The 64,607-nt window shown below is 68.7% G+C and overlaps 7 protein-coding genes across 7 annotated transcripts; 4 read left to right on the top strand and 3 right to left on the bottom strand.

Annotated features, from left to right (window-relative positions):
• Positions 1-1,832: 1,832 nt before the first annotated feature.
• On the top strand, positions 1,833-2,927 carry SP6 (Sp6 transcription factor). The gene has a single exon (XM_075171899.1). It carries the CDS (start codon positions 1,833-1,835, stop codon positions 2,925-2,927), a length of 1,095 nt encoding a protein of 364 aa, XP_075028000.1.
• A 4,018-nt stretch (positions 2,928-6,945) lies between these two features.
• Positions 6,946-9,640, top strand: SCRN2 (secernin 2). The gene is made up of 8 exons (XM_075171509.1): positions 6,946-6,992; positions 7,333-7,504; positions 7,596-7,777; positions 7,865-8,064; positions 8,150-8,365; positions 8,477-8,642; positions 8,784-8,961; positions 9,088-9,640. The coding sequence occupies exons 2-8, from the start codon at positions 7,334-7,336 to the stop codon at positions 9,244-9,246; spliced, it is 1,272 nt and encodes a 423-aa protein (XP_075027610.1). The 5' UTR covers positions 6,946-6,992; position 7,333; the 3' UTR covers positions 9,247-9,640.
• Positions 9,631-13,015, bottom strand: LRRC46 (leucine rich repeat containing 46). The gene is made up of 8 exons (XM_075171510.1): positions 12,567-13,015; positions 12,370-12,466; positions 12,169-12,277; positions 11,705-11,751; positions 11,408-11,517; positions 10,619-10,688; positions 10,177-10,337; positions 9,631-10,039 (listed from the first exon to the last, which is right to left on the bottom strand). The coding sequence occupies exons 1-8, from the start codon at positions 12,823-12,825 to the stop codon at positions 9,633-9,635; spliced, it is 1,260 nt and encodes a 419-aa protein (XP_075027611.1). The 5' UTR covers positions 12,826-13,015; the 3' UTR covers positions 9,631-9,632.
• Positions 13,016-13,103: 88 nt separating this feature from the next.
• MRPL10 (mitochondrial ribosomal protein L10) lies at positions 13,104-15,322 on the top strand. Its single transcript, XM_075171511.1, has 5 exons — positions 13,104-13,168; positions 13,371-13,540; positions 13,938-14,102; positions 14,227-14,371; positions 14,641-15,322. Exons 1-5 carry the CDS (start codon positions 13,129-13,131, stop codon positions 14,889-14,891), a joined length of 771 nt encoding a protein of 256 aa, XP_075027612.1. The 5' UTR covers positions 13,104-13,128; the 3' UTR covers positions 14,892-15,322.
• Positions 15,323-15,888: 566 nt separating this feature from the next.
• OSBPL7 (oxysterol binding protein like 7) lies at positions 15,889-24,141 on the top strand. Its single transcript, XM_075171505.1, has 23 exons — positions 15,889-15,938; positions 17,050-17,251; positions 17,471-17,593; positions 17,751-17,804; positions 17,925-18,038; positions 18,126-18,245; positions 18,339-18,459; positions 18,547-18,650; positions 18,751-18,843; positions 18,949-19,078; positions 19,187-19,311; positions 19,541-19,621; positions 19,702-19,833; positions 20,389-20,479; positions 20,546-20,823; positions 21,394-21,531; positions 21,609-21,672; positions 21,752-21,830; positions 21,916-22,060; positions 22,684-22,825; positions 22,909-23,035; positions 23,118-23,240; positions 23,400-24,141. Exons 2-23 carry the CDS (start codon positions 17,108-17,110, stop codon positions 23,506-23,508), a joined length of 2,637 nt encoding a protein of 878 aa, XP_075027606.1. The 5' UTR covers positions 15,889-15,938; positions 17,050-17,107; the 3' UTR covers positions 23,509-24,141.
• A 119-nt stretch (positions 24,142-24,260) lies between these two features.
• Positions 24,261-33,805, bottom strand: TBX21 (T-box transcription factor 21). Its single transcript, XM_075171507.1, has 6 exons — positions 32,863-33,805; positions 26,293-26,447; positions 26,080-26,201; positions 25,847-26,005; positions 25,149-25,210; positions 24,261-25,059 (listed from the first exon to the last, which is right to left on the bottom strand). Exons 1-6 carry the CDS (start codon positions 33,327-33,329, stop codon positions 24,411-24,413), a joined length of 1,614 nt encoding a protein of 537 aa, XP_075027608.1. The 5' UTR covers positions 33,330-33,805; the 3' UTR covers positions 24,261-24,410.
• Positions 33,806-48,858: 15,053 nt separating this feature from the next.
• Positions 48,859-56,442, bottom strand: TBKBP1 (TBK1 binding protein 1). Its single transcript, XM_075171506.1, has 9 exons — positions 56,221-56,442; positions 56,019-56,141; positions 55,837-55,941; positions 55,142-55,295; positions 54,868-55,046; positions 54,730-54,779; positions 50,232-50,350; positions 49,234-49,973; positions 48,859-48,987 (listed from the first exon to the last, which is right to left on the bottom strand). The coding sequence occupies exons 1-9, from the start codon at positions 56,440-56,442 to the stop codon at positions 48,859-48,861; spliced, it is 1,821 nt and encodes a 606-aa protein (XP_075027607.1).
• Positions 56,443-64,607: the final 8,165 nt, after the last annotated feature.

Here is a 64,607-nt window from a genome sequence, read left to right on the forward strand (position 1 = left end):
GTGGAGGGTCCCTTCTCCTCCCGTCGGGGTTGGGGGTCTGGGGCACATCCCTGCCAGGTCCCCTCCGACTCCAGATCCAGGGGGGCCCTGTGCAGTGCAGGCTGCCACCCTGTAGCCTCACAGAGGGCCATCACCGTGGGATTTCGTGGTTTTGACCCCAATCTGGCACCCATGGGGGTGAGGGAGGCTCAGGACCCCACTTGGCTGGGGAGGCTCAGGACCCCACTGGGGACCAGTGCTGGGTTGGGAACCATGACCCCCCCTCAGTGCCAGCCGTCACCTACCCCACTGGTATCCCCAGGAGGCAGGGACGGTCCCCAGGAGCTGGCCCCGAAATTGGTGCCAACCCCCCGCCGGGATTGGGGTGGGCAGAGCTGAGCCCCCCCTGAGGAGCAGCACCCCGAAACCTGCTCAGGCTGCCAGTCCCGGGGGGCTCGTCCCACCCGCAACCGCTCCAGTACTGGCTCAAGGCCGAGCTCCTGCAGGCATTTGGGTGTCACAGGTCAGATGGGTCCCGTCGGGGGGATTTTGGCACCCCCCAGCTCCTACCCCTGTTGTTGGGGTCCCCCTGCCCTCCTTGGTGCCACCTGGCAGGGGAAAACAATGTCCCCATGCAGCTGGGGGATCTTCAGCATTGGGGACCCCCTCCCTGCCCCAGGCTCATAATGCTGGGAATCGGGGGGCTCTGGTGGTCAGCCCCTTTACGGAGGGGATCCCCCATCCCAAAAGCTTCAGCACCCCCTGGGTGTCTCCCTGGGGGTCTGTCCCTGTCCCACTCAGGCTGGGGGTGGCAGGGAGCTGGGGGGGACGGCGTGGGGGTGGCTGGGAGGGGACGGTGGGGGTTTGCGGGGAGGGGGGTCTCAGCCGCCCCCCGCCGCGGCGCCGGTGGGAAGTTGGGGGGCGGGAGCCAGTGGCGGCAGGTGGATTTCGACACCGGGGTGGGGCCCGTCCCCAGTGGGGTTTGCACAGCTCCCGGTGAGTCACGGCTGCCAGGCCGGGGAGGCAGCGGGTGCCTGGGGGTCCGGGGGTGCAGCAGGTGCCCCGGGGGTCTGGGGCTGCAGGCAAAGGCAGCCTAAAGCCCGGGCTTCAAAGGGCTGCCGGCAGCTCGGCCCCCGGGCTCCGCTGCCTCCCCGCAGCCGGCTCCGCTCCCCCATCCTGCTGCCAACCAGCCCAGGGTGCAGCCCCCCCCGGCTGCGTTTTGCCCCCCCCGGCAGCCGGGGAGCTCCCAGCCGGGCCAGGGGCTTGGGGCAGGTGCAGAGCTGGGGGCGATGGTTTCCCAGCCCGGCCGGGGTGCAGGAGAACCAGGGTGGCCTCGTGGGTGCCGTGTCCCCCCATGGTTGGGGCTTGGGGACACCACTCACGTCCCTTTGGGGACCCTGGCTGCATTGGAGGGACATGGTCAGGGAGGTGATGAGGCAGATGCTGGTGGCTTCCTTAGGTTTCGGAATTAGGCACCGACCCCTTTGGGGCTGGCACAGGATCCACAGGGGCACGGTGACGGGTGCTAAAGGGTGACCCCCTGCCTCGTGCCACCGTCCTGGTGTCACACCAGGTTATGGAGCAGAGAAACCCCCTTGGCGGGGCAAATTGTGGGTGATGGGTGCTGGGGACGCTGTCACCCATGGCGTGGTGGGACCATGCCGGTGCGGGACGGGAATTGGTGCCGGGGCTATCGCCAGTGCCAAACCCCACCCTGTGCCGGCGTGCACAGGGGCAGGGGGGTTAGGAGGTGTGCCCCCCCCTCTTCTCACAGCTCTTCTCTCCCCCCCTCCCCGCCCGTCCCTCCTTGGCCCTGCAGGTCTGTCTGCGCCACCGCCCCGCGCCGCTCGGCAATGCTCACAGCGGTCTGCGGCTCCCTGGGGACCCAGCCCTCCGACGCGCCCCGCGCCTCCCCGAGCCACCTGGACCTGCAACCGCTGCAGCCCTTCCAGCCCCACGGCAGCGCCGCGGCGGGCGCCGCCGACTTCGCCTCCCCGCTGCCCCCCCCGGAGCTGCCGCTGGCGGGTCCCGACGCCGCCTTCGCCACTCCCGGCACCTACGAGCCCCATGGCCCCCCGCGGTTAGAGCTGCCTGCCGACGGCCCCGCCGCCCCCGGCGCCTACACCAAGCTGCTGCCGGCCGCCCCGGACATGGCGCATCCCTACGAGCCCTGGTTTCGGCCCCCCCATCCCGGCCCCCCCAGCGAGGAGGGAGTCAACTGGTGGGACCTCCATGCCGGAGCCAGCTGGATGGAGCTGCCCCCCGGGCAGGGCGGGGGGCTGCAGGTGCCTGGGCACCCCGGGCTGCCGCCGGCCCTGGGGGGGTACGGCGGGGGGGAGCACCAGCTCTGCGCCCCCCCTGCCCACCTGCTGCCCCCCCCTGCCCAGCACCTCCTGGGACCGGAGGGGGCGAAGGCGCTGGAGGGACCCCCCGAGCCCCGGGGGCCGGAGGCGGAGGGCGGCGGGCGGCCAAAAGGTGCCCGTCGTGCCGTGCCGCGGGGCGGGGGGCAGGCGGCGTGCCGCTGCCCCAACTGCCAGGAGGCAGAAAGGGGGGGTCCCTGCCCCGAGGGGGTGAAACGCAAGCACCTACACAACTGCCACATCCCCGGCTGCGGGAAGGCGTACGCCAAGACCTCCCACCTGAAAGCCCACCTGCGTTGGCACAGCGGCGACCGACCCTTCGTCTGCAACTGGCTCTTCTGCGGCAAACGCTTCACCCGCTCCGACGAGCTGCAGCGGCACCTCCAGACCCACACCGGCGCCAAGAAATTCGCCTGCCCCGTCTGCGGCCGCGTCTTCATGCGCAGCGACCATCTGGGCAAGCACATGAAGACGCACGATGGGGGCAAGGACGGGGGCGAACCCGAGGTCAAGGGCGCCGGGGACCCGTCGGCTGGCAAGGGAGGCAAGAGGGAGTCCGAGGGGGGTAACGCCGCCCCCACAAACTGAGCCGCTGAGCCCCGGGGGGGACACGGATGGAGGTGGGGAGGACCCCGGGCGGGGGCCAGGGGGACCCTTCGGGGCCGGTCTCCGAAGGGTGTTGGGGTGGGGGGGGCGCAGGGCTGGCACCTTGTGCTCAACGCGGTGGCGAGGCGGGGGGACACGCCGGTGGCACAGCTCCCGGTTGGGGAGCGCCGGAGCTGCGGCTGCCCTGCGGCAGTTTCACTTGTCCCGCTCCCGCTCTCCCGCCCCGGTTCCCCCCCGTCCTCCCCCGGCTTCCCAAATCTTTCTTTCGGGAGGCTGCTGGCAGGCGGCGGGGCTGTTTGGGAGGAACATCAATGGGAGCCGAAGGAGCAGGCGCTGCCCGGGCACGTCCGGCCCCAAAGGGGAGGAAGGAGAAGGAGAAAGGGAGAGAGGAGAAACCCGGGAGCCTTCGCTCGGGGAGGGCAGCCGCAGCCCCCCAGCTGCCTCCCCGAGGTCCCCCCCAAACCCTTGGTGTCCCGGGCTCAGCCCCCCCATGCCAGCCTTGCTTTTTTGCCACCCATGAGGTTTTGGCACCCCCAGGGGTGCACACAGGGGCTCGGGGGGTGCCCACAGCCCCCTGTCCCGGCTGGGGATGCTGGGCTGGAGGGGGTCTCACATCCCCTGGAGCCCTGCTTTGTTTGGGGGCTTGGGGGTGCGAACGTCTTTTTTGGCCCAAATCGAGGCTAAAATGGGAAAAAAGAAATCCTGCTTGAATGTGAGCCGTGGCGGGGCCGTGGGGGGCCGCGGCAGGCGCGTGGCGCGGCGGCGGGCGGTTGCCCAAGCGCACACCTGCAGTTTTCCCACACCCACCACCGCCGCCGCGGCCCCGGGCGGGAAGCACACGGGGCGGCCGCGGCCCCGGGAGAGCCGGGGCGGCCACATTCCTCCGGCCTGGCACAGCCGCGCTGCCCGCCGCCCCACGACCCCCGCCTCCCCCCCCGGCGCCCCGTGGCCGTCCCTCCCCAGGGACCCTGTGACTGCGGGGGATCCCCCCCGGGCATGCTGCCTGTTTCCCGGGGACCCCATTGCCGTCCCTCCCCGGAGATCCCATTGGGGACAGCAGCCAACCCCCTGTGTGTGCTGCAGGTCCCTCGGGGACCCCATATCTCCAGGGGACCCCGGCTGTCCCCCCCCCGTGCATGCTGCCTGTTCCCCGGGAGCCCCAGAGCCGTCCCTCCCCGGGATCCCGTATCTCCAGGGGACCTCTGCCTGTCCCCCCACCCCGTGCATGCTGCCTGTCCCCCCGGGGACCCCCATAACTGTCCCTTCCCAGGTCCCTGTATCTCTTGGGGACATCCTGGGGCATCCCCCACCAGGGACCCCATATCTTTCCTCCCCTGGGGCCATCCCCCTTCCCCCAGGGGACCCTGTATCTGTCCTTCACCCCCTGGTTGACGGCCCACAAAACTCTTGGTTTTTGGTCCTTTTGGGTCTTATCCCCCCGATTTTGGCAGAACCCCTTGGACACAGAAGGAGACGCTGAACCTGGGACCGGGGGGGGGGGTATTGGGGGGCAGTGTTGGGGGCCGGGTGGGATGGGGCTCGCAGGCTGCTCAGGGCACCCGGGACTCCCCCCGGCTCTGTCCCCCAGCCAGCACCAGTTCACACCAGTTGGGAATCTGGGGAGGGAGGAGATTTGGGGGGGGCAATCTCCCGGCATGGCCCCATCCTGGGGGCTCTGGGGAGGCCGTGTCTGGGGCTGCGGGGGCTCCCCAGGCTCGGAGCACCCTGGGGTCTGGGTGGGAAGGGGTGAAGTTGAGTGGGGTCCGTGCCCAGAGGGCGCCCCGAGGCCTTCGGTTTCAATTGTTTTATTATTATTATTATTAATTATTAATTATTATTATTATTAATTATTATTATTTTATTAAGGTGAAGCCAGGCTTTGCCACTCGGGCAGAGTGGACGTCTCAGGCTGAAGCTGTGGCTGTGGGCCTTATGGATGGGGAGGGGGGGTAGGACCCCTCAAAGGGTCCCATCCCTGTCCCCGTCCCTGTCCCTGTCGGTGTGCGAGGGGCCGATGGCAGCCCCGCTGCGCCATGGGGTCGGGGACGAGCCGTGGGGCTGGAGAAACCCAGCACGAGGTGAAGTCTCGCTGGGGGGGGTCCGCAGGGACACGTCCCCAGCCCCGGCACGGCCACCACCACCCCTCCGCAGGACTCGGGTGACCTGGGCTGCCCGCAGCTCTCAAAGGACGTCCCCGACTCCCGGCATTTGCCTTTTCCAGCACAAAATTCCCCCTCGGTGCCCGCAGATGGGATTTTACCTCTCGCGGGGACCCCGGGGGGGCTCAGGACCCTCCCCAGGGTGTCGCGGCATCACACTGGGGGCTCATCAGATTTTGGTAGCTGAGCCCGGCTCTGGCAGCGGCTGGGGGCTCCGGCGTGTTGGGGTCCCCCGTGCTGCAGCTGCCAGGGCAGGTTTAGGGGGGCTGCGCTGGGGGCACCCCAAGGGTGGGCTGGGGAGGGAACCGCCGAGAGCAGGGGGTCCCGTGGTGATGCCGGGGCTCAGCCTCGCCTCGCTGCCCCCCCCGGGGCTGGGACCCCCGCCCAGCTCAGAGCCGGGGGGCTGCAAGGAGGGGCCCCAGGTGTGCTCTGCCCCCGCACCCCCCCGGGGCCCTGCCTGCCGCGATGGGGCAATGAAGGCTGTAAAACCGGGTGGGGAAGGACGGAGGCCGGCTCCCACCCGCCGAAACCAGTCCAGCCTGCTGTGGCGTGGGGATCCCGGCCCCGCGCCCCGAACCGCCGCGTCTCCCACCCCCGAGCCACCTCCCCGGGGCAGGGAGGAACCGGCCCAGCCGGGGGCCCCGGGCGTCCCGCACCGAGCCCCAGCCCGGGGCGGGGGGCGGCTGGCCGCTGCGGGGGGTGAAGGGGAGCGGGGGACCCCGGGTGCGGGGTGGCCCGAGGGGTGCTGCGGCCAGGGGCGAGGGGTGCCTCCCGCCCAGCGAGGGGAGCGTTTGTGCTGTGAAGAGGCGGCGGGGCTGTGGGTTTGGGTTTTGTACTGGAATAAACGCCGCGTGTTTTCCACGCCCCGGCTCTCCGGCTCCATCTCTGCCAAGGGACCCAGGCATCCGGCACCCCGACCCCCACCCATCTCTGCCAAGGGACCCAGGCATCCGGCACCCCGACCCCCACCCATCTCTGCCAAGGGACCCAGGCATCCGGCACCCCGATCCCCACCCATCTCTGCCAAGGGACCCAGGCGTCCGGCACCCCGACCCCCACCCATCTCTGCCAAGGGACCCAGGCGTCCGGCACCCCGACCCCCACCCATCTCTGCCAAGGGACCCAGGCGTCCGGCACCCCGACCCCCACCCATCTCTGCCAAGGGACCCAGGCATCCGGCACCCCGACCCCCACCCTGGCCTTGGGCCTCCAGGGCTGCTCGGTATGGGGATGCAGGAGGGTGCTGGCTGGGTGGGGGGTGACCCGTCTGAGGACCAGCTGAGCCCCCCAGGAGGGCCGCATCCTCCACCCCTCTGGCTCGGCCTCGCAGGCCGGGACGCGCCGGGCGGGCGCCCAGGGTCCCCCCCGCGGGCAGGGTGCTGCCCAGCAGGTCTGCCTGCATACCGCGGGGCGGGCGTGCCACGCGGGCCGCTGCCCACGCGGGGTGCTGCCCACGGGGGGTACTACCCACGCGGGATGCTGCCCACGGCGGGGTGCTACCCACGCAGGGTGCTGCCCATGGGGGTTGCTGCCCACGGGGGGTGCTGCCCACGTGGAGTACTGCCCACGGGGGGTGCTGCCCACGTGGAGTACTACCCACAGGGGGTGCTGCCCACGCGGGGTGCTGCCCACGGGGGGCTCTTCCCCATGGGACTCCCCCAACTCATACCCGGGTCCCCCGTCCCTGCCCCACGGGGGACGACCTGGTACCCCCGTCCCCGGGCTCCTTTGGGGTCTGGTTCCCCTCACGCCCCACGCGGGTGCCGGTGCCGGTCCCCTCCCGCTGCCGCCGTGCGGCCTCCGGCCACGGGGCGCCGCCGTCGCCCGGACGTGGCGGGACGAGGGGGGGCGGGACCGGGCAGCGGCGGCGGCGCGGGAGCAGCGGCAGGTCCGTGGGGCCGGGGTGTCCCGGGAACCGGGGCTGTGCGGGCGGGGGTCCCGTCCACGGTCGGTGCAGGGGGTCTCGGTTACCAGGGCCGTCGGGGGGGCGTCCCCGGTCGGTGAAGAGCTGCGGGGTCCCGGGGCAGGAGGTGCCCACCAGGTCACCCCGGGATGGGGTTCCCGATGTCCCCCCAGATCCGGGGACCATGTCATCCCCCAGCCCCTCCCAACCCCCCCGTCTCCCCACATCCGCCAGCCCCAAAGGGACCCTGGGGAGACATCCAGGACAGGGACAAGTGGGTGACGTCCCCCTCGGTGCCCCCCCCCGTCCCCTCCACCCGGTTTAGGATGGCAGAGTGGGATCCTGCACCCTCGTCCTGCGACTGCTTCGTGGCGCTGCCACCGCACACCGCGGCGCCCGCTGTCATCTTCGGCAAGAACGCCGACCGGCCGCGCCATGAGGTCCAGGAGGTTGTCTACGTCCCCGCCGCCATCCACCGCCCTGGGGACAAAGTCCAGGTGAGAGTGTGCTGGGACCAGGGCGGCTGCAAGGGACGGTGCAGCGAGTGCGCCAGGTCTCAGCCCCGCTCCGTATCCCCCCCCACCGCAGTGCACCTACCTGGAGATCGAGCAGGCGGAGAGGACCCACGCGGTGGTGCTGAGCCGTCCCGCCTGGCTGTGGGGTGCCGAGATGGGTGCCAACGAGCACGGCGTCTGCGTGGGCAACGAGGGTGTCTGGACCCGCGAGCCCGTGGGGGAGGACGAGGCGTTGCTGGGGATGGACCTGGTGAGGTGAGGACGGTGTTGTGTCCCCCACCCTGCTCCGGCCACACCATGCCGTCCCCCACCACCGGCAACGGGGTGCTGCCGGCACGGCAGGCTGGGTTTGGAGCGGGGCAGCTCTGCCCGGGAGGCCCTGGAGGTGATCGCGGCGTTGCTGGAGCGCTACGGCCAGGGCGGGAGCTGCAAGGAGGAGCCGGTGCCCTTCGTCTACCACAACACCTTCCTGCTGGCTGACCGCACCGAGGCCTGGGTGCTGGAGACGGCTGGCCGGTACTGGGCAGCCCAGCGGATCCGAGGTGAGTGGGCACTGGTTGTACTGGGAGGTCGGGGAGCCCTGTCCCCCCTTTCCCCCAGCCTGACCCCCCACCCCGGCCTTCGCAGAGGGGAGCCGCAACATCTCCAACCAGCTCAGCATCGGGAGGGAGATCACGGCCGAGCATGCGGGGCTGCGGCAGCGAGCCCGCAGCCAGGGCTGGTGGAGCGGGGATGGCGAGTTCAGCTTTGCCGAGGTCTTCTCCCTGACGCACCAGCCCGCCCGCATGGAGGCTGCCAAGGCCCGCTACTGCGCCGGCAAGGAGCTGCTGCGGCAGCACGCAGGTGGGGACGGGATTGGGGGACAGGGACGGCCGCCCACAGCTCGCCCTGGCATCTCCACGCTCCCCATGGCCGCAGCAGCTGGTGGTGACGTGGCTCTGCCTCGCCTGCTAGGTCACATCACGGCGGAGACGTTCATGGCCATCCTGCGGGACAAGGCCAGCGGGATCTGCGTGGACTCGGAGGGCTTCCGCACGGCGGGCAGCATGGTGTCCGTGCTGCCCCGGGACCCTGCCTTGCCCTGCATCCACTTCTTCACGGCCACCCCTGACCCCTCCAGGTGAGGACGCCGGTGGGGGACAGCCCCGCTCCAGGGGTGACGGGGACAAGGCAGAGCCGTGCCGCGGGCTGAGTGTCCCCAGGGAGCAGCATCCGTCCTTGCGCTGGCCGGTCCCGGGGCCCCAATGCTCCTCTCCGGCAGGTCCGTCTTCAAGCCCTTCGTCTTTGCGGCCGGCCTCAAGCCCGTGCCGCAGGTGAGATCTCCCACCTTCCGCGACGACCCCGCCAAGAAGATCCCGCGGTTCCAGAGCACGGTCGATCGGCGGCACGAACTCTACCGCCGGCATCAGGCGGCGCTGGAGCTGATGGAGAGGGACCAGGTACCGCAGACCCTTCCCCAGCCGCCGCTGCCCCGGGACCCTGGCGCTGCCCCCGGTGATGTGGGAGGCAGTTGAATTCCCTGAGGGCGCCCGGTCTCAGCTCTCCCCCCTCCCCGACCCCACCAGGAGCGGGGCCAGAAGCTCCTGCAGACGCTGCGGGACCTGGAGAAGCAGGGCCTGGAGGGGATGAAGGCGCTGCTGGGGGGGACGGTGGCCCCCCGCCCAGAGGAGCTGGCTGACCTCTTCTTTGACTGCGTGGAGGCAGAGATGAAGTTTTACACATAAACCCCACACAGGTGGGTGGGCTCGCCCCCCCCGCGGCATTGCTCCTGGATAGGGGATGAGAAAACCTTCCCGGTGCCCGGCCCTGGCTCCCTGCGTCCTCCCGCCGCGGCTCTGCCGCTGACGGCGCGGTGGGGAACGGCTCAACCAGCGTCTCCAGCCCTGCCTGGGGGTGCGGAGCTCCAGCCCCCTAACTTGCCCCGGAGGAATCGCGATTTTTGAGAGGTGGTCATGGCCTGAAACGCGGGTGCGGAGGGAAGGAGAGGGACGTGGAGCGGGATTTGGAGCCACCGTCAGGCAGAGCTGCCTGTGCCCGGCCCCTCTGGGGCTGGCTGCGGGGCTGGGGGCTCCCTGGCAGACAGGCGGATTGCTGTGGGAATAAAGAGGCTTTAATCCCAACTGCGCGGTGCCGTGCTGGTGCGGGGTATTTGGGGTAACTGCCTATTTCTTGCTCCTTTGGCGCCAGTCTCCTCCTCCAGAGCCTTGGTCCGGGGCTGGCTCCTGCCGGGAGCTCGCTGGGGCTGAGGGCAGGCGTGCTGCCCGCCAGGTCCCAGCAGGGGTGGCAGCTGCGTCCCCGGCTTCGCTTGGGGACGGGGCTGAGATCGCCTCGGGCCTGGGGCCGTGATGTAGGCTGCTCCCTCCCTGCCTGGGCTCAGCGGTGCGGGAGGCAGCAGCAGACCCCGACACTCCCGCAGCTCCTCCAGCTCTTCCAGACGGGTCCGGTGTTCCTCCAGGGCCTCCCTCTGCCTCCGTTGCGAGTGCCCGGCCAGCTCCCGGTGCAGATCCGCAAAGAAATCTGCCAAGGACGGAGGGAGGGAGAAGAATTACAGGAGACCTTGCACGGCCACCCGAGCTCCCTGTCACCCTTGGGGACAGAGGGACCGGCCTGCTTAGCCTCCAAGCGTGCAACGTGTCCTGCTTCAGTCTGGGCACCTTTGCCTGCAGTGAAAGGGCCGCTTGGCTCTGAGAGCAACCCGCCGTCTTCATCCTCACTGCTGGAAGAGCCTCCTTCCTCCTCTTCCTCACCCACGCCACCTTGGACGGGCTGGGCGTCCAGCTGCAGGAGGTGGGGCAGGGCTCCCACCACCAGCTCTCTGCAAGCACCGAAGGAAGAGCAGACATTCCCCCGCCACACGGCATCGCCTCGGGGCTGGGAACGCGGTGGGGTGGCACTCAACGCCCTGGCACGAACCCCCCCGGCACCGCTCTGCACAGCCCACCCCACAGCCCGACCTGGGCAGGGGGCAGAGATTCAGATTTCTGGGATTTGGGTAGGGGGCTGTATTTGATATTTGGGGCCCCCGCTAAGGGGCTCACATGGTTTGGGGGACTTGACCTTCTACCCCGCTCTTCCCCGCAGGCTCCCCTGACCCACCTGTATCCGTGCTGGTGGGTGCATTCGTTTCCCGTTAAGTCGAGGAGACGGAGGCTGCGGGGCAGCTCGTCTGCAGAGATCAAAGGGAAGGCGGAAAGGTGATGAGATGGGACCTGAGCTCCCCCCGCCGCCAAACCCCCACGCCCCCCCATCTCCCGCAGCTCTTCACCCACCCCCAAGGTGACAGCCCCGCCGTGGGAAGCAGTCTCTCACTTCACAGCTGGGGAAACTGAGGCAGGAAGGGCGGGAATATGTATTGCACACACTCCCATGTGAGAATTGAGGGTTTTTCCCTTCACAGGATCTCACTGTTCCCTTTCTCACCCCTGTCCGCAAGCAGAGGGCCTGGTGCCACAATAGCAACGCTACAGAGGAAGGGAGGGAGATATTATCCCTCTGTCCCTCCCTCTTCTACCAAAAATCCCCCACGGGAGGAGCCGGCTGAAGGATGGACGAAGGGTTGTCAGAGCTGGAGCAGCTTTGCCATGAGGTTGAAATCCCCAAGTCTGATCTGAGCCGCTGACATGTTCTGCTGAAGCAGGACACAAGGTGGAAGCAGACACCTGGAGTCCAGCAGAAGGGACGGCTCAAACCTGGCCACAGGGCTCCTCTGGTGTCACACTGGAGCGCGCAGGCCAGCCCCAGGGTGGCTCTGCTGGGGCTCTGGCCGGGACCTGAGGCCAGAGGCCCTGGCAGAGCCTGGACCAAGGGTCCGCCGGCATTTCCCCGGTAGCTGAGGCACCTCTCGAGCAGACCCAGGCCACGTCCGGACCCGTTCCTGCCTCCCACCTGGGTCCAGCGTCTGTATCTGGTTGTGGGACAAGTCCAGGACGCGCAGGTGTCGCAGGGGCTGCAGGTTCTCCACTCTGCGGATGCGGTTTCCAGCCAGGGAGAGGAACCTGCAGAGCACAGGGAGGGCATGGTGTGAGGCTGGGGGGATGCCACGGCCCCCAGGGTCAGAGCCAGCGGCACCAGGCTGTCAGGGGCTGCAACTCGAATCCCCGCGGTTCTGCCACGGGAAGGAGGGATCCCTGCTCTCCTCTGACCATGGAAAGCAATCTCCCTGGGGGCAGGAGCTGCCCGTACCGCAGGTTGGGAAAGCAGCCCAGATTCTCAATCTTCTCAATTTGGTTCTGGGAAAAAAAAAAAAAAAAAAAGGAACATGTTTTTCTACTGCATGAAAAATCAGACTTCAGGAGGCACCCTGGCATCACTCCAACCTCACACAGGCAACACGATGTCCCACCACTGCCACGGGAGCTTTATGGAGAGGGTATGGGGCTGCGACAGCACGGGGAGCTCAGCAGGGTTCAGGAGGACCCTAAGGCTCCTGATGTGGCTTTGAAAAACACCAAATGGCTGACGCCAGACCTCGCTCAAATTCCATCAGTGGCACTGTCATCGGAGGGGAGCGCTGCCAGCCCCTCTGGCCATGAGGGGAGGCAAAACTCTGGAGCAGAACTGGGGGTGTTTGTGGTCCCCCCGAGGAGGCCTTTACCCGCGGGACCAGGGCTGATCTCTGCTGTCCCACGCCTGCCATAGTGCCTTACCTGCTGCAGGTAGAGGCTGTGAATCTCCCGCAGGCTCTGGAGCCTCCCGATAGCACAGATGTTCTCCCGGTCCAAGCGGATGGTCGAGGGGGACGCCAGCTCCATGGATCTAGAGGAAGGGGGGTGCTCAGGGTATCTTTTGTGCCCAGCCACCCTCCTGTCAGCCTGGGCGGTGAAGGTGGGCTCTGTGCGGATCCTCACCCGCTCTCTGGGCGTGGGGGCTCCACCAGCCGAGGCAGGTTCCTCGTGGCGATGAGGCTGTCGGTGAGGGTCACCCCCCGGGGCATCTGCTCACAGCCTGTGGGAAACCCAGAGTGAGGGGGCCCAGGCCAGCAGGGTCCAGCCCCCCCAAGCTCCCCAGGCTGACCCATGAGCAGGACCCACAATGGCTCACTCACCCCCAAGCAGGGTCTCCCGCTGCCCAGCCATGATGGGAGCGTGGCCTGGATCCTTGTCCCTTCCTTGTGCCCTTGGGTGGGTGTGTTGGGGGGGCTGGGCTGGCCCCACTGCTCTCTGCAAGGGGAAGGGTGGTGAGGCAATGGGGGGCAGAAAGCTGCGGGCTGGGGGGGTCGGTGGAGACAGGACTGCCGGGCTAGGGGGGATCAGTGCTGGGACCCCCAGGTGGGGCAGAGAAACCCCAGGGCCTGGGGGGACCATGGGGCTGGGATCCCTGGGGTAGGGGGCATAGAGACCCCCGGGCTAGGGCCGGGGGGGGGTCACGGGGACCAGGCCGGGGCACAGAGACCCTCGGGCTGGGGCAGGGCCGAGGCCGGGCTCGGGGGGGACGCGGGGGCCGGCGGGGGCGCAGGCCGCAGCGTGCCCGTTGCTAGGAGACGGGCGGCCCCGGAAGGGGCGGGGCGGAGGGAGCGCGCCCCCCCCTCCGGCACCGTGCGCCCTCTCCGCGCATGCGCGCCGCGGGTCCTCCGCCTCCCCACAAGCCTTTGCGCTCCCGCGAGCAAGATGGCGGCGCTGAGCGGCGGAGGAGCGCCATGGCGGCGGGGTGAGGGGCTCCTCGCCGGGGCTGGGCGCCTCCACGGGGCTCGGGCAGGGGCGAGCGGCGATGCCGGGCGCAGGCCTGGCGGGGGAGGGCGTGCATGCGACCTGACCTGTTCTTACATGGTCCCGGCTCTTCTCCCGCTCCCCCCGGGACCCGGGGCCCTGGCGCCGGCCCTGAGCGCTGCCCGTGTGCCCCCTCTCCGCAGGCTGGCTGCCCGCCCTGCAGCTCGTCCGCTGCGGCTCCAAGGCGGTCACCCGGCACTGGAAGGCCATGCACTTCCAGCGTCAGAAGCTGATGGCCGTGACCGAGTACCTGGCCCCGCGGCCGGCCGTCCCGCCGCGCTGCCTGGCCCCCAGGAAGGAAACGCTCGAGGAGGTAATTTTCTGGCGTGTGGCCGTTGTGGGTGTGCGGCTGTGGGGCCTCGGTGTCCGAGGAGACCGAGTGGCTTTGGACACCCCGTGTGTGTGCTTTGCTGCGGGGACTTGACACGGGGTCTGCAGCCCCCACCGGCTGCGGTACAGAGCTCCGGGACAGCCCTGCCTGTACTGAACACCTCTACGAGAGCTTTCCGGGGTGTTTACTGCCCCTTTTCATCACGTTGTGGGTGTCTGGGAGATGCCCCAGCTGGTAATCAAGTGCTGGAAACCAGGTGAGTCCCGATCCGTGGCAGCATCGTGCAGCAGTTGGTCCGTTCGCAGGGTCGGAGCGGGGGGAGGCGGCAGCCTTTGCCCCTTCCCTGCCCCTGTTGCCCATCGCTGCTCGTTCCCTTCAGGACAATGGTTACGTCCGGCTGTTACGGCGGCAGGTGGAGGAGGTGTTCCGGGACAATCGGATGATTGCTGTCTGTCAGTACAACTCCATGCCCGGCGAGGACGTGGTGCTGATGAGGCATTACCTCCGAAAGCACAACATTGAGGTCAAGTTCGTCCTGAACGAGGTAGGGGCAGAGCTGCCGGGGCAGATCCCGGTGTGGTTGCGGGAGGGAAGGCAGATGGGAGCTGGGACGACCGTGTGGTGCCTGCCGGGGTGAAAAGCTGCATTTTGAGAGCTGTCTCCCCCAGATTGTCAGACCTGTGCTGTCGCAGTCCAAGTACAAGAATCTCCTCCCTCTCTTCGTGGCTCGCAATATCCTGCTGGTGAGCCGGGAAGCGAAGGCGAAGGAGATGCTGCGGGTGCTGAAGGGAGTGCCACAGATCAACCTTCTGGGTGAGAGCCTTCCCTGCGTCCCCATCTGCTGGCGCCGGGCTCGGGGCTCTCATCCGGCGCTGCGGAGAGGTGCTGCCTCCGGCAGGGTCCACGCTAAGGGAGCTGCGTCTGCGGGGTCGCTGTCGTGCTCATTAAAATGAGGGGATGGATGGCGAGGGGTGGGAATCCTGCCTGCAGGACCAAGCCTTTCCTTGTGTGCCTGTGGAAGACGAAAGGGCTCTGGCTCTGGCACCCCATCTCCCGTCCTCAGCTCTGCTCCTCTCTTCCAGGCGCCTGCATCGACGACACCATCCTGAGCAGGCAGGGAGTGGAGAACTTTGCCAAGCTGCCCTTGCTGGAGGCCGCCCAGGGGCAGACGGTGGGTGCCCTGGCCCTCCTGCCCTCCCAGACCTCCTCCCTGCTCCAGCGCGGCTCCGCGCACCTCACGGCTCTCCTGGATCAGCACATCCACCGGCTGCAGGCTGGGGAGACGGGGAGCCCAGCCGAGCCCGCCCCTGCCCAGAGCTCGGGGGCTCACTGACGCTGGCCCCCAGCCGGGCCCCGTGTGTTGGCTGGGAGTCGGCTCCTTCACCGGCTGTGGCCGAGGGGAGTCAGGGATGAAGATTTGGCGCCGGGTGGGCGGCCGGCGGTGGGACTGAGGGCAGCGGGGCCCTGCGGCACCACCGGCCCGTGCGGGGAGCCCTGGCCCTTCCCTTTGCTCCCCGCTCCGATGGCGCCTGGGAACGACCCGGCTGCGTTTTGGGTGCTGTGGGGCTGCGGTTGGAGGGTCGCTGGGATCGGCTGGAGGAGGCGGAGCGCGGCGTGGGGACCAGTGGCCATGCTGGCGGGGAGGACGTCCAGCGTGCCCAGCCCCTGCGCCCTCCGGAACGGGGGGCACCAAGGGGGAGCCCGGCAGCGCTGGCTGAGTCTGTGGGATGGTTGTTTTGTCCATTAAAGCGTGGTGGCGGAGATGCTGGAGGCCTCATCTTGGATTTGGGGGGCGGGTGGGGGGTTCCTGCCCCTCCATGCTGCGGGGAGAGGCCGGGCGCTGCTCCGCGGCTCACCTGGAGCAGAGGGCAGAGCGGCGCTGGGAGGTGGGCGAGGGAAATCCAGGGTGGGGGCTAAAGCACAGCTCAGGGGTGTGGGCTCCGGGACCCCCGTGGGGTGGTGCCTCTCCCGGGGGTACCCCCGCCCCGCATGGGCAGAGCTCGTGGGTTGGCCCTTCTCCGGTGGGCTGGGGCTGGCCTGGGTGGGGAGCAGGCGCAGCCTGGGCGAGACCCCCTCCCCATGCGGGAGAGGAGCCGTCCTGCTGCCGCGGAGCTGTCCGCGGCCTCGGGTGGGGGGTCCGGGTCTGGCCGTGCCCGGGACGCGGGTGGGTCCAGCTCTGTGCGGGCAGCCGGGGAGGGGGGGCGGTCCCGGTGCCCCGGCGGGCCCCCGGCGCTGCCGGCTCCGGTCCTCCACGGTGCAGGGGGCAGAGCCGAGCGGCTCCGGCCCGGCGCCTCCGCCTCCTTCCGTGTTCCGGTTCCTGCAGCCGCCGGGCAGGATGCGACCGGCCCCGGCCCCGGCTGCCCGCCCGCCGCCCGCAGAGGTGAGCACCGGGGACCCGGCCCGGAGCGGAGGGGGGGCTCCAGCCCCGCGCCCCCTGCCAGGGCCCCACCGCCCCCGGCACCCGGATCCGACCCCCGCTGCTCCGGGGGGTTGACATCCGCGTGGGGCAGGCGGGGGGACACGGGGATGGGCTTTGCCCCAGGCGGGGCGGGGGGGACGCCGGGCAGGGGGTTGCCCCGCGCTGCCGGGGGTCGTGCCCGCGGCCGTACCCTGCCCGGAGCAGGCGGGGGCTTTGCGTCCCGCCTCGGTGGGGGCTGCAGGCGGAGGAGGCGGCTGGAGACCCCCGGGGGTACCGGCCCAGCCCCGCTCCCGTGCGGGGGGGTCCCGCTCCCCTGCCCTCCGGCAGCACCCAGGGGGGCTTTCCGCTCGCTGCCAAGCTGGGCAGGGCAGGGGGGGTCCGGGCTGCGGTGGGAGCCCCCCGTCCTCCTCCCCTCAGAGTGGGGGTGCACAGTGCCGCAGTTATCGGTGCTGCAGTTATCGGTGCCGCGATTATCGGTGCCGGGCCTTGGCCGCCGTCCCAGGGTTATCCCGGGACTCGGCGCTACCACAGCAGCCAGGACGCCTGCGTACCCTGACAGGGGCAAGGCTGGAGGGGGAAGCTTCCCCGTGCCTCAGTTTCCCCCTCTTGTACTTGAGAAGGGCAACGGGAACACCCTGCCGGGAGGCAGCATAGCTAGATCGGAGATTTTGGGGGGTATGTCCTGGTTTGGGGGTGCCGGGACGGACCGGGGCTGATCCCACTCTCTGTTCCCCGGGCTGCCCTCCCAGCTGTGCCCGCCGCGGAGCTGCCATATGGCACCGAGTCTACGGGGTGATGGGAGCAGGGTGGCAGGGACGGACTCTGGACCCACCAGGCAGGGGGTAGAGGCGAGATAAGGCTGGGTGGGTTGAAAGCTCCATCTTGTGCAGAAGCTTCTGGGTCCCAGCTGCAGTCACGTGCAAGGCTCCCCGCTCCCAGGGGGCAGGAGGATCCCCCCCTGTCCTTGTCCCTGCGAGGGAAGGGATGACGGTGTCTGGCAGGGCACAAAAACTGCTGGCAGGGTGGGAGATGCCCTCCCTGGGCTCCCTGACGTGGCGTCCCCTCCTCACAGTGGCTCCCACCGCCTGGGCTGTGACGGCCAAGCTCGGACCACCGACCTCGCAGTGCGGATGGGAGGGGGGGCTTGGCCTGGTCCCCCCATCCTCCTCCGCTCGCCGGCCATGGGCAGCCACGAGAAGGACCTGTCCTCTCCGAAAAGGGCCCTGTCGCGCTCCAACAGCACCGTGTCTTCCAAGCACAGCAGCGTTCAGCAGGTTGGGCTGGGGGGGCTCAGCAGGATCCCAATGGTGTACCCCGGCTGGACTGGGGGTACCATGGGCCCTCGGGGGGCTTCACCCCACTTTAAGAAGGGGAATACAGAGATGCTCTGTCCCCTGGGGAGTACCAAGTGTCCCTGCCTGGGGACAAGGTGGGGAGCACCCCGGCTGCCCCTGGTGCCAAGGGACCCCCATGCTGACCCCCATCGCCGGCAGGGCTCGGAGAGCTGGGAGGTGGTGGAGGAGCCGCGTGCGCGGGGCAGCCCGGGCCAGGAGCCGCAGCGGCACGAAGGGTACCTGCTCAAGAAGAGGAAATGGCCCCTGAAGGGCTGGCACAAGGTAACGGGGCAGAGCTGGCACCGGGAGCCGTCCCCTGGTCCCCCGGCGGGTCCTGGATGCCGTCTCCATCCCTGGGGCAATTTGGGCCCCTGGTTGTGGGGCTGCAGGGATCAGTCTCTATCTGCTCCCCCCAATAATCATCCCTCTCTGTCCCCAGAGGTACTTTGTGCTGGAAAACGGCATCCTGAAATATGCCACCACACGCCAAGACGTGAGTGTGGGGCTGGGCTGCGTCCCTGCAGCCTCCCCGAGGGCTTGGGGCAGGGGAGACCCCATGGTCCCCATGAGGAAGGGGGGCTTCCCCCTGACAGGCGTCCCTGGGCTCCCCCAGGTCCTCAAGGGCAAACTGCACGGAGCCATCGACGTCCGTCAGTCCGTCATGTCCATCAACAAGAAGGCGCAGCGGGTCGACCTGGACACGGAGGAGAATATCTACCACCTCAAGGTGCTGGTGGGGGCTGGAACTGGGGCTGGGGGCGTTAGGTAACCCCCACCCAGGTCCCCCCCACCCCAACTTGCCCCTGTCCCACAGATCAAGTCCCCGGAGCTCTTTGCCAGTTGGGTGAGCAGCCTCTGCTCCCATCACCAGGGCGAGAGGCCCGAGCCCTGCCCCAGGGGGGGTCCCGCAGGGAGGACCCCCACCAACGCGCAGGTGGGTGGCACCTTGGGATGGTGATATGAGGCAGTGTCTGGGCGTGGGGCTCCCGACAGCAGCCCCGGCGGTGCCCCTTCTCCCCTGCTGCAGGGCCCGTGGACGCGGATCCTGCCCTCGGGCAGTGCCCCTGCCCTCTCCACCCTCGCCAGCTCCCGGGACAAGGTGAACGCCTGGCTGAAGGACAGCGAGGGGCTGGAGCGCTGCTCGGCTGGTGAGCGGGGCGGGAGGGGATGCACGGGGTGGCGGGGGGATGCCCTGTCCCCCGTCCCTGACTGGGCTCGCTCTGTGCCCATCGCAGAGCTGTCGGAGTGCCAGGTGAAGCTGCAGGAGCTGACCGGCATGCTGCAGAGCCTGGAGGCCCTGCACCGCATCCCCTCGGCCCCCCTCATCTCTGGCAGCCAGGTGAGCGGGGCAGCGGCGGGCACAGGGCTGATCATCGCCCAGTGTGGCAGCCCCCCTTCCCAGGGAGGGTCCGGCTCCAGCCCCCTCCTCTCGCTCACAGCCCTCAGCCGCCACGGAGAGGCCCAAGAAGGGCAGGAGGACCACCAAGATCTGGTGCACCCAGAGCTTTGCCAAGGACGACACCATCGGCAGGGTGAGGGGAAGCGGGCGTCCCACCGAGCTCTGCCTGCTGCCGGCTGAGCTGCTGCCCGGGGACAGAGCCCCCCAGGGCCCTGCTGACCCCCATGTATCCCCCCAGGTGGGCCGCCTGCACGGCTCCGTCCCCAACCTCTCGCGCTACCTGGAGCCGTCCCAGAGCCAGCTGCCCTTCAGCCTCCCCCCCGAGTACAGCCAGCTGCAGAGGAGCTTCTGGGTCCTGGCCCAGAAAGGTGGGATGGGGCAGGGGGTGCTGAGCCCCGCCGGGGGTCCCGGTGGTGGCAGGGCGGGTGCCGAGGTGCCATGCCGCAGCTCGACCGCCTGCCTGTGTCTCCCGGCAGTGCACGGCTCGCTCAGCAGCGTGGTGGCTGCGCTGATGGCCGAGAAGGCCCGTCTGGAGGAGATGCGGCAGGCGCTGGACCGGCGGCGCTCAGCCCCGCGCCCGGGCGGTGCCGGCAACGCCGGGGTGAGGGACTGCAGGGGGCTGGACAGGGCTGCCCCTGGCTTTGGGTCTTGCTGGGGCCCGGGGGTTGTTGCTATTGGGGTGCCGGTGGGTGCAGTGAGTTGGCAGGGTCTCAGCCTGGTGCTGGGTGCCTGGGCAGCAGCGGGGCGATCCCCCCCTCCCCATCAGCCCCATGCTGGCTGGAGGGGACAGGCTGAGGGGGGCTTGTCTCAGCCTCCCCCTGCCTCCGCAGGCCACCCTGCGCCGCTTCCACTCCCTCTCCGTCTCCTCCGACACCACCCTGGACTCCTTTGCCTCGCTGCACCCCGACGAGGTCAGGGGGAGCCGGGATGGGGCGGGGGGTCCGGGTGGACGCCCTGGGGCGGGGGGCTGAGGCGGTGGCTGTCCCCACAGCCGGACGTGCTGCCGGCCAAGGGCCGGGAGCAGCAGCTCTCCAACCGCAGCATCGTCTCGCTGGCCGACTCGCACACCGAGTTCTTCGACGCCTGCGAGGTCTTCCTCTCCGCCAGCTCCTCCGAGAACGAGGTGGGGCGGGGCTTCGGCCGGGGGCGGGGCCAGGGGCGGGGCCATGACCAGGAGGCGGGGCTCTGCTGGTGGGGGTCTCTGCAGACCCCCCTGTCGTCCCGCTGTTGCTGTGGGTTCATCTCTCCCTTCTCTCTCGCCCGTCCCCCCGCTCCGTTAGCCGGCCCGGGAGCTGCCCCCCCTGCTCCCCATGTCCCCCCCAGCCCCTGTATCCCCCCCGGTCCCTACATCCCCCCCAGCCCCCCTGCCCCCTGCAGCCCCCTGCAGCCCCCTGCCTCTGGGCACTCGGGGTCTCCGCAGTCTCTGAGCCTGGTGACGGGGGCCTGGTGCTGCCGGTGGCCCCCCTCGCCCCTGCTCCCCCCTCCTGCGGTACCCACCACCCCCTCCCCGTCCTGGCCCGCCCCCAGCCCATCCCAGGTACCCGGGTCTCGTCCCATCCTGCCGGAGGGGACCCTGCCCAGTACAGCCCCTCCTGCCCCCCCCCCGGTGGGGTAACCCCCAGAGCACCCCCCTCCTCGGGACCCCCGAAGCCGCCGACGGTCCCCTGCGCCTCCCCAGCCCTCGGACGACGAGTCGTGCATCAGCGAGGCCACCACCAGCGCCTGCGAAGACGCGGCCGAGCCGGGGGGGCCGGGCCGCCCCCCGACAGGTACGGAATGGGGGGGACCGGGGGGAGCGGCGCCGCCCCACAGCCCCACCGCCCGGTGCCCGGCAGGAGCGGAGGGGCCGGGGATGCCCGTGGAACCGCCGCCGCTGGAGCTACCGGGGCCGGACCCGCGGCGGCGGAGCTGCCTGCCCGCCCCCCCCGCGCCGTCGGGGGACGTAAGCCTGTGGGGGCTGTTGCGGAGCAGCGTGGGGAAGGACCTGTCACGCGTGGCGCTGCCCGTGCAGCTGAACGAGCCGCTCAACACGCTGCAGCGGCTCTGCGAGGAGCTCGAGTACAGCGCGCTGCTGGACCGCGCCAGCCGCGCCCGCGACCCCCGCCAGCGCCTGGTGAGACGGGGGGCCCGGGGGACACGGGGGACTTCGGGGGCAAGGGGGGGCACGGGGAGATTGAGGGCACGGGGGACTTGGGGAGACACGGAGGGCTCGGGAAGGTCGGGGGTTTGGGGGGCACGGAGGGAGTTCGGGGGGACTGGGGGAGTTTGAGGATTGGGGGGGCTCGGGGGACACGGGGAAACTCGAGGGACACAGGGGTAGGGGTAGCTCGGGGGACACGGGGGGCTCAGGGGACACGGGGGAGCTCGAGGACACGGGGGTACTTGGGGAGTTTGAGGATTTAGGGGGCTCGGGGGACACGTGGGGCTCCTGGAACATGTGGGAGCAGGGGGGCACGGGGGACTCGGGGGGCTCCGGGGACTCGGGGGGCTCGGCCGCGCCCCCCAGCAGCACGGGGCGTGGGCACGGGGATGCACGACCGCGGAGAGGCCACGCCCATTATGGGCGTGATCGGGAAAACCACACCCACCGGGGCGGGATCAACGTAAACCACGCCCTCGATGGGCGGAGCGCGGCGTGCCCCGCCCCGGCGCGGTGGCAGCGGTGCGGTGGCTGCGGTGGCAGGTCTACGTGGCCGCCTTCGCCGTGTCCGCCTACGCCTCCACCTACTACCGGGCGGGCAGCAAGCCCTTCAACCCGGTGCTGGGCGAGACCTACGAGTGCGTGCGGCCCGACCGCGGCTTCCGCTTCATCAGCGAGCAGGTGGGGACGGGGACGGGGACGGGGAGGGGGGGACGGAGCCGGACGGGGCGGTGGCGTGTCCCTTTTCCTCCCTCCAGGTTTGCCACCACCCCCCCATCTCCGCCTGCCACGCCGAGTCCGACAACTTCATCTTCTGGCAAGGTGGGTGCTGAGGAGGGTGTTGGGGACCCGCGAGGGGGCGGGGGGTGGGGGTGTCTCACCTCCTCCCACCCCCCCGCAGACATGAGGTGGAAGAACAAATTCTGGGGCAAGTCCCTGGAGATCGTCCCCATGGGCACCGTCAACGTCCAGCTGCCCAGGTGAGACCCCGGCCCCGGCAGGTGGCCCCACCCCGGTGCCACGCTGCCCTCCCTCCCCCGGCCGACGGTGCGGCGGTGCCCGCAGGACCGGGGACCACTTTGAGTGGAACAAGGTGACGACGTGCATCCACAACGTCCTCAGCGGCCCCCGCTGGATCGAGCACTACGGGGAGGTGCTGATCCGCAACACCCGCGACGCCTCCTACCACTGCAAGATCACCTTCTGCAAGGTGCGCCTGCCCCGCCCTGCCCCGCCCCGCCCTGCCCCGCCCTGGCTCCACCTCTCGCAGCCTACTCCCTGACCCCGGCCCCTCCCTGGCCCCGCCCTTTAGTCCCACCTCATAGCTCCACCCTTCCATGTGCTCCTGACTCCGCCCTTTTTGACATCACCATTGCCTGGCCCCACCTCTGCAGATGTGGCCCCGCCCCCTTCACCCACATGCTTATCTAAACACTGTGTTGTTGCCCCGCCCCTTGCCTGGCCCCACCCTTTTCCAATGGCCCCACCCCTCACTCATGGCCCTGCCCTTTCTGAATAGCCCCACCCTTTCCCAATGACTCCGCTCCATCACTCATGGCCCCACCCTTTCCCAACGGCCCCACCCTTTCCCAATGACTCCGCCCCATCACTCATGGCCCCACCCTTTCCCAGTGCCCCCAACCCTCACTCAGGGCCCCACCCTTTCCCAATGGCCCCATCCTTTCCCAGTGCCCCCAACCCTCACTCAGGGCCCCACCCTTTCCCAATGGCCCCATCCTTTCCCGATGGCCCCGCCCTTCACTCAGGGCCCCACCTTTTCCCAACGGCCCCGCCCCAGCCCCGCCCACCCCACCCAGCCCCCTGTGGCCGCAGGCGCGGTACTGGGGCGCGGGGGCCAACGAGGTGCAGGGGGCCGTGCTGAGCCGCAGCGGGACGGTGGTGGAGCGCCTGGCTGGCAAGTGGCACGAGGGGCTGCACCGCGGGCCTGCCCCGGGGCAGTGCGTCTGGAGAGCCAGTAAGGACCGGGGGGGGGCTGCACTGGGGGGGGGACACCCTGCCCTGGGGGTCTCAGCACTGTGCCCCCCCCCCCCCCCGCAGACCCCATGCCCCGCGACCACGAGAGGAACTACGGCTTCACCCAGTTTGCCCTGGAGCTGAACGAGCTCACGCCTGAGCTGCGGCGGGTCCTGCCTTCCACCGACACCCGCCTGCGCCCCGACCAGCGGTGAGCAGCACCCCAGCACCTGGGGGGGCGTGGGGGTGCTGAGGCTGCCCAGCTCGTTGCAGCGATGTCCGCCCCCTCCCAGGTACCTGGAGGAAGGCAACGTGCCGGCGGCCGAGACGCAGAAGCGCCAGATCGAGCAGCTGCAGCGGGACCGGCGCCGGGTCATGGAGGAGAACAACATCGTGCACCAGGCTCGCTTCTTCAGGTCCGGCACCGGGGGGGCTCCCAGGGCTGGCGTATGGGGTGATACATGGGGCAGGGGGGTACCCCATGGCTTAGGGGGGATGGGGGCACTCAGGGAACAGGGTAGACCCCCCGGGGGGGGTATTGACGGCACCCCGGACGTGACTCCCCCCATCCCCAGGCGGCTGACGGACGCCAACGGCAAGGAGTCGTGGGTCACCAACAACACCTACTGGAAGCTGCGCCTGGACCCCGGCTTCGCCCACCTGGACAGCGCGGTGCTCTGGTAGCGACCCCCCCCGCGGGGCGCTGAGCCCCCCCCAGCTCATCACAGCAGTGGTGCCCAGCAGCGGGGCTGGTCCCCTCAGCACTGGGGGTGCAGTGCCCCCCCCGCCCCCAGCCATTTTGCTAGTATTTAAGAAAAACTGTGATACAAAAAAGAGGGGGGGGCACAGGCGGTGCCTCTCCCCGACCCGGGGCAGAGCCTCGGGGCTGGCTGGGGCACTTGGGGGTAGGGGCTGGCGGTGCCCCCCTGCCCTGGGGGCACAGGACATCTGGGTCCCTGGTTCAAATGGGGGGGTTGTAGCAGGGGGCCTCAGGGTGCCCGCGGGCGGGCAGACCCCCTCCAGCCCCCCCAGCTGTGCGCAGGGGCTGCTCTAATAAAGGCTGCAAAGAGCTGGGGTGTGCAGAGAGCTTCCTTCCCCCTGCCACCAGCCCCGGGGCTCAGGACCCCCCTCCCAGCCCAGGACACCTGGGTACCCCCAGCGAGGTGGGGGGGCACGAGACCCTTAGCTCCCCCCAGTGCCTCAGTTTCCCTCCTCCCTGCCCGCAGAGGAGAGCAAAGAGCCGTGCCCCACAGCGTCCCCTTTATTGCGAGATATGCTGCTGCCCCCGGCCCCACGCTGGGCACGCGGGGGCTCAATAAATACTTCAGCATTAACCCCCCCCTCTAAAAACCACCGACGACAAAAAGAAAACCCACACCCCCCGCCCGTCCCCTCCCCGCTCACCCCCGTGGCCCCACCGGGGTGGCACTGGGGGCTGATTGTCTGGCTGCAGCCCCCCCCCTCCGCTCAAGTCTTCCCAGGATATGGGTGTTAAATAGGGGGGGGGGCACACACAGGACCCCCTGCGCCCAGCTCCCGTGGGTGCCTGGGTGGGGGGGGGAGGTCTGAGCCCCCCCCGGAGTGGCTCAGTTGCCGTAGAAGCTGTAGTAGCCGCCGTCAGCGCCCGGGTCCTTGTCGTAGAGGTCCCCGTTGCGGGGCGGGGGGGAGCTCTCGGTGCTGGAGGGGTACGGGGACACCCGCCGCCGCTTGCACTCGTACAGCCCCGAGTCCGAGGAGTCACCCGAGGTGGTGGCGGGGGGCTCGGGGGGCCAGCCCTCTGCCTCCTTCCCCTTCTCCTCCCGGGGCTCCCGGTACCAGCCCAGAGCCCCGGGGCTGCCCTTGGGGCCGTACTGCCCGGGGCTCCAGCCCCCCGCCACCCCGAAGCCCCCCGGCCCCTCGGGGTAGTAGGGCAGGGGTGGGTGGGGGGCGGGTGGCAGGGCGAAGGGCTTCACCCCGTAGGGCACCAGCTTGCCCCCCCCGTACCCCCCCTCGTAGCCGCCGTACTCCAGCGCCCCGGCGGCGGGCGACTGCTGGGGGGTGAAGTACCAGCGCGGGGGGTCCTTGGGGGGCAGGGGCAGCGGAGCCCCCCGCTCCCCAGCGAAGAAGCGCCCGGGGGGCAGCGGGTACTGCTCGGGCAGGAAGGGCTGGAAGCGGGGAGCCGGCAGGAGCTGCTGGCAGCTGGGACCGTCCGGCGGAGATGGGGTGAGGCGGTCGCCCTCCGAGGCCGCGTACATCCTGGGGGGGGACAGGGTGGGAGTTGGGGGGGACGCCCTCCTGCTGGCGGGGATGTGGGGGGACCAGCGGGAGGGCGGGGGGACACTCACGAGTCAAAGTTGTCCCGGAAGCCTTTGGCGAAGGGGTTGTGGTCGATCTTCAGCTGGGTGATCTGGGGGGGACACGGCGCTGGGGGGGGGCTGGGGCTGCTGCCAGCCTGTCCCCCCCCCACCAGGGATGTCCCCCCCATCCCTTTTCCCTCGAGCAGCCCTCCCACCCACCCCCCCCCCCCCGAGTCCCCTGCCTGTCCCAGGACACCCACTCCAGCACCCGTGGGGCTCAGCCACAGCTGGGGGGGGCAGACTGTGCTGGAGGGGGGAGACACTGGGGTGATTGCTGAAATGCCGATGGGATGCTGGGGGGGCATTGCAGGATGCTGAGGGGATGCAGGGGGTACTGGGGGGACTACTGGGATGCTGAAGGAATTCAGGGGGAGGTACTGGGATGCTGAGGAGATGCAGGGCGGGTACCGGGGGACAAGGGTGTTGGCAGAGGGGGGGGGCCTGGGGAGATGCCATTGGGGTGTTCCTCATAGTGGGGACCTTAGAGGGTGCTGGGGGGGGTGCGTTACCAGGGGCTGCTCTGTGGGGTTACTGGGGTTGCTCTGATGCTGGGGTGATACTGGGTGTATCAGTGGTTTCTGTGGCCCTGGGAGGATGCTGGGGGGTTGCTGGGGTTCCTGTGCTGCTGGGAGCTGTTTGTGGGGGGTACCCCTATGCTAAGGACCGGGGAGGGGTCTCACACTCACGTCAGCGTTCTGGTAGGCTGTGACGGCGATGAACTGGGTCTCGGGGAAGGCGAAGGTGTGGGTGTGCGGGGAGGGGTACACCTCCTCGCCCTCGCCCTCCTTCACCTCCGTCACGTGCAGCCGGGGCTGGTACTTGTGCAGCGACTGAAGCACGATCATCTGGGGGGGCAGCGGGCGGTCAGGGGGGGCACGCGGGGACCCGGCACAGCCCAGCACGGCGGCAGGACCCTCACCTGGCTGACGTTGTTGGATGCGCCCTTGTTGTTGGTGAGCTTCAGCTTCCCGAAGGAGACCTCCTGCCGCATCCAGTGGGCACCCGTGTTGGGCGAGTCGGGGTGCAGGTAGAGGCGGTTCCCTGGGAGGAGGAGGGCAGCAGGGAGGGGGTTACCCCCTGCCCAGCACTGCAAGGAGGAGGAGGATGAGGAAGGGGATGAGGGGGCCCATACCTGGCATGTTGCCCTCGGCTTTGCCGCACTGCACCCACTTGCCGCCCTGGTAGCGCCAGTGATGCTGGTCCACCAGTACCATGTCCACGCAGACGCTGTAGTGGGCCACGGGGTTGAGCCCCGAGAGGTTGAAGCTGAGGAACGGGAACATGCGCCTGGGAAGGGGACAGAGGCACAGACACTGTCACACCCCCTCCCCCCAGCTCAACCCCCAGGGCAAGGGGCTGCACGGGGAGGGGGCGGCTCTGCCTTGCAGAGCGGTGATGGGGAAACTGAGGCAGCGTGATGCCCGCCCCCCCCCCGAGCCCGGCTGGGTGCCCACGAGGAGGTGACTGACCCCGGCAGCTGGGGGATGCTCTCGGGGCCGATCCCCCCCTCCCCGGCATCTTCCTCCCCCTCCCCAAGCACCTTCCGGATCGGAAACCAACACCGCTGCTATTTCGGGCTGGGCGCCAGCGTGCGCCAAGGGCAGGAAGGGGACGGGATGGGACGGCCGGGGGGGACCCTGCGGCCCCGGGGCTGCAGCTGCCGCCCCCCGTGGGACTGCACCCCGCTGTCCCCCCCCACACCTGCGGGGGACCCCCAAATCCCAGTCCTGGGGTGGGAGATCTGACGCCCCCCCCACCAAGTTCAGTCTCTCCTTTTCCATCACTGGCCCCAGTAGCCCCAGTAGCCCCAGTTGCTGGCCCAGGTTCACAGCAGGGCCTCGAGCCGTGGCCGGGGTCCCTGGTTCAGCCCCCCCAGCAGAGTTCGGCTCTTCAATGGCGGCATTTCGGCACCCGGCATTTCGGCAGTTTTGGCTTTTGGCGGCCGGAGCTGGAAACCAGCCCCAGCCCCGGCACCACCCGCAGCCCCGGCCCCGCTGCCCGGCCACCCAGTTAGTGTCAGCCGTGTTAACGAGCCATCACCGGTGGGGAGCAGGACGGACCCCCCCCGCCCAGACCAACATGGGGGACACGGAGGGCCCTCAGCCCTCCTCCCAGCTTCGCCTGGCTGAGATACACATGGGGTGACGGGGGAATTCATCCTGACCCCCTGGGGCAAGAGGGCTGGGGGGGCTGCAGCCCCGTACACCCCCCGCCTCCTCCTTCTCTCCCCCCTCTTCCTCCCTCCCTTGAGCTGTGCCGCTTCCCGTCTGCCGGCACCTGGTGGGCGAGGGTGGGGGGCGGCCAGTGGATACGGGGGGCTGGGTTCACCCCCCCAATTTCCTCGAAGCGCCGGCGTTTCTCATAAAGCGGGTGCTGGGGCTTCTCTGAAAGGGCCCCGGAAAGCCTTGCCTGGCCGAGGGGTCCCGCGTGGGGCTGGGGGCTTCCACCCCCTCCCTTGCCAGAACGCAGGTGTCCGGGCAGGGAGGGTGGGCTGCTCCCCGCAGCCCGGCCGTCATCCCGGCAGGAGCGAGGGACGGAGCCGGCAGCGGGGCTGCCCACCAGCAGGATTCACCCTGGCAGGGTGCTGGTGCGGGGGGGCCACTCTGCCTCCCCACCAGCATGGGAAGGGGGTGCCCTGCCCGCCCTGCCAGCTCCTGGCCACCCCAGCCCCCAGCACACCAGGGTTTCCCACCAGCCCCAAGGCAGAGACCTGTGAGCTCATGACAGGGATGGCGCCAGGCACCAAGGGGGCTGCTGCACCAGGGAGCCCAGCCGAGCCCCCGGGGCCGCCGTCCTGCCCCTGCGCACCAGCCAGGGACGAGGAGCAAAGCGAGGGGCCGGGAGCGCACGCAGCTCCGGGTGCCGGGGCAGGAGCGTGGGGGCTCGGCCGCGGCCCCGGCAGGAAGCGCGGCTCGGGCAGTGCTGCGGCACCGGGGAAGCGGCATGCAAAGAGCGGTGGAAAGAGCGCGCAGCCCGCGCCAGGCGCCGCTGACTCAAAATTGCCCTTGCGAGAGAGAGGGGAAAAGAAAAAGAAAGAGGTGCTCATGGCGAGGAGCTGCGCACGTGCTCCCCGGGGCCCGGCCGGACAGCGGCCGCGAGCATCCCGGGTACCCCGGGGTCTGGCCGAGCCCCCACAGACCCCGTCCCGCCACTCATGTGCCGAAAGCGGGTGGTCCCCAGGGCTCACAGCTCCAGAGCGAGCGAGACGCGGCTATGTCAAGGGATGGTGGTTCCTGCCACCGATAAAAATTGCAGCCACATCAAAGGGCGGCAGCGAGGGGCTGCGCTGCCTCCGAGCCCCCGCCGAGCTCTCGCAGGGCGCTGCCTCGCCACCGCCGTGCTCCGGGTGCCAAAGCCCTTCCCAGCACCGGCACCAGCACCGGCTCCCGGCACACCAGTGAGCCGGGGTGATGGCTGGCCCCAGGGTGAGCAGCCAGGCTGGGTGTTGCACCAGCCCCAAGCCGCTGCAAGGAGCAGGGAGGAAGAAAACAGCCTTCTTCAGGTTTTTTTTTGCACCTTGCTTGCTCCGACACCACCAGTTCCCCGGCTCCCCGAGCCTCGCGTTGCCGGCGGAGCAGAGAGAGAGAGTTACAGCTCAAACGCTGCCGCGGTGCAAACCGCAGGGCTCGGCCGGGGCACGGGAGGGCGGGGGTAAGACCCAAAACCATGCACACCTCGCGTTTATTTTTAAATCCCCTGGCGCTCGAGTTCCCAGGGCTGCTGCTCAGGCAGGACTTGGTTCCCCTGGGTTTGGCCCCTGCGGTTTGGGGTGCCGTGGCAGGGTGCAGGATGCCCCAGCCAGTTCACACCCCCCCTCCTGTGCACCCCAAAAGCCGGTGGGCACCTCTGGTTTCCCTCCCTTTGCATCTTCGTTTCTGGAGCTCTGGAAGGGGCTCCCGGCTCTCAGGCTGCCCCGAGGTTTGTCCCTGCATGAACCCCACGACTTGGGGGGCTGGGGGGAACACGGGGTCTGTGGCTATGGGGCAGGGGAGCCAGGGGACACGGGGAGCTGGGGGCACACCGGCACATCCAGGGGATATGGGTGGCAAGAGGACGCTAGGTGACATGGGACCCTGGGGACATTGCGGTCACAGGGACACAGGGAGCAGGGACAGGGGGTCCAGGTGGAAAGGAAATCTGGGGGGCCAGATACCTGGAAACCTGCCCAGGGCCAGGAGCGCAAACCCCCCCAGGCAGTGGTGCCCCCCCGCCTGCACCCCCGGCAGCGCACCGAGGGGGCTGCCGGCTTCCTGAGCCGCCTCCTCTCCCAATGGCAACCCAGCGCGCCCCAGCCCAAGCGGCCACAAGAACCACGGCCGCGTGGGAGATCGGCGCAGCCCCCGCCGCGCTCCACCTGCCCCCCGCCCCCACCGCACGGCTGCGTGGCACAGCCGTACGGCACGGCTGCTCGGCATGGCACAGTGACATGGCATGGCTGCACGGCAGTGCATGGCACGGCGGCATTGCATAGCTGCATGGTTGCACTGCACGGCTGCTCGGCACGGCACGGTGACATGGCATGGCGGCACGGTGCTGCGTGGCTGCATTGCAGAGCTGCATGGCACGGCATAGGTGCATGGCACAGCTACATGGCGCACGATATGGCACGGCACGGCTACACCACTGCCTCCAACCCGCAGAGCTGCCAGCCGGGCACCGGGTTCCCCCAGCCCAGCCTGCGCGGGAACAGCAGCTGCCGGCCTGGGCAAACCAGCCCCGAGTCCCCCCAAAAAGGCAAATGCAGCCCTTGTGTTCCCCCAAATGCATGGCCACGCTGGCACCCCTCAAACCAAAGCCAACCCTTGTTTGCTAAATGCAAGCCCAGCCCTTGTGTCCCCAAAGCTGTCCCCCGCGTCCCCCCCAAAGCCAACGCCAGTCCCTGTGTCCCCCAAGCACAAAGCCATCCCCAGCGTCCTCTCCAAAGGCAATGCCACCCCTTGTGTCCCCAAATGCAAAGACAGCCCCTGCACGCCCCAAAGGCAGCACTGAGTCCCCCCCAAATGCAAAGCCAGCCCTTGCGTCTCCCCAAAAGGCAAAGCCAGCCCTGGCTTCGGAGCAGAAACCCGTGGCAGGAATTCCCCGGGCCCTTCGCAGCCGGGGCCATGGCGAGTCCTTGGGGGTTTCCACAGAAATCCTGCCCTGGCTGAGCCCCGAGAGCTGCGGGGGGCGGAGGAGGGATGGGGACCTGCGTGGGAAACCAGCAGGAAATTATTTTTCCTGGGGACGAGTGGGCACGGGACGGCGTGGGACGGCGTGGGACGGCACGGGACGGCGTGGGACGGCGTGTCAGCCGGGGCAGAGAGGCAGGAGTGCGCAGGGAAGGTGCCAGTGGGGGTAAATCCCAGCACCCGACCAGGTTCGCCCCAGTGCCGCCGTCTCCCACCCAGCCTCGGCTCCTCTCCGTAGGGACGCGAGGGGCTGCGCCCCAGGGACACCAGCGTTGAGGGACCGGTGTAGCCCAGCAAGACCGAGCGCCCACACCGCCAGTGGGACGGGATGCGTCCCCTGCCCTGCCCCAGAGCCCCCCAGGTGCCTGCGTTAGGGCACATGTCCCCCTCGAGCCCCCACTTCGGGGTTTTTCCTGTGGCTCAGCACCGCTGCAACCCAGCCCTGCACACAAATTTTTGCAAAAGCAGCTCGGGGTCGGGGGAAACAGATGTTTTGTGGCTCCGAGTTTGCTGTCTCCCTGGGCTGGGTTTGTTGTGAGCCCCCCCAGCACACAGCACGTCCCCCCAGCCCCCAGCCCCTCTGCAGAGCCATCACGGGGAGATGGAGCCGGAAAAAGAGCCCCAAAATGGCCTGGTTTCAGGCTGGGAGCCGGCAGCAGGGCCCAGATGTGCAGCAGGGCAGAGGGGATGGGATCTCTGGGGGCACCCCAGTTTCCACACCCTCAGCACCAGATCCTGAGCCGCCCTGAGACAGCGGGGATGGGCGCTGCCCCAGCACCCACCACAAGAGCTGGGGAAAGAGAGGAGAAAAGCAACGGGGCGAATTTCAGCAGGTTCCTGTGGGACCTGTATGATGGCGGGTGAGAAACAACCATTTGGGGGGCCCAACATCCCTGTCACCCCCTTGGCCGATGCTGGGGACACGTCACCCCATCCGTGACGGTGCTGGTTTGCTGCCGAGCGGCCCCGAGCCCGGCGGGGGGAGCAGGCCTGGGAACGACCGTGGCAAACCAAGCGGCCCTAACGTGTTTAGACTTCCAACACATTAAGCAGGTTGGTCTCAGCATCGAAGTGACACCGTCTGTCTCGGCCGAGGGAGGGAAGGGGAGAGGGCGCGGAGCATCGCTGCCGGCAGCCCCCGCGCCCAGCCCCGCCGTTGGGCAGAAAGAGAACCCCTGGGTGGAGGAATGGCGGCGGGAACGGCTGCAGCGGGAGGGGCTGGGGGGTCTCTGCCAGCTGCTCTCCACGCGGTGGGTGCGCTGCCCTGTCTCCCCCTTGCCATGGAGTTTTGGGAGCCATGGCATAGCCCCTGAGCCTGATCCGGGGGGGGCTGAGCCCCGTGCCCAGCCCCACCATGCTCACACTCCCCTCCTCGCCCCAGCACGAGCCCCCTGAGATCTCCCAAACTGCAGCCCGGGGCCTGGCTCCCCCCACCCACATCACCCCAGGCTCAGGGTAGGCACCAGCATTTCGGGCTCCTCTTGCTCCAAGTCAGGGCGACCCCAGGGCCCCCCAGGGCCCGTATCGCACCCGGCCCCCTCCAGACCCTGCAAGCAGGGGTGTTGGCGGAGGTGGGGTGGACTTTAGCCCCCCGCATATCCCCCAACCCTGCCCCAGCCCCTTCCCCATCCCCAGGAACCCACAGCCTGTGAACACCCCAGGCAGGAGGCAGCACGGAGGGGACAGCAGGTGCCCAGCTGCGGTGTCACCAACGGCTGTTTGTGTCACCAACCCAGGACATTGCCGAAATGCTCCCCCAGGCACATGGGGGGCACCCAGCCTCTGCCTGCCTCCATCCCGGAGGGAGGACAGCAAGTAGAGGGGGTGTCACCCACCCACCCTGTGCTCGTGGGGTGGCCGGGGCCGCTGGCACCCTCCCGGGCCCTGGCAAGCACCGGGCTCTCACTACTTGTTGCAGCGCTGAGTTCTGGATCCGGCCCGTGGGTCGAGGCCGGATAAACGCTGCCTCCAGGCCCCCGGCACCAGCACCATCTCCGCGAGCTTCCTGGCACAACAAACCCTGCCCGGACACAGGAGGTCTGGACCCCCATCTCCCACCCTGACACAGGTGGGGACACCCCCCAGACCCCCTTCTCCTTCCAGCAAGCCTCAACTCCCCTAGAAAAGGAGACTTGGGGAGTCTGGTCCTCTTCGCTCCCCCACTGTTTTCCTTTGCTCACACAGAAAGACATTGCCCCCAAACCCTCTTGCACACACCCCCCCCCTTGCACGGACAGACGGGGACCCCACAAACACCTCCCACACCTCCAGCCCTTTGGGGAGATGAGGCAGGAACCTCCGGCCCTTCACCGTGCCGGCCACCCCCAGCCCACCCCGCAGCCCCCCCGGCCTGTCCCGCACCCCTCTCTGCACCCCCACTGCCGGCGTGCCCACCCCAGCACCCCCAGTGCCCCTGCCCTGCCCGTATCCCTGCCCACCCCGAACCCCCACCCTCTCCTCTCCGATTCCCGTGCGGGTCCCGGTGCCGCTGCCGGTGGCCCCCCCCCCCGGTACCCCCCGGTGTCCCGGCTCACCTGCCCTGCTTGGTGATGATCATCTCGGTCTGGTGCTTGTGGAACTTGGCCCAGAGCGGGTAGTTGTTGAGCATCACCTGCACCTTACCGGCCGCCCGGTACCCGGGCAGGGCGCAGAGCGGCCCGGCGCGGGGGCACAGCGGGGCGGCCCCGGGGGTGTAAGCGCCTTCCGCGCCCGCGTACAGCTCCGCTCCCGCGTAACCCTCGACCGCGTAACCCTCGACCGGGGCGGCGGCGGGAGGCGGTGGCGGCGGCCGGTAAGGCGGGCACGGTCCCAGGAACCGGCCGCCGAAGCCGCCGGGAGCACCGTAGGGCAGCGGGGGGGCTCCCGGCTCCGGTCCCCCCCCATCACCGTAGTAGGCGGCGGCGTCCCGGGGGCCCGGCGGCTCCTTGGCGAAGCTGGCGGCACCGCTGAGCATGGGGGCGGCGGGGCGGGGGGCTCCGGTGCCCGGCTCCAGCGCGCCCATGGACGGGCGGGGGGCACCGGCCCCGCTCAGCCGCTCATGGGGGCCCCGCCGGCGGCCCCGGGACCCGGAGCCGGGCGCGTTTCAGCGGTGCCCACCTCGCCGGGCTCCCACCGCCCCCTCCATGGCCGGCGGGGGTGGGGGTGGGGGGGAGCGTGAGCCGGGGCGGCCCGGGGAAAGCCGGGGGGGGGCAAAAAACCCAAACCCGGAAAAAAAAAAACAAAAAACAAAAAACAAAAACAAAAAAACCAAACCCAAACACCTGGAAAGCCCCCAAAAGTGCCGTCGGGGGGGGGCCCGCCCTGCCCCGCTGCTGCCGGTGCCGCTGCCGGTGCCCTCACGCGCTCCACCTGCCCATCCCCGTGGCCCCGCGCCTCTTATCCAAAGAAGCGGCTCCACGCCGGGAGCTCCGCCCCACCCCCCCCACGGAGGCGGCCCCCACCGGGGCGGGGGAGCGGGCACGGGGCGGGCCAGGGGGGCGGGACACGCGGGGAGCCGGGACACGCGAGGAGCGGTGCTCGGGGAGGGTGCAGGGATGCGGGAGGGGATGGGGGACGCAGGGGACACGGAGCGTGGGAGGGGATTGGGGGACACGTGGAGACATGGGGCACTGGGGGAGTGGGGACGCGGGAGCAGCCGGGGCCGTGGGACACTGGCAGGGTGGGGACATGGGAGGGGACAGGGACACTATGACCAGGGGGACAGTGCGAGGGCCACACTCCTGCCACTATTTTGGGGCTCTGGGGTGACACAGGGCACTGGGGGCCAGTTAACACCCTGTCCCCCCTCCTCCCAGGACTTTTAATTAATCCATTAGTTAGCCCACTTGCCCGGGGGGTGCTGCATGGGCCCTGCGCGGGGGTGTTTCCCTTCTGGGGAGACCGGGGCAGCCCCCAGACTCCGTGTGGGTCTTGGGTTCCCCCCCGCACACCCTGGTGTCACAGCAGGCTCAGGCTGGTGAGTGCCTGGGGACCGGGACTGGGGGCTCGTCCTGTTCTTGCTGGGTTTGGGCTGGTCCGAGTTCTCTGGGGAGCTCGGACAAGCCATGCCCACCCTGCGTGCCCGCTCCTGTGCCCACCCTGAGGCCAGGCCTTCCCGGCACCTGCCCTTGACCCCACTGTGCTGGGGAAGTCCCCGTGTCCCCTGGAGCCATCACGAAGGCATTTTGCTCTGGAGGGACCGCTTCCCTTGGCAGCTCCCCAGCTCAGCGCCCGTCAATACTTTCCATTCCCAGTGGGGCAGCGGTGCGGGAGGGTGGGGGACAGCTGGGTGCCACCCTGCACCCATCGCTCCCACACCGCATGAAAGGACGAGTGACGCTGCCACCGGCCCGTGTCCCCTTCTCCCGGGGTCCAGGCTCGGCCCCTGAGTGCAGGGATGTGCCCAGCCTCCTCCACGCCTGCGGGACCCCTCTGGGGCTGGGGACATGCGGGGAGGGGGGGGATAAAGGGGACATATGTGGGTGTCTACCAAACCCACATCTAAATCCCCTGGGCTCCGTGGCCCCGGGGTCACTGGTGATGGTGCTGCCAGGGGGCAGCGGGAGCGGATGGGGACAGGGATGTGGATGGGGACAGGGATGGGGATGGGGACAGGGATGGGGATGGGGACAGGGATGGGGACAGCTCTGCTTCCCCCACGGAGGGGTCCGGCTGTGGGGCAGGAGGAAATGGGGAGTTAAGGATGTGCGGGGCGGGGGCCGTGGCTGGGCCGTGGGGGGTGGATGGACGAGACCCCCACGTCCCCACGGTGAGTCACCTCCGGGCCAGAGCGGTGGTCTCGCAGGGGGTTGTGTATTGGCCCATCAGACACAGCTTAGCAGCCATTCGGGCCGGCTTTTCACCGGTGTCATTGTTCAGAGGGGTCCCGGGCTTCAATCTCTATGCAAAGCCCCCCCCGCTGGCCCCCCCCCGCCTTTCCGGCTCCCTGCCAGCTCCTCCTGGCCCCTAATCCCCTGGGAGTTAGGGGGGGAGAGGGCTGGTGTTGGGGCATGTGGCAGCGGGGGAGAGGATTTTGCAGTGGGGGCAGCCCCCCCCATGCTCACCCCTGGCCTGGTGTGTGCACGCACACATGCACATGCACACGCACACGCATGTACACCCCTCGCTGGCACAGCCGCTGCCCGCTGTGCGTGGCATCTGTGTCCAGGGCAGAGCATGGCAGCTGCCCCCCCCTCCCCAGGCACCCCTGGGCTGCCAGGGCACTGCCACCCCTTCCCCCCCCATCAGGCAGGAATCCCCCTGCTGAGTTCCCAAGTGAGAAAAAAAGAAGGAAAACAAGGAAATTTCCAGAAAATTTTTCTAGGAGGAAAAATAAAGGCCGGAGGGGGGTTATGGTTGGGGGGGGGAGCGACTCATTAACAGGGGGGAAGCAAGTGCTGCAGCACATGTGCTCCCTGACGTCACGATGTGCTAATTCATTCCTGTTATACCATCGCCGGCGAGGATAAATTCACAGGCACACCCCCCCACTGTGAGATCAGCCGTTGCGGCCACCCAGACGGGTGTCGGGCTCACGAGCATCCCCGCTGCGCCCACGGCCGGGGACTTGCCACCGCTGTCCCACATCCCCCTCACCCCTGGGGGTCCCGGTCCCAGACGGTGCCGACAGCAGGGTCCGGCGGGGTGGGGGAAGGAGCGTGGCTCTGTCCCCAGGATGTCATGTCCTTGAGTCTCACACACACGGTAAAGTGACACCGGGGACACTGCCCTCCCTGGGAGACACAGCGGGACTCCTGGGGCAATGGTTGTCACAAGTGTCCCTGCGCAGGGAGGACTCGCTTGGGGCCAGGAGGGAGAGGAGAGCTGGGAGCCGTGTCCTGGCTGTCACCTCAAACAGCCTCCGATGGCCCCGTCTGCCGGTGGCAGGGATGCTCCGGGGCATCCTCAGCCTGGGATTTAGGCTTGGTCCTCCCCAACGCGATGTCCCTTGGGGATGGGACAGTCTCTGCGCCGAGCAGCCCGAGCTCAGCCCTCCGTGGCGAGGGAGCACCAGGATTTTGGGTCCAAACCTCCCTGCAGCCGGGCAGTGGCTCTGCAGCAGCAAAGCCGGCCGGGCATCCTCACTTCAAGCCAAATTCCCCCACTTCAAGCCCCGTGCCTCAGTTTCCCCTCTGCAGACGGCTGATGCACCACGGCACTTTGCACATCGGAGCATCCCCAAGAGCATGGGGCCAGCGGCCGAGGCCGGCAGCGTGTGTCCCCCGTGCCTGGTCCCTCCTGGCCACCCGTCCGGTTTCCGGCGCTCACCGAAACGCCAGCGCCCGCAGAGGGGCCGGGGAGGAAGCGGCTCTCGCTGCAGCGGCTCTCGCTGCAGGCGCTTGCTGCTTCGCAGGCTCTGCCCCGCGGGCCACATCCCTCCCCAAACCAGCTGCAGCATCGAGCCTGCGCCCGTCCCCAGCAGGATTTCCAGTCTCCCGAGAGCCGAGCCCTGGCTTGAGACAAGCCCCGGCATCGCCTTGTGCCTCGGTTTCTCCTTCCGCAGCTGCAGGATTGAATATCCCCATCCCTGGGGTCTCCCTGCCAGCACGGGGTGGGGGTCGGAGCCTTGTGGGGGATTATCCCAGACACCCCCTGCTCCACGTCACCTCTGCGACACGTCTCCATCCTGCATCTCACCGCTCCTGGACATCAGCCCGGCTGACCCCAGGACCAAATCCCCGGCAGAGGCACTGGGCAGGAGCCAGCCCCCATCAGGGTGCGAGCCCATGCCCTGTTGTCCCCAAGCCCCGTTGTCCCCAAGCCCCACTGTCCCCACGCCACTGTCCAGCCCAGACCCCGGCCGGTGCTGCCGTGGGGATTTGCTTTTCCGGCAGGAATTTGGCTGCTGGGGACTGACGGGAAACTTTGGGGGTTATTTTCTTAGAAAATGGCATTGTTCCTGTTTTCATTATTAAAATGAGCGTGAAGGCACCGGGCACCCACGGGGGCTAAATTTGGTCTCAGGGAAAAACAAAAATACTCCCCCCACCCCGGAGGAATTTGCATCTCGCTGCCGCTCAAAGGCAGCGCGTTGCTGAGAAGCTCATGGAGGCATGAATGCAAACCGCAGCGCGGCCGGGCCGGGCCGGCCACCTGCCACCCACCCGGGGGACCCCCAGCGCAGCCCGGCCCGGGGCCACATCCTGCACCTGGTTGCATCCAGCCCTGGGTGCTTTGCAGCCCAGCGGCCGAAGGGTGCGGGGTGAGATGGAGCCACATCCCTGGTCCCTCCAGGCTGTACCCCGGAGTGGAGCGATGCTGCTGAGCCCCCCAATAGCCCGCCCGGGCTCCCACCCTGCAAAGCCCCCTCCTGCACCCCCAGCCCGGCCATCCCCCAGTCAGGGCACCCCAGGCACCCTGTTGCCCCCCAAAAGCGTAGCCAGGTCCCACACCACCAGCAGTGTCATATGAGTCAGAGTGCACAGGGGAAACTGAGTCGCGGGCGGTGACGCGTGGGGAACGAAGCGGAGCCAGTGGCCGGTTTGGGGGGCTCGGCCCCCACCACAGTGGGTCCCGGCCCCCATCCTCCCCACGCCACCACTCCCCACCCTGCACCCCAGCACTGTCACCCTCCTCCTTCCTGCCCCGAAACTGCCCAGCGCTGGCGGGCGGCCACCACGCTCCACCCCGGCCCTTCGGCAGCCCCGCTTTGGGGGGAAGCCCCACGGGGGGGACCCGGGGGGAAGGAGGGGAGCGGGGGGCCGTGGCGAGCCCATCCCGCCGTGGGGCTTCCCCCGAGCACCCTCAAACCATCTCCCCATCTGGTGAAAGGAATCCTGACCAGTGCTGGGAGGATGCTCAGCACCTCCTGCTGCCGGACCCCGCTGGAAGGGGAGCACCCATAGGTGCTGGGGATGGGTGCCGCCTCTTCCCCAGCACCGCCAGGGCCAGGCCTGGGCCAGCCAGGGGTGACAAGTCAGTGGCAGCTCCGGGGGGGTCAGCGGCCGGGGGGGGCCGAGCAGACGGCTCCTTAATCTCGGGGAAGGAAGCAGCTCTGGTTACGGAGCTGCCCTCGGTGTAAAAGGAGAGCAACAGGAAGAAAAGTCATTAACATCGTTCCAGCCGCTGCCATCCAAAACCCTCCTGGTGCTCGGCCCCACGCCGCCAACCCCCGCGCCCCCGCGCCCCCGCCACGGCCACCGCGCTCCCGGGGGGCCCTGGCGTGGGGTGGCACGGGGGGTCCGGCCAAGGGAGCCCCCCGATGCCCTGCCCCTGGGGTGGTCCCGCTCGAAGCCCCAGCGCCCGGAGTCACGGGGCTCAGCGGTGGCGGGTGCGCTGCCTCCCGCCTGCGGGACAGATCCTGCCCGCTGGCCCCGGGGGGACTGAACCGCAGTTTGGCGCTGGTCCCTCCTCTTCCTCGCCCTGGCCGTGGGACCCTGCGTGGGAGGTGGCAGGGTTCACGGGGCAGCTTCCCACTGCATCCCTGTCCGGGTGCCACCGTGTCCGGGGTGTCACCGTGTGCAGTGCATGGTGCAGGAGCGCCGGCGAGCATCGATGAGCATGGGGCTGCGTGGGTGTGCGAGGGGGCCGGTATGTGTGTGTGGGTGTGCAAGGGGCCGGGGGTGTGTGCATGGGTGTGCGAGGGTGTGTAAGGGGCTGGGGGGGGTGTGCATGGGTGTGCAAGGAAGCCTATGTGTGCATGGGTGTGAGTGGGTGTGCAAGGGGCCAGGGGGGTGTGGGTGTGCAAGGGGGCATGGGTGTGAGAGGACACCAGTGTGTGCACGGGTGTGCAAGGGAGCCTGTGTGTGCACAGGTGTGCAAGGGGGCTGGGGTGCGCATGCGTGTGCAAGGGAGCCTGTGTGTGCACGGGTGTGCAAGGGGGCCTGTGTGTGCACGGGTGTGCAAGGGGGCTGGGGTGCGCACGGGTGTGCAAGGGAGCCTGTGTGTGCACGGGTGTGCAAGGGGGCTGGGGTGCGCATGCGTGTGCAAGGGAGCCTGTGTGTGCACGGGTGTGCAAGGGGGCCTGTGTGTGCACGGGTGTGCAAGGGGGCTGGGGTGCGCACGGGTGTGCAAAGGAGCCTGTGTGTGCACGGGTGTGCAAGGGAGCCTGTGTGTGCACGGGTGTGCAAGGGTGCCAGTGTGTGCACGGGTGTGCAAGGGGGCTGGGGTGCGCACGGGTGTGCAAGGGAGCCTGTGTGTGCATGGGTGTGCAAGGGGGCTGGAGTGCGCATGGGTGTGCAAGGGAGCCTGTGTGTGCACGGGTGTGCAAGGGGGCTGGGGTGCGCACGGGTGTGCTCAGGGACCGCTGTGGGTGTGCAAGGGAGCCAGCCGCGTGCGTGCAAGGATGCTGGCGTGAGCGCGCCCGCATGCGCGCAGCAGGCCCGCTGTGTGCGCGTGCACACGTGCAGCGCGGGGGGGCCGTCGGCCGTGCGAGGGCCCCCCCGCCAGCACCCGCCGGGCCGGGGGGAGTCCGTTTCACCCCCCGCCGCCGCTCCCCGGCCCCTCGCCCCGCTCCTGTACGAGGCGATTTGCTTCAGCGGGAGCCAGATCCTCGGTGAAAAGCCGCAGCTCCCTGGGGAGCGCCGGGGGGCTGCAGCCCCTGTCTGGCCGGCTTAGCGTGACGGGGGCACGCGGGGCTCGGGGCTCGGGCCCCCGGCCCTTCCTCTTCGTCAGCGGGAGGCGAAGGCTGGGGAGTGATGTGCGCTGACCGGGCGGGGGGATGGCGGGCGAGACACGGGCTACAGCTTCTGACAACGCGCGGCCCCGGCGGGCACACGCGTGTGCGGGATCGCCCGCCCCTCCCGAGAGCCCCCGTTCGGGGATCTGGCCAGGGGAGGGGTCCCGCGGGCTCGGTGGCACAGGTGACGCGGGGACATAGGGGGGCCAGACCCCCCTGGGATGGGGCTGAGGAGGCTCCAGCCCAGCAGAAGGGATGGCGATGTCTGATCCTGCCCCATGGGGACCAATCCTGCCCCTTTAAGTCCCATCCCATCCTGCAGGGTCCTGTCCTACCACGTAGGGTCTCATCCTGTCCCTTTAGGTCCCATCCTGTCCCGCAGGGTCCCAGCTGGGTCTCCAGGTCCTGCCACATGGGATCCTATCCTACCCCATAGGGTTCAATCCTGCCCTGCAGGGTCCCATCTTTCCCCACAGGGTCTGATCCTGCTCCACAGAGTCTAGTCCTGTTTTCCAGGGGCCCATCCTGCCCTGTAGGGAACAACCCTGCCCTTTAGGGTCCAATCCTGCCCCATAGGATCCTATCCTGTGCTGCAGGGTCCTGTCCTGCCATGCAGGGTCTCATCCTGCCCCTTTAGGTCCCATCCTGTCCCGCAGGGTCCAATCCTACTCTGCAGGGTCCTACCCTGCCACATAGGGACTCATCCTGACCCGTTGGGTCCCATCCTGTCCCATCAGGTCCCATGCAGTCCTGCAGGATCCGACGTGGCTCTGGAGGGTCCGATCCTGCCCCGGGGTGGCGCGGGCTGGGAGAGGCAGCCGGAGGCAGGGCAGCGGCGGGGACGGACACTCGCCGCGTGCCAAACGGCAGAGCCGGGAGTTAAAAATACCCATGGGGGCCCTGCCGACGGAAGTGGAGGTGTCGGCACCGGCTGCTCGGGGCCGGGGGGGCCGTGGTCGGGTGTACCAGCCCCCGCCGGGGACCCTCCTATCCAGCACCGGGACCCCACCAAAGTGGACGTCATCACCGGCCACTGGGTCCCCACCACACAGAACTGGGCACCCTGAAACACTGGGCAGGAGGAGCATCACCAGCACCCATCCCGCGGTGGGCACACCCAGCCCGGCGCGCGCCCACCGCCACCGCGGCGGCACGGCGAGGGGCCTTTGGGAAATGCAAAGTGACAAATGACGCCCCGCGCGCGTTAATTGATGTGACGCGGGGCTGACACCGCGGTCACACCCGGGGCCGGCGTGCGGGGAGAGAAAAAAAAAATAATAAATCCAATCAAATGTTAAAAATAGGTCAGGGGGAAGGAGCCGGAGCCGGTTTCATTTCAGCCGCCGGTTAAAAGGAGCCGCCCGCGGGTCCAGCCGGCGCGGTGAGAGCCCGGACAGCGGCGGGGGGAGCCGAAAATGAGGGAGGGGTGTGATGGAGGTGGAAGGGGATGGAATGTGCCGTTGGCATCGCGCGGCTCTGCCGGGGCGGTGGGACCCCAGCCCCAAATCCCACCTGCCCGAAGCCTGGCTCCTCCAAAGCGCCAGGGCTCGGCATCAGACCAGGATGCTCCCACTAGCGCAAGCGGGGCCAGATTTGTCCCCAAAATGCCACTTTCCCAGCCCCGAGTCCCCCTGCAGGTGCTGGAGGGCTTTTGGGGGGACCCCGAGGTTTCCCACGGGGGGATTCAGGGCAGGATTGCAGCAGGGACCGCTGGGGCTGTGCTCCCTGTAGGGGGGGCCCGGTGCCCGGGGTGGCCTCACGCTGGCGGTGGCCGTGTCCACCTTCCCGGCGGGTCACGGGGAGTTCAGGCTGTCGGCGCGGGTGTCGATGGCCCCCGGGTGCCCGCCTGGTGCTGGATTTCGGGCCACCGGCCAGAGCGGGGCCGCCAGCGGGTCCCGGCCGTCACGGCCCCACGTGTCCCCGCGGCCGCAGCAAGAGCCAGGACCTGCAGCAAGAGCCAAGGCGCAGCTCCCTGGGGACACGTCTGCCACAGGGCCACCACCATGGCTGGCCACCACCGTGCTGTCCCCGAGAGCCACCCAGGGACCAGGGGACATGTTTTATGTCCCTCCTCCTGCTGCATCCCCAGCGCTCCCTGCATCACGGAGCATCACCCCCTGCATCCCACCCCCTGCATCCCACCCCCTGCATCCCACCCCCTGAATCCCACCCCAGTGGCAAGCGGGGACAGGGGATGCCAGGGCACAGGGGGACTTGGGGGGTGGTGTGTGTGTTTGTCTTCCACAAGATCCCCCCACCTTGGATGCTCGATCCAGGTGACCCCGAGTTTAACCCCACTTACGGCGCCGGCAGACGCTGTCCCCAACGCAGATGGGTTGTGACAGCCAAAAAGTCCCCCCCGGCGGGCGCTGGCGAGGCGCTGGCCGCGGCGGGGGGGGGCACAAGGCCCATGTCACGGCGCGTTGGCTCCGTCACCTCCCCGCAGCGAGATGGCGGGTCCCGCGTGCGAGGCCGGGGCCGGGCTGGCAGCCTGTGGGTCCCTGGGGGGGCCGGTGGCACTTGTCTCTCCGCAGCATCCGTGATGGCGCTGGGCACATGGCAGCCGGGGCTGCGTGTCCCCCCCGCTGTCATTTGAGGCTGTGGCCCCCCTGATGGTTGGGAACGGGGAGGGTTCACGCAGATGGATGCTAAAGAGCCGATCCCATCACAGGAATGGGGAAGGACACTGGGCTGGCTTGGCCAGGAGGGGACATGCCGCATCCTCCCGGGGGTGGCAGGGTCGGTACGTCCCGGGCGTGAAGGGCAGGAGGTCCCTGGGGACCGCGGGAGCCACCACCGCTCCCCCCGAGGCTGCGGGGAGCCGGGGCCGGGGAGGACGAGGCACGTGCGAACCCCTTCTGTCTCTCCAGGAAGAGCATCTGCGAAAGGTCAGGCAGCTGCCGGCGCACGTGTGGGACGGGGACCAGCAGCGAGCGGTGCCGCGACCAGAACGGGAGCCGGCAGAGGAGCAACAGGCAGCTGCTGCCTGCAGGGCAGGAGAGCCGAGCACCCGGGGGCGATGCGGGCACCCCGGGGTGATGCAGGGACCAGACCCCCTGGCTGGATGCAGGCATCCCAGGATGATAGAGGGACAAAGCACCCTAGGTGGGTGCAGGCACCCCAGGGTGATGTGGGCACCGGGGGTGATGCTGGCACCGGGTACCCAACCTGGATGAAGGCACCCAGGGGTAATGCGGGCACCTGGGGTGATACTGGCACCGGGTACCCAGCCTGGATGCAGGCACCCAGGGGTGATGTAGGTACCCAGGGGTAATGCGGGCATCTGGGGTGATGCTGGCACCAGGTACCCAGCCTGGATGCAGGCACCCAGGGGTGATGTGGGCACCCGGGGTGATACTGGCACCGGGTACACAGCCTGGACACAGGCACCCAGTGCTGATGCAGGGACCAGGCACCCAGCTGGACGCAGGTACCCTGGGTGATGTGAGCACCCTGGGGTGACATAGGCACCCCAGGGCAATGCGGGCACCGGGCACCCCTCGGAAGGGGCCGAGCTGAGAAGCCGAAGCGCAGCAGCCCTGAGTCCTTTGCAGAAGACGTGGGCCGAGACCCAAGCCCGTGGCCGCCGCTGCAGCCGCTGGTCGTGCCGCCTCCGCCCGTGGGGCCGAAGGGCTTCTCCCCAAGGATGTGGGCAAAGCCCCCCACGCTGGCCGGGGTCCCTTCCCCCGGCCGGGCAGCCCCTCCATTTCTTATAAACGCCTCTGGCGATGCTCCCCCATGACATGGCAGCTCTGGGGCTTGTGGTTAAACCCCAGGGCTCCGGCTTTGACTCACACCGGATCCGTGGCAGAGAGGGGCCTTTCGGCGCCCACGGCTGGAAAGAAACGCTCACCGGGGCAGGAGCGCCGGGCGCTTCCTCGCAGCGCCGTTTCCTATAAACCCCGACGGAGGGGAGCTGGGCCGAGCTGCCGCCGCGGCCCCCGAGCTGAGCCGGGGGGTCCCCTGGAGCCCTCCTGGAGCCGCGGGGATCCCTCCAGCCCGGTTTGGGGAGATCAGCTTGTGCATGCGGGTGATCCCCATGAGTGTACGGAGCCCTTCAGTGGGGAAAGTTGAAAGGAGTGAGAAACACCCAGGACAAGACATCAGCACAACCCTTACTAGACATCAGAGAATCCCCTTCACGGCACACGCAGCTGGGGACGCCAGCTGGCACCGCTGTCCTCCCTGCTTGGAGCTGGCCCCGAACACCCAGCAATGGGGCAGGAGCATCCCTGGTCCCCGTCCCCCGCCCCGCGCCGCAGGACGCAGCTGCAGGAGAAAGCGGGACCCGAGCAGCGAGAATAGTTTCATTTTTCCCCTAAATGATAGAAACGCCGAGAAAAGAAAAAAAAAAACCCGAAAGCCTGCTGGAAAGAGAAACCTTTCAACCAGCCCAAAATAAGAGGGGTTTTTTGCCGGGAAAAAAAAGAAAAAAAAAAGAAAGTTGCCGCGTAGGAAACGGCGAGGTGTGACCCGCTGCGAGGGGACGGGGACGCCGGGGGGTGCGGGCACGGAGCCAGGCGTGCCGCGGTGTGTCCCACCATGGGTGGGGGGGACAGCCCCGGGGTGGGGAGGGGGCTGCCCGCCCATGGGCAGCGCTGGGGGACGATGCTCCGTGCAGGGGCTGTGACATCCCCAGCGTTTCAGGGGACAATCCCCCCCGGAGAGGCTCCCGCCGCTCTCACGGCTGAGGCAGGACTGGCTCGTCCCTTGTCACGGCGGCTGGCACTGCCAGGGCACAGCAGGGACCCGGTGGCTCCAGCCGGACGCCTGACCCCCACCGAGAGCCCCTGAGCCCCAACATGGGTCCTCCCACCCCCTGCTGCCAGCGGGACCCCCAGACCAGACCCCTGGGCATGGCCACCACCTCGTCCCAGTCCCCAGCCACTGCCGCGAGGAGTGGGGTGCGATGCCTGCGGCAGCGGGGGGATGCTCCCCGCCACCGGGTCCCCTGCTCCCAGCCGTGGGGACAGCAGGGCCACGTCCACCCCCCCAGCACCCTGGGGGCACAGGAGCTGCAGAGGAGCTCTGGGGTGGGTTTAGGGAGCGGGACTGCAGCGGGAAGGTGCCACGCATGGGTGGCATCACAGCACCCTGAGCCCTGCAAGGTGGTCAGGCACCCTGGGGTGCACCGGCCCCCGGGAGCACCCAGCTCAGCCCCGGGGCGGGTGCCTCAGGCGAAAGCCCTGCAGCCCCGGGGGGGTGAGGGCGAGACCAAAACCACAACCCAGCGCTGCGGTTTGCAGCTCCCTCCTGCGAGGTGCCGAGGAGGCGGCAGCACCCGGGGGCGTCGGAGGAAACGGGGCCACACACCCCCCGCCCTGGGCAGCCCCGCTTGCCCTGCACATCGGGCGGTGGAGCCGCAGCGGGTTGGGCAAGGGAAACTGAGGCACGGGGGCGCGAGAGGCATTGGTGGGGACCGGTCCCTCTTGCAGCTCAGGGTTTCCCCACGCAGAGCGGGGCTGAGGCAGGGTGGTCCCCACGGGTGAAGGTGGGGGTGCAGGGGGGTGATGTGCCCGCATCCTGCTCGTGGGACACGGCGAGCTGCTCGGCCCCGCGACTGTGGGCATGGCACGGCCACCGGGCCTCGGGCATCCCGGGGCCACCGCCAGCCCTTCGTCCCCCCCCCCCAGCACCATGCAAGGGCAGAGGAGCGGGGCCGCGGGGCCACCCCCAGGCAGCAGCTTCACAGGCGAACACCCCAGACCTGGGGTGCCGGGACCCCCAAACTCACACGAGCATCACGCCCTCGGGACGGGGACACATTTCCCCTGGGTGACATGTGTCCTGGGGCCGCCTGCCTCCTCCCACACGGCCAAGGAGCCAGGGGTGTTTTGGGGGGGCTGGGGGTCCCCGTGTCCCCGGGGGAGCCCAGCAGCCTCCTGACTCAGCGGCAGCCGCCCCCGGAGGAAAGCGGCGCTGAGTCGGCGGCGTTATGAGTAACGGCACCCGCCGTTTGACATTTATCACGTGATTTCAAAAAAAGAGAGAGAAGCTGGGGGGGGAGAGTGGGTGGCAGGAGAAGGTGGGGGGCGGGCACCCCCTGCCCGCCGCTGGGCCCCCCCCTCTGGTCCCATCCCAGTGCATTTCCAGTCCAAACTGGTGGACGGGCAGAGAAGAAGCCCGGCCGCCCTCAACGCCACCCCGGGTGCAGATCAGGCCTCGTCCCCAGGTGGGTGCAACCCCCCCACCCAGTCTGCTCTTTTTGGGACCCTTCCCTGCAACATCATGTCCCCGTGGGGGTCACCGCGTCACCCTCGGCTCAGCCCCCTCGCTCCCTTGCTGCCCAGCACCCCAGGGCTGCCGGTGCCCACCCGGGGGACCCGGACCCAGCTCAGCCCTGGGTAGGGGCTGCTCTTCCTCCCCCCTCCCCTGCCAGATGCAGAGATCAGTTTGTGATAACGCCCGCTGCTGCGCTGCTTCACCAGCGGCACGGAGCCTATCTCCTTCACACCATCGTCCCTCAGCCTGCCGTGCCGCGGCGCCTGGGAACCGGCTCCGCGCCCTGCTCAGGGCCGTGCTCGGGGAGCCGGGACGGAGCCCCCTCGGTCTCCTGCAGCCTCCCCCAGGCAGAGAGGCCAGAGAACGGTCACAACTCGTCACATGGATGCTTCCAGCCAGAGCCAGGGTGGGCAGGGCCTGGGATTTCTCAAGAGCAGCCAAGTTTAAGGGTGTCTCAGCACCGAGGCCATGCACCCGCATCCCCACAGGGTGCAAAATCAGCCGAGGGTCCCACGGGGCAGCCCCTGACCCTCAGCCCTCAGGCAAGGAGGCTGTAGGCCCTACAATAACATGGAGGGGCGGGTCTCGGAGGTGCTGCAGGGCTGTGGTACCCATGGTGGGAGGGACGGGGCTTCCCGGTGCCTGGGGCAGACCCTTCCCCCAGGTTAACCGGGAGCACCCTCACCCTGGCCATCGCCCCCCTGGACCCCGAGCCCTGCAGGGTCTCTCCCGCCTCGGCCGGTTTGCTGGCACTGTTAGGAGCGGGAAGCAGCAGCCCTCAACGAGGCCGATCGCGAGCAGGCGACAGAGGCGCGAAGCCCGGCTGCCCTCCCCGACCTCCACCGGCCGCCGGGGGTGGTCCGCGACCATCACCCTGGTGTCGTGCCCAAGGGCACCCCCTCCCTTTGCAGCCCCGACTCCGGCTTTGGGCTCCCTCCGGCGCTGCCCTGCTCGGTGTTTTGCTTACCCGGCACCTCGCGGGCTGTTTGCTTCCTCTGCGGTCGCAGCCCCGCCGCCCTCGGGGCCGCACGCTCTCCCCCACGGCGCTTCGCTCACCCATCGGCTCCTCCCGGGGTTTGGCGTAGCCCCTCTGCTCCCCTCTCCCAAATAACGGGGAAGGGCTGCTCCGTGCCGGGGTCCCACATTGGGCTGGGGGTCCCCGTGTTCATTTTATCCCCTGTGTCACCCTGGGGACATTCAGCATCACCAGGGCAGTGGCTCAGGGCCGTGCCATGGTGCCACGAGCACTGAGGATGAGCCCAGCACCGGTGTTGGCATCATCACAACCACAGTCCCCCCGTGCCCACCCCACAGCCCCCCAGGCCTGGGACAAGCCCGGGGGGGGATGCCCCCAGCTGCAAGGGGACCCTGAAGGCACCGGTCCGGCCACACACCAGCGTTGGCACCGTGGGGCCGGGGTTCGGCCGTGCCCCCGCCATCACCCCCGGGGCTGGTGATGGTTTTTGTTTTGTTTTTGATTGTCCCATTTCTTGTCGCCCGCCAGGCCAGTAAACCCGAAACGTGCCGCCGTGCCGGGAACAGGGCCATGGGTGCAGGTTACCCGCAACGGGCACCCCGAACCCTGTCACCCCTGCGGCCGCCCCGCTGAGCCCTGGCGGCACGAGTTGGCTCTGCCGGGGGCTGGATGCGCCAGCACCAGGCTCGTCCCCTGCCCCGTCCCCAGCCCCGGGGGGGACCCGCAGCCCGGCCACCCCCTACCTCCCTGGGGACCCAAAGAGAGGAGACGGCTTCGGCCCCCCACGGCGTTTCGGGCACTGGAAAGGTTTTATTGGAGCGGGCGGCGTTGCAGGGAGCGCGGGTCCCTCCGCCCGGGGGTCCCGGTGCAGTGGGGGGGCCGCACCCGGCCGAGCTCCTGGGGGTGCGCGCCGTGGCATGGGGGGGACATGCAGCGTGGAGCGGCTCGGCAGGGGGGACGGTGCTGTGGACCCCCCCTCTCCCGGCGGCTTTGAGGTAGATTGAACGTGGGGGGAAGGGGGCGGGGGGGTCAGGGTGAGCAGCCACCTGGAGCCCCGGGCTAAAGCAGGGGGGTCTGGTGGTGGTGGGGGGCTGCTGGGGGGCTGTGCTGTCCCCACGCTGGGGGGGTCAGGGAAAGCCCCCGGGCTGCGGAGTCCAGTGCAATGGTGGGGGGGTCCATGCTGCGCCTCGGGGTTTGTCTTAGCAGCATCGTTGTGGGGAGGGGGGAGAAATGGGGGGGTGCTTTTAATGTAAAAGAGTGGAAAGATGCTTGAACTGGTGGGACGAGGTGAGGGGGACCGAGAACAAGCAGCTGCCCCCCCTCCCACCCCCCCCAAACCCAACTCTGACCCAAGGAGCCGGGGAAGGGGCGGCCCCTTCCCTTCACCTGCTTCCTGGGGGCCGGATCCAGGACCCAGCCCCTCGAATCCTCCCTGAGATCAAGCAGCGACACCCAAGGGTGCAGATGGCGCCCAAGGGTGCAGACAGGTCCCCTCCAGCCGCCACCCGGGACGGCGTTGTCCCAGCGCCCCGATTCGAGCATCCAAACCCAGCGCGGATGCAGGGACGGGGCGAGGCGGGAGCGGAGGAGCCCACTTACGGGGGGCCGGGGGCTCCGGGGTGCGGGGGGGGCTCAGTCTTTCCGTAGCTACTGAAGACTTGGAGGTATTTTGGGAGCCGTGTCGCTCCTCGTGTGTTTTCATGCAGCATCCAAAGACCGGGGAAGGCGGGGGGAGGCTCAGATCTTGCTGTTCTCCAGGTGCGAGTCGATGTGCTTCACCAGGGCATCGTCCGGGTAGCCGATGGGGAAGGCCAGCTGGCACAGCGGGCAGCTCCGCACCTCCGAGTCCACCGTCTCCAGCAGCAGCTGCGGGGGCACAGTGCGGCGCTGAACCCACCGCCCATTCCCCGTGGGGGCCATGTCCCCCCCCCCGCTCCTTCCCAGCACCCTCCTGCCGCCGGGTGCGGGCTGGGATGCCACGCGGCCGGTCAGAGATGGGGAAACTGAGGCACGCTGCGGGGCGATCGCCCTGCCTGCATGGTGGTGGGGTTCCCTTGCCTCTTCCCCCCCCCTCAACCCACTGCCAGACATCCCCGGGGGGGTCCCGCTTACATTGATCGAGGGCCAGGACTGGGCGTGCTCCCCCCGGGCGTAGGCAGCGGCCGTCCGGTGCACGGCGTCGGCGTCGGGGAAGCCGGCGCAGAAGGAGGCGCAGCGGATGGCCCCCGCCTCGGGGCTGGGGGGGCTGGGGAGCGCCCACTCCTCTTCATCCGACGATTGCTTCTCGAAACGCACGTGCTCCTCGAAGGGCTCGCGGGCGCTCAGGGGGGCCCCCGCACCCCCCAGGTACACCTCGCCGTAGGGCCGGTGCTTGGGGAGCGTCGAGGCTTCGGGCTGGAGCCAGAGCGAGCGGCTCTGCTGGTACAGGGCCACGTTGCTCACCTCCGAGTAGCTGCGGCGGCCCTGGAAGCCGGCTTTGATATGGCGGCTGGAGGGTTTGGCATAGCCCAGCTCCATCCTCTCGCCGGGGAGCCGGTGTGGTGATGCCGATGCCGGGGACGGGCAGGCTGGTGGGGCCGGGGACCGGCGCTGCTGGGCGGGCGACTGGCTGGAGGGGGGCACCGGGGACCGGCGCTGCTGGGCAGGGGACTGGCAGGGGCCGGGGGCTGGCGAGCGGCGCTGCTGGGCCGGTGACTGGCTGGGGGGTCCCGGTGAACGTCGTTGCAGGGCTGGCGATTGGCACTGGGGTGCTGGCGAACGCCCCGGGGGAGCGGGCGAGGGGCACTGCGGGGCGGGCGAGCGACGCTGCTGTGCTGGGGAATGGCACTGGGACAGCGGGGAGTGGCGCTGGCCTGCAAAGCAAAACGGGGAGGGGAGCACAGAAAATACCCCCCATCAGCTTGGCGGCACAGAAAATACCCCTTGTCACCCGTGTGCATCCTGGACGGATGGGGGGGGATGTGGCCGTGGGGACCCCCAGTGGGAGGGATGCTCCCTGGGATGGATACACGCAGGAGCTCAGCACCGGCCAGAGGATGAGGGCAGCCAGCACGGTCTCCCCATTTTTTGCATCCCAGGCGTGGGGTGCAGCCCCCCCGGCCCCCCCTTACCGCCGTTGAGGCTCTTCTCCTGCAGCAGGGCGCGGAGGATTTGGCTCTGCAGGGAGCTGAGGTTCCGCAGGCGGCACAGCTCCTCCGTCAGCTCCGTGTAGGCCAGCGCCAGGTTCACCCTGCGGCGGGGACGAAGCGTCACCGAGGGCGAAGCAGCCCCCGTCCCCCCTGGCTGGGGTGGGGTGGGGGGCCCTGCCATGGGGTGCTGTGGGGGGCACCCAAAACTAACCCAAATTCAGGTTTTTAACTCAAAAGGAAAAAGTTGTGGCCGTGCACTGCCTGGCACCGTACCCGCCGCCGCCCCGTGCACCGGGAGCAGCCGGGAGGTGGGTGCTGCGCTCCCCCCCCCCAGCTCTCAGAGGCCCTGACAAAGTCATCAATTCTGCCCCAACTTCGGTGTCGCTTTTCAAAACCATATTCTCTGCGGTGATGCGAAGGGAGAAGCCGTCTCCCGAGGGCCCCGCGGGGCTGGGGGCTCGATGCGTCCTCCTGCGCCGCGCGCGGAGAGTTCAACTGAGCCGTTGTGACACCCCGGGGACCCGGGAGACGCCGCTCGTAACAGCAGCCGACAGGTCTGCCCCTGCCCGCCCTCCTGTCATCTCATCGCGGGGGGGAAGAAAAGAAGAAAAAGAAAAGAAGAAGAAAAAAAAAAAAGGAGAGAAAAAGAAAAGAAGAAAAAAAAAAAGAAAAAGAAGAGAAAAGAAGAAAGAAAAAGAAAAGGAGAAAAAGCAGAAAAAGCAGAAAAAGAAAAGGAGAAAAAGAAGAAAAAGAAAAGAAGAAAAAGAAAGTAAGAAAAAACAAAGAGAGAAAAAGAAGGAAAAGAAAGGAAGAAAAAAGAGAAAAAGAAGAAACGAGAGAAAGAGAGAAAGAGAAAAGAAAGTGAAAAAGAAAGAGAGAAAGACGTTTCCCCAGCCGGGTCCCCATGTCACGTCCCCAGAGTCCCCATGGCCCTGCCAGGGTGGCGCCGAGGACACGAGCACCCAGGGGCACCCCCAGACACAGCTGCCCCCGAGACCCCCCCACCCATGGCCCCACCAGCTCCCACCTCTCCTGCCTCAGTTTCCCCTCTGTGGCCCATCGTGGGCACCCAGCTCCCTGCCCGGGACCCCGGCACAGAGGCTGTGGCCACTCCTCAAAGCAGGGGGGGGCCCGGCTCCCCCAGCCCCGCCACGGGATTTTGGCCGCTCCCACGGGGGCCACCCCAGCCCCCCCCCGAAGTCACGCTGAGGCGCAGGGAGGAAGCGCCAAAACCGCAGCGCCGGGGTGGAGGAGCGAGCAGTGTCGGGGGGGGGGACACACACAAGCAGCCCCTGACCCCCACCCAGGGCACCCTGCTGGGACCCCTGCCTGCACGGGAGGGGAAGGCAGGGACCTGCCCCGTGGGTCCCTCCTGCAGCTGGGGGGTCTGCGAGCCTTTTCGGGAGGTTTGGTGCCAGGGTGGGGGAAATGTGTGTGGGGGGGGTCTTGGTACCTCCCACCCCCCCCAAAAAAAGCTCTGTTTCAGGGCAAACTGTGGGTTTTTGATACGCAACTGCAGATAAGCTGTCAGAACAAAACAGCCGCCGAAAACCCGGCTGCCTACGCCTGCCCGGCTGCCGAAAGCACCGTGGAGCATCACCGGCCCCCCCGGCCCTGGCAGGACGACCAACACCGCGTCCCCTCCTCGTCCCCGGTCACAGATGCTGTGGCCAGGGGAGTCGGGGTGGGGGGGACAGCGGGGCTGCCAAGCATGGTTGAGACCCTCCCCACCACCTGGGGACCACCAAAGTGAGGGGCTGGGGATATGTGGGGTTGCTGGGGTGCAATGTGTCCCTCCCTAAAAGCACCCAGTGGGGGGGTACCAGACCCAGACCCAGCCGGGGGGGGCAGCGGCACGGCCTCGCCAGCAGCCTTTAGGCAAATGATACCCATTTTACCCCGGTAAAATTAATCCGTGGTGCTGGCCAGGGTGCAGACCCCCCTCCCTGGGTGGGGGGACAGCGGCGAGGGGGGAGGAAGGGACCTCGAGCGAGTCACACCCGATAAACAAGAAGCCGGCGAAGACTGAAATAAAAGCAGGAACCGCAGGCGTAGCTGCCATCGCCGGCGGGCTGGGGGGGAGCGAGGGCTTGGGGGGGGGGGGCCGGGCACGACCCCAGCAGCTGCTCGGCCCCGCTTTGCCGCAGGATCAGGGTGGGGGGAGCCGGGGAGGGGAGCAGGGATGTCCCAGCACAGGCAGCGAAGCATCGGTGGCAAAGGAGGCGGCGAGCACGAACCATGGGTGCAAGGTTCATTAAAACCCACAAAATCCCACCAAAAACGCACAGCAGGAGGGCAGCCGGAGGGCACGGGGTTGGTGGGGGGGGGGAGGGTGCTCCGACCTGCCTGCACCCAACACCCCCAGCTTTTGGCACTGCGTCACCCCTGGATGTCGGCGGCGATGTCCTGGGGACGGATCCTGCAAAGCATTCCCCGGCCCTGCAGCTTTCCAGCACCCTCCATCCCCCAGCACCCCCCACCCTGCTTCCCCCAGATCTTTCCCCGTGATTTGGCTCCCAGCTTTTCCCCGGCCCCCTCCTGAGGAAGCGCAAGCGGGAACGGTCATGACCTCAGAAAGGACAAAAAAAAAAAGGACAAAACCCAGAAAAGAACCCCCCAAAAAAAGAGGGGGCCGGAGGGACCCCCGCCCCGCTCACGCCGCGGCGGCACGCTGACTAATTCGGCACAAGCCAGCCAGAAAAGTCACCCGGAGATAGAACGCACGGATAAGGCGCCTTTCACACCAAAAAAGTGGTGGAGAGGAGCGGGTTACAAAAAAGAGGCGTATTTACAAGAAAAGAGCGGGGAGGGAAAGGCTGTGCCCGGGGAGGGGGGGGAAGGTGCCCCCAGACCCGGGGGTGAGGGGTGCGGAGCCAGCCCTGCCTCAGTTTCCCCACCCCAACCTGGGGAAATCGGGCTTAAAAACAAAGTGGGTTTGGGAAACGTTAATCCATAAATTTGGAGTTTTATTTCCCAGTAGGGGCTGGATACTGATGGGGAGAGGGGGACCCGCTGCGGGAGGGACGGCACGGGCGGCCGAGCTCAGCTCTCCCAGCCACGTCGGGGCTGAGCTTTGCGAAAAATAAAGTGAATTAAGGGGGGGAAGTGTGGGGAGGGACCCCCCGGGATGCGTGGCGGAGAGATGGGGTGGCAGCCGCCCGGCCACAGCTCCCAGGGATGCCAGCGCGGATGCAGCCGCCCCGCCCCGAGCCCCACGCGCTGATTTACACCGGGGAGACAAGAAACAGCAAAAGCATCCAACACGTCGGGAAAAGGGAGGGGGGAACCCCCCACCCACCCAATACCCCGGCACCTTCCCAGCCCAGTGCCAGGCGAAACCCCCGCGCGTCACCTTTTATCTGTCCACAGCTTGGCACAGGCTGCCAGCCCCGGCGCAGCCCGACGTGCCCGGGGGAGCCGCAATGCCAGCCCGGTGCGTCCTGCCCGGCACCGCGGTATGGGGGGGAACAGGGGTGCGAAGTCCCGCTGCCGCGGCCTCGCAAGCACCGGCTGCGGTGGGGACACGTGCGCGAGGCTGAAGCGGCGAGGAGAGCAGGGTAACGAGGCCGCTGCCTAATTAAATGGGTTACAGACGGCTGCTTTTAGGGAAAGTCTCAGCACCGGCACAGAGCCGCTTTGCACACCCCCATGCCGGGGTCAGCCCCGGGGAGGGTTTAGGGGTCCGGCTGTGGGAAGCAGCCCCTGCCCCGGCACAGCCGCGCAGCCTCCCCTCGGCTCGCCTCAGCCCTCCCCGGACTTGGGGGTGTCTTGGCCCAAACCTGGGGTGCTCAGTCCCTGTCCCAGCACCACACAGCACCCCCGGGGTGCCCCGATGGAGCCCCCAGAGCTCACGGCTGCAGCGAGGGGGAGGCCAGGAGGAGGGACTCCCGGCACCGGCACCGCGACGGCTCCACATCGGTTATGCCATTGCAAAAAACGAATGCTACCGGCAGGGTTTGGTGCGGAGCCGGAGGGAGCTGGAGAAGGGGCAGCCAGCGGCCCCGAGCAGCCCGGACATGCTCCTGGTGCTGCCCGGTGCAGCCAGGCCGGCATCCCGCAGCCTGGCACGGCTGCATGGCACGGCTTGGTGCTGCACGGTGCTGCACGGTGCTGTGCGGTGCTGCACGGCAGCCACAAGCCGTCAGTGCCCTCTGGAGGCAGCGGCACACTCGCCGAGCCCGCACTGCCTGTACGGTGCCGGACTGCGGCCACCCTGCACCTGGAGCCCAGTTCAACTCCAAACTCCCGGGGTGCAGCGGGTGCTTTTGGGGTGCAGGGTCCCACCTGCCTGCAGCACTTCAATGGGGGGAAGCCCCCGGGGACCCTGCCCAAAGGGATGTCCCGTCCCCCCAGGACACCCTGAACAAGAAGCCCAGTGGTGCCCCAGCAGAGACCCCCGTGCACCCCCACCCCTCCCTGCCAGGGTGGGGACCCCCCCACCACAGCCCAGCCCTCACCCCAGTCCACCCCCGGCACTTACTGGTCGTCGCCCACCTTCTTCACCCAGGCCATGTCCCGCTCCGACTGGTCCTGGGGAGAGCAGACATCCCGTCAGCACCCGGACCCCCACCCACCGGGGATGGGGGGTGGTCCCGCACGGCCGGACCCTGCCCCGTACCTGCTCCCGGGTGTCCTGCAGGTGCTTCAGCTCCGCCTGCAGCCGCTCGCACTCGGCCTTGAGATGCTCCTCGCGGTGCTGGGCGCGCTGGGTCTCCTGCCGCGCCGCCTCCAGCTCGGCCTCCAGCCGCCCCGCCGCCTCCAGCCCCCGGCTCTGCCAGCCCCCGGCACGCTCCAGCACTGCGGGCAGGGCACGGCTCAGCCCCCCGCACGGAGCCCGGGCTGCCCCGCCGGGGCGGGGGGGCTCCCGTGGGGCAGGGAGGGGGGCAGCTCACCGTGGGTCAGGCCGGGGTTGGGGTGCAGGGCGAGGAAAGGCACCTCCTGGCCCGGCAGCGGGGCGCCCAGCCCGGGGAAGGTGCTGCCGTCGCGCTGCCGCAGCTGCTGCTCCAGGCTCCGGATGCGGCTCAGGTGCGTCTCCACCAGCGCCCGCTGCCCGGGGAGAGGGCTGAGCCCCGCTGGCACCGCACCCCCTCCCCGGGCCTCATCCTGCCGCGCCCCGGCAGACCCGGCGCTCGGCGTCCCCGTGGAGCTGGTGGCCGTCGTGGCAGGGTGATTGGGGGGGGGGGGGGGGATCTGTCCCCAGCACAGAAGAGGGTGGCACGGTGGGGGTGGCCCCCCCGGCTGGCAGAGCATCATGTCGGATGGGGCGGGGGAAGCCGGGGGTGCCCGGCTGATCCTGAGCACACGGCGCCAGGAGAGGGCCACGCACCGCGCTGGAGCCGGGAGCATCCCTTGGCAGGGCGGGAGTGGGAAGAGACAGGGATAAAGCCGAGCCCTGTGCATCGCTACAACCCCCAACGTGGCCATAACGGGGGCGAGCAGCCACGGCCCCCCCGCCCTGCGTTCCCACCGAGTCCCGGCGGTGGCACCAGTAGCCCCGTGGGATGGAGAAGCCATTTGCCCAGCTGCTGCCGTGGAGAGGGGAAGGGGACCCCCATGTCCCCAGGCACTGGTCCCCACCAGCACCCACCATCTCTCCCAGCTCGGTCTCCAGGTCAGCCTTCTCCACGCAGAGCTTCTCGTAGGCCTGGATCATCTCCTCCAGCTGCTCCTCCCGCTCTTTGCTCTTCTGCAGCTGCCGGGGAGGCAGGCGGGGGTGGGTGGGCAGCTCGGGGACCCCCCGCGTCCCCCGGCCCCGCCGGCCCTGCTCACCTCGTGCTGGAACTGGTTGAGCTGCTGCTGCAGCGACGCCTTCTCGCTCTTGAGCAGCGACGTCTCCTTGGCCTCGTAGAGGGAGAAGATGTGCTCCTCCCCGAACTCGCCGATCAGCGGGTACTGCGGCCGTGGGGCAGAGGCATCAGCGGGGACCCCCGGTCCGTGCCCCCCGCCCCCCCGGCCCCCCCTGGCCCCTCACCTTGACCTCGTACATCTTGAGCCGGCGCTTGAGCGTGGAGTTCTCCCTCTCCAGCCCCGTCAGCCGGTTCTTGATGTCGTCGTAAGCGGTGATGAGGGCGAAGTGGGAGGCCGAGCACATCTCGCCCGAGAGGTCGGTGTTGGGGCTGTCGAGCCAGTCCTCGTCCGGCCCCAGCGCCTCCTGCGTCAGGATGCTGATGTCGTCCTCGAACATGGAGTCCATGTCCTGCCTGGGGGGGGACAGACGGACAGACAGCCGCCGGTGACCCTGCAGCCTTGCTCCCTGGGCGAAGCGGGGATGAACGCAGCCGGGGGCAGCCCGAAGCCCCTGGAGCAGGCTGGGCTGCGGGGACACTGGGTGCAGGATCCGGCCTGGGGCAGGGGGAGCTGTGGATCAGCCCCCCCCGAGTGCAGCCGGGTCCTGGGGGCAGAGCGGGGTCTGCAGGAGCTCGGCGTGTCCCAGGGGCAAAGGGCGATGGAGGAAGGACGGTCCCGGGAGCCACCACCGGCAGCAGCTCCAAGGCCGCAGCATCCCCCGGGGTGGCGGGGGGACACCGGCCAGGGGGAAGTGGGGGGACAGGGGTCCTGGCAGCCCCCACAACAGGGGCTGTCACCACCAGAAACAAGGGTGGGAGCCGGGGCGGCAGAGAGCATCCCCGGCAGAGCAGCCCCGGGGGGACGCGGTGACTTTCCCCACGTCCCCACGGGAGCAAGCGCCAGAAATAGCGGCCGGTGCCGCTACCTCCCACCCCGCGCCGCACGCGAGCTGCTTCCCGCCCTCCCACGCCTCCGCGGCGGCACGCAGCCCGCACCGTGCCCTATATACCGGCACTGCCGCTCACCCCCGGGGAGCCACCTGCCTCATGGCACGGCCCCCGAACCGGCCCCGGGGCGGGGGGCCTTATCCTGCCCATCCTGCTCCTCCTACGGGCCAGTGAAGCAGGATTTGTCCCCGGTCGAGGATTTTGAGTGGTCGAGGCTCCCAAAAGCCACTGCCACCAGCAGCTCTCCCAAAAGCCGCTGCCACCAGCAGCTCTCCCAAAAGCCGCTGCCACCAGCAGCTCTACCACAGCTCTCCAGCCGTTTGGCACAGCCGGCCTGGCGGGGAAAATGCGCCTCGAGCCGGCGAGGAGGCAGTGACTGCGGTGCTGAGCCCCAGCACCCACACACGGTGCTCTGGCACTGTCCTCCCGTCCTGGCCGGGGACCCCGCGGGCACCGGGGTGGCTGCTGGCCGCGCAGCATCGCTGGCTCGGGCAGACATCTGGGAGCTGCTGCCACCCAAATAATTCATAGCACAAAGCCGGGAGAGGGAGACGATAGCTGCAGGGTGACGGCAGGGGACAGCCCAGCCCCCCCAAGCTGCTGCTGGAGCTGGGGACCAGACCAGCCCCGCTGGCACCCCCAGCCCCGCTCTGCCCCGGGAGGCAGACCCCCCCCCGGCTGCTCCCGCAGCCCCAGCACGGTCAGGGTCAGGCAGTCGTGGGCTGCCCCAGCGTTTTGCAGCCTCCACTGGGATGAGGAGCACGAAACACAGACAAACCCCCCAGCACCGTGACCCCTCCTCTGTCCCCCCCGGGAGGGCTTTAAATCCACCCCCACGGGGCAGCGATGGAGGGGCCAGGGCACCCAGGATCCACCTCCGCTCAGGCAGGGAGGGCACCGTCACCATCCCCCATGGGGAAACTAAGGCACCCCCATAAGCCAAGACAAGACTCCCCAAGCTCCTGGTGACCCCCTCAAAACAAGACCCCAGGAGTCCTGGGTCATGGGGCCAGTGGGTGCCCAGACCCCTGCCTGGGCCCTGCTTGGGGGTCCTGGGGGCACCTTGCAGGGGGGAGGGGGAGGCCCCAGTGCCGAGCAGGGACGGGACCCTCTCCCTCCCCGACACACAGGGCCTGGCAGCAGCTCTGCACCCACAGCCTGGCCCTGCTGCTCCCCAAACTGTGCCTCAGTTTCCCCATTTGTACCGTACTGTGGCACTTGCCTTGCAGCGGGCCCCGGGCGCGGGGCGAGGCGGTGCGGGCTGGGCAGGGCTGCGGCGCAGGCACGCGTGTCTCAGGCGTCGGCAGCGCAGGCAGGGAGCCGCAGCGGGCTGGCGCTCAGGAGATCAGCCACGAGAGGGTCAGCGGGAGATGGTGGCGCTGTCATTAGGCTCCAGGGGCAACAGCGGAGGTCCCCACGGCACCGCACCAGCTACGCTCCCTCCACGTTCCCAGCAGTCAGCCCCTCCTCGAGGCCTATAAATGCCTTTAAAAAGAGCGAAAATGGGGCTGCAGCTCCCCAGCACTGGGACGCTGCGGGAGGGCTCAGCCGGCAAGCGGCAGCTCACCGCCCCGGTGCGCCGGCGGGGATGGGAACGAGCTGTGCCAGGCAGCGGATGCCGCCGGGCTCCGGGCACCTGGCTGGCATTTGGGGAGAGGCACCACGCAGCTGCCTGGCCCCCCGACACGGCCCCACTTGGGGGTTTTGGGAGGATGCGCTCGGTGGGACCGAGCTCCAGCACAGCCCCCAGCCCCGAGCCTCGGGGGGCTGTGCCCGGTGCAAGCCCCCTCCTCATTGCTGTAACGTCCCTGGGTGCTTTCCCGCTGCCTGGGGTGGGAAGCGCGGGGGGCCGGGGGGGCTGGCGGAGGCCAGGACATGGTGCCACTGCTACAGCCCCGAGTGAACGTAGACGGGCTGCGAACCTGCGTGTAAACCTGCTTGCAGAGGGGCCCGGGAGCGAGCGTGCCCGGGAGCGGGGCCCGGGCAGGCGGATGAGCCCGGGGGGGGGTCGCAGGCACCGGCGGGCGGGGCGGGAGGCGGGGGGGCCGGCCTGCGGCGGCCCCGGTACCTCCGGTAAACCCTCCCCGTGCACCCCCCGCCCGGCCCGGTGCCGCCCGCCCCTCCTGCGCCCAGCCCGGTGCCGCACGGCGCCGGGGGTCGCCGGGCAGGGGATGGGGTCGGGGATGCAGGAGGGGCCCGGGGCGGAGCCGGGGACGGAGCCGGGGATGGGGATGGAGCCGGGGGCGAGGGTGGCGGGGGGAGATGGGGACGCGATGGGGTCGGAGGAGGCAGGCCCGGGGAGGGCGGGGGCAGCCCGGTTCCCCCCGGCCCCGGCCCCGGCCCCGGCCCCGCACTCACCAGCGATGCGATGCGATGCGGCAGCGCCCGCCGGGATGCGGCTCCTTCCCCGCCCCGGTCGGTCTCGGTGTCGATCCCGCTGCCGACCGCCCCCACCGCAGCCCCGGCCCCGGCCGCCGTTTCTTCCGCTCCGGAGACACCGCGAAACCACGTGGGCACCGGGCGGCCGCCAGCCCCTCCCCCCGCCACGCGCCGGTGCCGCCCCCGGGGCTGCCCCCCCCCGCCCCGGGGCATGGCGGGTCCCCGGGATGCTCCCGGGGTGGGGGGGGACACGCTGCCCCGGACCCCCGCCCCGCTGCAGCCCCCCCCGGAGCCGCCACCCCCTGCCCTGCCCCGGGGGGGGGACGGGACACCGGACCCCAGCCCCCTCCTGCGGCCGGGGGACGCCCCCCCAGCCGGGCTGACCCCGGCGCCGGGGGGGCTTCTCCCTTGCCGGGGGCGATGGCAGAGCAGCACGGCAGCCACACGCCGTGGGGGCTGGGCTCGCCTCCCGCCCCCCCCCCCGAGAACATTTTATTCCCTGAATTGTTCTCTCAGAGCCGCTTCCATTATGGAATTACATTTTTTTCCCTTTGCTGCACAGGGTTATTAATAGCTGCTCTCTTTTCGCTGGTGCCGCTGCCGCCGGGGGCTCCAGCGGCGAGTCCCGTGCTCCGGGGGACAGACCCCGGCGGGGGGACCGCTGCCAGCCCGGTGCCCGCAGACCCCGAGGCCTGGACGGACAGACCCACGGCACTGGCTGGCCCCGACAGTACCAGCGTCCCTGCCAAGGCCTCGTTCCCCCCCACCGGAGGAGCTGGGGGGGGGAAGTGGAGCCCCAGGGATGGTGACCAGGGGGGGCTTCGCTCCTGCCTGGGCACTGGCAGCAGAGCCCATCCGGGAGATGCCAGCATGGTGCGATCCGGCGTCCCGGCCATCTGCCTCCATCACGCGACAGCTCGTGCCGGGCTGGGGGAAAAGGTGTCGGTGCAAAACCAGGCAAAGACGACGCTTGGCTTCACCCAGCCCCTCTCCCCCCTTGGAGACCCAAAGGGAGCGAAGCCTCCGGCCGAGGAGCTCCCACGGGGCCCCCGTCCTAGACCCCCCTTCCCGGCGCTATGTTTAGCGCAGCTGTATCATCGCTTGGATGGAGCCTGGGCTGCGCCGGGAGAGCGCGGCGGTGATTCAGCGCGCGGAGCCTCACCGCCGGAGAGGGGCCGTCGGCGGTGCGGCTGGACCCCCGCCCGCCCCAGGTTGGCATCGGGGGGTTACTGCCCATGGGATGCCAAGGTGCCGGGCGATTCCCGTGGCTGGAGCAGGAGCCAGGCGCTGCACCGGGGGTTTCTGAGCCGAAAACACAACGTGAGGCCCAGGAGGTTTCGGGAGGCCGATGCCAGGCGGGCACTGGGCTGCTCCGAGGCTTCGGCGAGCAAAGCGCGGCCGTTTCCGTCTGAATTCCTGCCAGGGAATCAGCGCGTTGCCTTCAGTGCATGGCCTGGAGGAATCAACAGATCTTGGGGGCTGGGGGGGTCGCAGGGCTGGTCTGGAAGGTGGGAGAGCACCAACAACGCCGGGGGGATCAAACGGGTGCGGGCAGGGGCAGGCAGGAGCCGCGGGGCCGGCTCTGCCGCAAACAGGGCCCTGAAAAAATCCCGAGTGCCAGCTCCGGCTTTGCTCACGCTGGCAGATTGCTGCAAAGCACTTTGAAGTGCAAATTAAGGTTTTCCATCAGGTTCGAAGTTAATTTTGACGCAAAGAAAACAGCACGGCCTCAACCCCGCGATGGAGGCAGGCGGCGTGCCGGGGATGGGCAGCCCGGCGGGGAGCAGCGGGCAGGGGGATGCGGTCCAACACCCCCCCAGGGGCTGCACGCAGGGGACAGGGCACAGAAGTTCACCGTGCATTAAGGTAAAGCCTTGCAGCCGCCCCGGGAGCTGTCGCAGGGTCGGCCGTGGAGAGGAGGAAGGCAGAGGGAGACTTTAGAGGCAGGAGGAGCGATTCAAGCTCCTGCGATCGTTGCCTGCCTAAGCCAGGCCCCGGGATTTGGGATCCCCGTTGCACCTCCACAGCCAACGCACCATCTGGGAGTGCAGGTACGGGCAGAGCCGGACCCAGCCCGGCCGCCCTGCGGGATGCTCTGCCCTTCCCCTGCGGTTTCCCCAGCAGCCGACCCACCGCCCCGGTGCAGCAGGGATGCCGGCGGTAGGAGCCGAGGGGAGCGCGGGGCATCCCCCCCTGCGGCCTTTTCTCCTCCTCCCAATAGTTTCTGCAAAGTTTTAAGCTGTGAGCACCATCAGGAAAGGTCTCCCCGACTGGCGGAGGTCCCTCGCCCACCCTCGCTGCTGCCTCTGAGGCGCTGGGGACCGGCCTCATCCTGCAAAGGGAAGATCACCCAATGGCAAGGGCAGGCTTGCAGCACCCCTGGACATTTGGGGTGCGGTGGTTGAGAGATGCAACGCCCAGAGTGACGGGAGCGGCTCTAAAGCTGCTTCTACAGCCAGCTTTCACAGTAATTATTGCAAAACCAGATAAAATCCCTACTTACCAGCAGCGTTCGTGCATGGGAACTCACCGGGCAGAGCCATGGCAAGTCATTTGTTCTGCAGTGATGCCGCTCGCCGGCTGCCCCGGGCAGTCGAGCCTGCAGCCAAAGGCACCTGCCCGCGCTGTAACGGAGCTGGTGGGCAGGGATGCGGGCAGGGATGCGGGCAGGGCTCCACGCATTCACCCATCAGACTTCGCCTTCATCTCCCGGCTTTGCTAGCAGCAGAGGAAACACCAGCACCCACCTCCCTGCCCAGGAGCTCTGCCAGCTTCTCAGCTGCTTCAAAATCCTGCTCAAAACCACATTTTTCCACCCCCCCGATACTACCTGTGCCTCCGCTGCCTGCCCAGCTCGGGCCCTCGTGCTCCCTTCCCCGCTGTCCAGCCGAGCTTTCGCCCTGTGCTGGGGCTGCCCCCCCTGCGCTTCCAAGCCTCTCCCCTGCCTGCCTCTCTCCCACATCCCCATGTTAACTCGTAACTGAATTATTTAACTCTAATGCATTTTGGGTACGCTCGAGGTTTCGGCTAATGGGTGCGCTTCCACAGTGCCGAGGTAGGGAATGACGGAGAGCAGGGGAAGAAGAGCAGGGGAAGAAGAGCAGGGGAAGAGCAGGCAGGACAAGAGCAATCTCTCCTGACCCCCAGCCTGCATCTCTCCTTGAAGAGCCCGTGTTACGTGGAGGCTGCAAACTCCCTGGGTTCACATGAGGCCTGAGCTGTGCTAGAAACATCAGTTGGACCCCCAAAACGTCACCTTCATCATCCTCAGGGACAGCCTCTCATTTGTTACCCCCATTAACCACATTCAGAAGGAACGAAGGAGCCCGTCAGATCCCTCAATCAAAGGCTTTACTTGCCTGAGCAAAACTATTTAGTGCGCTTTTGGTGGAGGCAGCGTTGGGCTCCTTGGTTATTATGAAAAAAATAGCGTGGCTGCCTTTTGGCAGGGGACACTTAAAATCCCCCCCGGTGACGCCCGGCAGCGTTAGCCTGCAGCCGGCTGAGGTTTTCCCTCCCACCCCCCTCAGCTCCGGCCGCCACTCGTCCGTCGGTTCCTGCTCACGGACAGGGTCCAACGCGGGAACGCAGAACCCCACTCCCAGCCGCAGCCGTGGACGTGCTGTTGTGAGCAGAGGGGTTGGAGCGGCGCAGAGGCACCTTTACGGAGAGAACCTCTGGGAAACCTCAGACCGTTTTCCACTCGGTTTATCTGGCCCCACAGCGAACAGCGCTGGCTTGAAAGGAGAGCCCCGAGTGTTCAAAAAGCCAGCGCTGAGCTCGTCTCCCACCTGCGCGAGGCATCCCTGGGGTGTCTGAGCGCCCGCTCCGCACCCCGAGCACCCTCACCGAGGTGCTCACCCCTGCGCCTTCAGCGCGAAGGCTGCAGGAACCGTCCCAGCCCGGTGCTCGATTCGGTGCCCGGTGGGGGCTGCGACCGGCGCATCGCGCTCTCAGCTCCCCAAAAGCCGCGGCTCTGAGCACGCAGCGACTTCGCTAAAACACAGAGGCAGCTGCACGCACGGATGAACGAAGGCACCCGCGACGTTAGCCGGCACCGGAGAGCTGCAGCGGTGCCACGCTGCCTCCACGCCATTTCTCGCCGTAGGCTCAGCTCAGCCTGGCAGGACGCGAGCGAAAGGCTGCGAGTCCCCGCGCAACCCTGCTGCTGCCTGATCCCCTGTCCTGGGAGCAACAAGTGGAAGAGGATACGAGGAGTATAAGCAGGGGAAAGCCGCATCCTGTGACCAGAGAGCATAAAACCCTGTAAGTCCCCGGGCTGGAGCCCGGCCCTGGTCAGCACAGCCCTTCCGTAATCGGGCTGATCCTGGCTAAGTACCCGCGCGGCACATCCAGCTCCCGGGAGCGCGCAGCGGGGAGGCTGGACGGCTCTCATCTCGTCCCCGGTATTTCGGTCGTGGCAGGGCAGCCCCGTGTCCCTGCCGGGCGAGGGGACACGAGCGATGCCAGTGTAGCCATGCAGCGCCCGGGTTTCGCAGGGGGGATGCTCCCCATCGCAGGAAAGCGTGGTTTCCTCCAGCGCTCCCCGGTAGCCGACACACGGATCGCTCAGCGCCGCAACGTGCAAAACCACCCGCTCCGCTCGCAGCCAGCACCTCAACGAGAGGGTGAAGGAGAACAGCCGTAAAATTAAGGTCCCCTCAGCTAGAAAGTTTCATTCCAGAGTGGTGACACCAGCTCAAGGGCCACGCTGACCACCCTGTCCCCCTGTGCTGCCATCGCGCCACCCCCACGGGTGGGAAACCGCCGCGTTCAGCAAGCGCCGGCGGTGCCAGACAGCGACTGCGAACTACAGCAGCCCTTCGCGGAGGGCGCCGAGGCCGCGGTATCACCTCCGAGACTAGAAAATCAAGTTGTTGGTTGTTTTTTCCCCCCGCCCCGCAAGGCTGCAGGGAAATGGGGTTTTCTCTTCTCCCCGCAGGGACGCAGCCGTCCCGGGGGAGCTCGGCCCATCAGCCCGCTCACCTCGAGCCACCCGTCGCCAGAAAGATGCTAAATAAAAATCCAGCGTCGGGAGAAGAGACCGAGCTCCTGCTCCCAGAAATAGTTCTGCACGGCCCCGCTATCCTCGGGTGCCGGAGTGGCACATATGGCTGATGACACACTGCTGTCACCTCCGGCTCCCCCAAAGAGGAAACGGGCGATCGTCACTCATTGAGCGCACACCCACACAGTCTCTCCGAGCCACCGCGGCGGGGGAAGATTGCTGGCAGGAGGAGACGCG

The sequence above is a fragment of the Calonectris borealis genome, chromosome 22, assembly GCF_964195595.1.
Source record: "Calonectris borealis chromosome 22, bCalBor7.hap1.2, whole genome shotgun sequence".
NCBI classification, from domain to species: domain Eukaryota; kingdom Metazoa; phylum Chordata; class Aves; order Procellariiformes; family Procellariidae; genus Calonectris; species Calonectris borealis.

Excerpts from the sequence above, each read along its gene's own strand:
- SP6 (XM_075171899.1), top strand. The coding sequence starts at position 1,833 with ATGCTCACAGCGGTCTGCGGCTCCCTGGGGACCCAGCCCTCCGACGCG.
- SCRN2 (XM_075171509.1), top strand. The coding sequence starts at position 7,334 with ATGGCAGAGTGGGATCCTGCACCCTCGTCCTGCGACTGCTTCGTGGCG. Across the intron at positions 8,065-8,149 it reads GGCAGCCCAGCGGATCCGAG|AGGGGAGCCGCAACATCTCC; the intron begins GTGAGTGGGCAC and ends CGGCCTTCGCAG. Across the intron at positions 8,962-9,087 it reads AGCTGATGGAGAGGGACCAG|GAGCGGGGCCAGAAGCTCCT; the intron begins GTACCGCAGACC and ends CGACCCCACCAG.
- LRRC46 (XM_075171510.1), bottom strand. The coding sequence starts at position 12,825 with ATGGTCCCCCCAGGCCCTGGGGTTTCTCTGCCCCACCTGGGGGTCCCA. Across the intron at positions 12,278-12,369 it reads CCCCCACGCCCAGAGAGCGG|ATCCATGGAGCTGGCGTCCC; the intron begins GTGAGGATCCGC and ends CCCTTCCTCTAG. Across the intron at positions 10,040-10,176 it reads CCCTTTCACTGCAGGCAAAG|ATTTCTTTGCGGATCTGCAC; the intron begins GTGCCCAGACTG and ends CGTCCTTGGCAG.
- MRPL10 (XM_075171511.1), top strand. The coding sequence starts at position 13,129 with ATGGCGGCGCTGAGCGGCGGAGGAGCGCCATGGCGGCGGG. Across the intron at positions 13,541-13,937 it reads GGAAGGAAACGCTCGAGGAG|GACAATGGTTACGTCCGGCT; the intron begins GTAATTTTCTGG and ends CGTTCCCTTCAG. Across the intron at positions 14,372-14,640 it reads GCCACAGATCAACCTTCTGG|GCGCCTGCATCGACGACACC; the intron begins GTGAGAGCCTTC and ends CCTCTCTTCCAG.
- OSBPL7 (XM_075171505.1), top strand. The coding sequence starts at position 17,108 with ATGGGAGGGGGGGCTTGGCCTGGTCCCCCCATCCTCCTCCGCTCGCCG. Across the intron at positions 18,651-18,750 it reads CCCTCATCTCTGGCAGCCAG|CCCTCAGCCGCCACGGAGAG; the intron begins GTGAGCGGGGCA and ends TCTCGCTCACAG. Across the intron at positions 19,079-19,186 it reads CTGGGTCCTGGCCCAGAAAG|TGCACGGCTCGCTCAGCAGC; the intron begins GTGGGATGGGGC and ends GTCTCCCGGCAG.
- TBX21 (XM_075171507.1), bottom strand. The coding sequence starts at position 33,329 with ATGGGCGCGCTGGAGCCGGGCACCGGAGCCCCCCGCCCCGCCGCCCCC. Across the intron at positions 26,448-32,862 it reads ATCATCACCAAGCAGGGCAG|GCGCATGTTCCCGTTCCTCA; the intron begins GTGAGCCGGGAC and ends TCCCCTTCCCAG. Across the intron at positions 26,006-26,079 it reads CATCCAACAACGTCAGCCAG|ATGATCGTGCTTCAGTCGCT; the intron begins GTGAGGGTCCTG and ends CTGCCCCCCCAG.
- TBKBP1 (XM_075171506.1), bottom strand. The coding sequence starts at position 56,442 with ATGGACTCCATGTTCGAGGACGACATCAGCATCCTGACGCAGGAGGCG. Across the intron at positions 55,942-56,018 it reads TCAACCAGTTCCAGCACGAG|CTGCAGAAGAGCAAAGAGCG; the intron begins GTGAGCAGGGCC and ends CCTCCCCGGCAG. Across the intron at positions 50,351-54,729 it reads AAGAAGGTGGGCGACGACCA|GGTGAACCTGGCGCTGGCCT; the intron begins GTAAGTGCCGGG and ends TCCCCGCCGCAG.